This window comes from Epinephelus fuscoguttatus, linkage group LG3 (assembly GCF_011397635.1).
Source record: "Epinephelus fuscoguttatus linkage group LG3, E.fuscoguttatus.final_Chr_v1".
Lineage (NCBI taxonomy): Eukaryota > Metazoa > Chordata > Actinopteri > Perciformes > Serranidae > Epinephelus > Epinephelus fuscoguttatus.
In genome coordinates this window covers 31,045,023-31,099,459 of record NC_064754.1, presented here as the reverse complement: position 1 = coordinate 31,099,459, position 54,437 = coordinate 31,045,023, and the positions used below count along the sequence as shown (strand labels likewise).

The window sequence follows — 54,437 nt, the reverse complement described above, 5'->3', positions numbered from 1 at the left end:
ATCCTAAACTTGTACACGTGCATAATCATGTTTCTATCTGAATGTTACTTTGCTTTAACCTTGTAAAACAAAAGATTGATAAGTTGCCGAATTCAATTTCAATTTCAACTGTTAACCCTTCATCTAACATGGAGCCATACTGCCAGACTGTAGCGGAGTTAAGAAGAGTTCCTGTAAGGAAGTCAACTTTATAGTTTGAATTAATTGGGGATTATTAATCAACTTGTTTGCATAAATATGTGCTTCTTCATTTTGTTTTTCATTATATATTGCCACTATGAGTTAGTCTAGAGCGTGTGTATTTGAAGTAGCCTAGTTGATACCATGGCATAATAATTGTATTTTGATAAAATCTTTATTTGTAAATTGTTTAATTGCATGTTAAGAATCAGTTTTGACCATAATGGGAAGAGTATGTGTCCATCCCGCGTAACATATCAAAGTATACGACCTCGTATAAGAAAGGCATTAAGTTTCCTCCAAAATAACACGATGAGACTATTTTTTTAACTAGAGAGATGCTGCCTTATCATATCCGCCCACTTTGGACAGATAAATACGAGTGCGCTCGGCAAGGCTCACTCTCTTACACTTGTTTTGTTTCACTTGTCTCTCTTGTGCACTCTTGTTTTATTCCTCTTGTTACTCTTGTTATTTTCTTGTATTTTCCATCCTTTCGTAATTTCCGCTTTTTGTATAGGCCTACTCCCGTGTTGCGCTCTTTTTCATTTTTTTAGTCTCTTGCTTTTATGTTTGCGTACGCTCTTTCGTTTTTACTACATTTAGCTCATACGTAACTCTTTTGTGCTCACAATCAGTTATGTTGAACAATTTTGAACTCAAGTTTTCTTTTATATCCATTGTTTTTAAAATTTTTTGTGCGTTAATAATAACTTTGACAACAATATTGAACAGCCAACGATATTGTTCTCACCATTATTATAAGCGAGAAGTCAGAACGAAGTAAACCAACACCTGCTGACCAACCTCTTCGCCCCAGATTCATCGGAACCAGTGGCTGCCAGCCTCTTGCCACAGTGGTTCTCGTGCCAAGCCCAGAGGCTTTCTGCAGCGCAAGGCAACTAACCTGGAGTACCCACAGGACATTGCAGACTCAACCGCTCCCACACTGCTGTGAGACAGCCTGTTCCGTTCTGCTGGAAAGTCCGGGAGCTGTGAAGCAACAGTCCGGGGCCCCAAGACGAGCTTTGCCTTTGATCCTCGCTGCTAAAAAGTAGGCAAAGAACTTCCATAACTTGAATGAGCCGCTGTGTGGTGAAGGGTGAGGTCGAGCAGGAGGCTTAGTTAATTATGCTGATTTTAATTTAGGTTTCATAGGTGAATGGTTTTGCGCATCCCTGCGTTCCCAATTTATAATATATCTTAACATACTCTACTGTCCCACTGTCGCCAAACTAAATAACTCACACGAGTGTTACTTCTCAGTTCATTCCATTTATATACTGTTGATTTTGTGTTGTATCATATAATTATCATTTGCTATTCATTTGTTCAGTTGTTGCATATTTAGCTTAAATAAATCTTAATTTATCACCAAGTCGTTGTCGGTGTATATATCTTTTGGACAGCAGCTGAGATCACTGTATAGAGAATTCGTAACCCAGATATTGAGATTGATTCATTATTGATAAGCGTGCTGAAGAATTAATAAGTGACTTACGGAGTTATTAATTTGATTAGTCGCTTCCCTCATTAGGAGGGTGGTGCCCCAAAATTTTATTACGAGTGCAAATATTCTCAAAGAGGTATTTCCCCTACAGAGTGTTTAAGGAGGTACCATGGTGTTTTATTATTTGTTATTTTCTATTTGTCTAACCTGCATGTCATTTTCTGGGTCATGTGATGGCCTCCTATTGGTTCCTGCCACTATATAGATAGGGTCATAACTTTCTTGTATGTTTTTAAAGTCATTGGCTCTTTTAATAATCTAGCCACTACAATAAAGGCTTTTTTATATTTCCTTCCTTGTCTATATTTTTGGAGTGCCTTCCTGTACTTACTATAGATACTACGTTTTCATTTTGGAGATTGATCACAGCATAAATAGGACTGAAGCCAAACTGTATTATTATAAGCATGTATTAGTATCTCTCTTCTATGTTGTACTTATTTGTATTTCAAGTGTAAAACTGCCTGTGCAAACAATGTTCCGTTGTCGTTAACACATCTAGGTCTGGAATCACAGAATGCCTCTCTGCTAAGAGGAAAAAAACACTTGTTTGTGTTTATTTAAGCCAATCACAGTCATCCTGGGCACTAATCCCAGGATGCAGTAACAGTGTCCTACAAAACAGTGTCTGGGTGAACTTATTGTGGTGGAACAATTGCATGTGGGGAGGCAAGTACTGTCATTAAAATGGCCTTACAAAGGAAAACATCATGGTAAACTTTAAGAATGAAGTAAAGATAATATTTAATAATTAATGAAAACAGGTAGCTGGTATACCCTGCTTGGCCCAAAGGCCTGCCGCACCTCCACCAGTGCCCACCATAATACAAACTATGAGTGAACAGATTGAGAGATGATTTGTGCTGATTAAGATTTAACAGAAGTGTGTGGTGCTTGGACATCAGAGAGATATTTTGTGATCGAGGGGCATCTGAGTGGCAGCAGGATAAATCCCCCCATGGAGTCCAGACACTGGTGGTGGTGGTGGCTGATGACTCTGAGGCTGCTGCTGAGGCAGATGAGGCTGATGAATCCATAAAGACTAGGTGATGATGGGGAAGTGAAGGGCACGCATGATGGCAGCAAGTAAGAAATACAGCAGAGCTAGAACCATATTTAAAATGAGGAGCAGTAAGATGATAGGCTGACAGAGAAGGTGCTGTGCTATTGGTTGATTATGAATCAGCTGATGACTCACGTTGACCTACCCAGACAATGACACCTATGTGCTACTTTCAGTATGTAAGTTGTTAGCCTGGAGGTTGTTGCTGTTATTTCCCGTAGTGAAGGGGATTTGGAAACAGTAACACACAGATAGCAAAAGGAAGAGAGAATGCCGGGCGAAATCAGCCAACCAATGGCAGGCTCATAGCCACAGTCTATATCAGGCGAGTCAGACTTTGTGTAACCACACCAGCTCAGAACCTCCACATCCAGTGTCTTCACCTTTAGGCCAAATTGGGAAAATCATTCAGGCTGGGAAATGTAGCATGGAATATAGCCCCAGTCAGGCCACTTTCAGCCCACCGGGAAATATTTATTTTAAAGACTTCTCTTCCTGCACTCTGGTTTTAGTGCATGTGCATTACAAAAACTACTTTGAACGAGGGGGGCAGTAAGAAATGCTGTTGGGTACCAACGACTAGTCTCAGTACAGGTTAATATGAGCGTTATTTAGGACTGTAAACCATAACGTGTACTGTGTCATGGTTTTCTCCAAAGCTAAAGGGGCATACTACTGATCCTCTGCCATAATTTTTTTTTTTTGATAAACAAGCTTGTTGATGCTTTTTTTTTTATGCAGCCTGGCACCTTCTATACGTTTAAAATACAAGCCTGAATCACTTAATTGATCTGTACTTTCCAGATCATTGTGCATTTTGATATTAAATTAGTAGCTGTTAGTAATCAGCAGAGTAAAGAAAAAAAGAATCACAACTGCTGATGATGAACATGTATTGACTAGAGCTGTATTTATATTAACAATGATGGGATGTAACTAAGTAGGCTGCATTTACTCAAGTATTGGAGCCTACTGAAGTACAATTTTGAGGTGGGCCTACTTGTATTTCCATTTTATGTTAGTTTATATGCTATTTCTACTTCTTTCTTAGGCAAATATTGTACTCTTTACTCCACTACATTTATCTGACAGCTTTAGTTACTGTGAAAATTCAGATTACTAGTACAACATATAAACATATAAACTATATTAAACTACCCAGCAGCAAGGGTGGGTAGTAACGTGTTACAAGTAACGCACGTGAGTAAAAAAGTAGTTTTTTTTGAGGAACGAGTACTTTTTAAGTTACTTTTTAAGTACTTTTTAAACTGTACTTCTACTCTTACTCAAATATATTTTTGAGCCAGTAATCTACTTTTTAGTTCACTACATTTGCCATTTACCTTCGTTACAACTACCGTATATTTCCAAATAGTCGCCCGGTAGCAAATAGCCGCTGGGGGTTTGACCCCATTTTGCGTATTGAACGCCGGTCCGATTAAACGTCGGGGCGATTATTTCCTCATTCATTACCTCAAGGAGGGGTGCGCTTTTACGCAGGTGTTGGTGGTGAAGTGGCGCACATGACTCGTGCTACGGATGGACGGACGGACGGACAGCCACGTATCTAAAACAGGTAAAACATCTGGCTACATCGTTCCCACATCAAATATCCGTGATGCCTTGACCCGCGTGCATAAAAGCGCACAAAGTCCGTGTCCTCTCACCGCGGATGCTGTGATTTGATGGCCCGGTACTCATTGTAGCCCTTTCTTATAAGACCCAATAATAATAATAATAATAATAATAATAATAATAATAATAATAATAATAAGTTACTGTGGACCTATATGCCATACCTTTTAACAGAGTTCGCTGAAAAACAGGTAATGTCAGCCTGAATTACTCACGTGCGTCCCCGGTGAAAATCGCTGACATGCATGGGGAATACAGCTTCTACAGGCTCGCTATAGCTTACTGTCAGGACTCAGGGACCAGAATTCAGGATGGCGGACCGTCAGAATGGTGATATTTCGGTGTGGTGGCCTGTAACTGTTGGTTAAATGGCCCGTTCGGATAACTGGGGCTTTACTGATATAATGCAATAGCACCACCCAGCGGTGAAACCCGTGTACATGAAAAAAATGACCGGAGCCAGGTCCAAATGAAGAGCTTCTTTTTGTTAGCATGTTAGAGATTTATGCACATATAATCCCAGTTTAGGACATATTTCTTACAAAACAAGGGAGAGATGGGATTTTCATTTTGTTCCTGTTATGGTTATTTGTAAAATAGTCCACCTGACACCTGGTGATCTGGCAGGAAAGACCTACAGGGACCTGTTATACCTTTACAAACACATTTTGGCAACATGTAAAGATGGAACTTGGGAACATTATAGTGCTATTATTTACCATATATTGAATGGTTTCTTATTTATTTTATTGGATTTTATTTATTATGTTCACAGCGAAAAAGACGTAGAAAAGACAAAGAAGTTGGGATGTCATTTCTGTTTTTAAAGCAAGGTCATCCACTCAAATTACATAGGGAAATGGAGAAAGAAGAGGTTAGGTGAGGAAAAGAGGGGTAGAGTGAAGGAGATGGAGAGTGGAAGACTGGTACCTGCTTCATTAAAAAAAGTTTTATCAAGTGCTGTTTTTTCATTATTTTGCACTTGTCCGCACACCCTAAAAAATATTCAAATGAAAAGTAACTTGTACTTGAGTAAATTATTAACCAGGTACTTTTTACTTTTACTTGAGTAGGTTTCTCAAATAGTAATTTTACTTCTACTTGAGTAATTTTTTATGGCAGTAAATGTACTTTTACTTGAGTATAGATTTTCAGTACTCTACCCACCCCTGCCCAGCAGTACATAAAATTCTTAAAATGAGCTCCACCTTCACCAGCAGCAACACTGAAATGATGAACACATTAATGCATCAATAATTATAGGCTAGTACAATAGTATGTTTTATTCTGAAATGGGCCACTCTGCATAATGAGCAGGTCAACTTTTACTTTGGATACTTCAAGTATAGCCTTTGATGCCAGGGGTCAGCATGCCTGGGGACCCGCCCCTGCCTGCCAACCAAAACATAAAGCATGTGTCTTGATTTTGTTTTCTACCAACATTTCTGGTCAGAAGGAGAAACTTTTAAACACTAGAGAATGCAATTTCTGAAGAAATGCAGGTGTGGATGCTGCATGCTGAATAGCTGACGCTACAGTGCAATGCTGGCTTTAAAAGTTGAAAAATACCATTAATGTATGAATAATGTGGAATATTGTCAGGTTTTTTGAAGGTGTTAAAAATTTTAAATGAAAAAATTCCTGTTTTGATGCAAACAAGCAAAATGGCACAAGTGGCTCCAGCCATCTCATTTTTGCATACTTTAACATGAAAAACGACATGTTAGGGCACATTAATCTATGTATGCACGGCTGCATGTAAATGGAAATGTCAGTGGAATATTCATTTTCATTATCTATGCAAACAGCTCATTAGGAATACTGTGATTTTCAGGATAAGGGCAAAAAAAATGTATTTTGTGCATGGAAATGTAGTTATTGCTAAACTTTCTGTGCATTCCTCCATGCACTGAGTTTACCATTATTAAACTTTATTAAACTTCTTCTTCTAGTTGAACCTATCAAATCTTATTAAACAGTAATCAGCATAACTGTTTTTATTATTTGTCTAAAAGAGACAATGAAATACAGACCATTACATACAAGATCTTAAATGAGCAATTCATGATCATAAGCCCTTATATCCCACAGCTGTGAAACTTATACATAATAAGAATAAAGAAAACTAAAATCATTTAAAAAAGAAGATTTATTTCCTTGTGTTTCACTACTGCTGACATCCAAAGAGTTGGTACTGCTGAACCAGCTCCTCCATGCCCAAACAGGTCGGTCTGTGTTCATCACTCTGACACTCTGCTTCTGTGGGCCAGTACTCGATCCAGGTTCTCTCTCCAAGTACATACTGATACCTGAGTAGAGCAAGGTGACAATACATTAGCCCTCATCTATTAGTCTTATGTACAAGCCAGCGCAGATCCGAGCACCAAAATCATCTAACAAGGGTTCATGTATAATTTTACCAATTACAGCATTGGAGAGATCAGGTGTTGATAAATGTGGCAACTGAAAACAACTGTCATTCAAATATCCTGCCCAGATGTATTCTCAGTGTAGAGGCCTTGACCCTAGAGTTTATGAAATGGAGGGTTGTAATACTGCCAAGAAAAGAAACTTCTCTGAGCCAGAAATGGAAACAGTGATGTCCTAGGTCCAGTTCAATTATTAGTTGTATTTGGCAGCCTGAGAACCGGCATCAAAGGAAGTCTGAAGAAGGCAGTGTGGAAAGAAATCACAGCGTTGCAAGCTGACAATCAAAATCGAGGTTGGAATATTTCATTTACACATTCATGAAATGTACCAACCTAATATATAAATATATTGATATAATTAGAATATAATATATGGTTTCTCATCAGCCATGCATTTTTAATTGATTAATATGTGGCTGCAAATACTTTGTGCCAGTCAGAGTATGGGTCTTTCTCTCAACTCAGCCAGATTTACTATGCTGCACTGCAAGTCCACACGCATAGATGATTTGAGATCTGACGCAAGATCTGATTGTAGCCTGCGCTCACAACCGCACTAATAAATGCTGAGCTTTGGGGGGAAATGACTCTACGTCCAGTTCTCTGCCCTACATTTGTTTTGTAGACAAGGGCCACTGGGTCTCCATGTGACCAATGTTCTGTGGCACTGTAACATAACATCAAAAAAACCTGTACATTAAACTTACTACTACTAAAACTACTACTTTATCATTGGCATTAGTAAAAAATAAGCTGAAGACAAAGAAAGTCTTGATTTAGTGATAAAACGCAGTGAAAGTATAAAAATGGTAAAATGCACAATCAAAACACTTTCACACAAAGGACAAACTTACGTTTGTTCTTTTTCATCTCTGTGAATATCATTGGAAGTTCCCATGATGAGGTAGGTTTTGCCCGTCGCCAAATCTAAAGAATCCCTGCAGTGCGGATAACTCAGGAATGTGCGCATTTTATTCACAGGACCCACATCATAACTTCCTGTAATTCAAATATAGGAGAACATAAAAAAGAGACTGTGGTAAACCTGTGGTACCAAACATTAATGATGCACTATGAAATATTCTCTGGTGAATTTCGCTTAAAGGAAAGACATTTTGGGAAATATGCTTACTTGCTTTTCTTGCTGAGAGTTAGATTGATATCACTATTGATACCATTCTCATAACTGTAGCCCTAAATACACAGCCAACGCTTAGCTGATTTACTTTAGCATAAAGACTGTTATTCTTGCTCATTCCAATGGAAACAAAATCCAGCTGCCAATACCTCTAATGTTTGTTTGTTTAATCCATAAAAAACAAGTGTGAAAACAACAATTAGCCATTTTATGGTATGTATGTGCTGGATTATGTGGACCAGTAACTTACTGGAGTGTATGCTGGTTGCCTGGCAATGCAAGATTAAGCTCCAAGCAATGATGAAGAGGCCCTTTCCTGCAAATTGGGCGTACGGGCCGGATGCATTATGTTGCTGTGTGTCAAGTGTTGTCCACACAATGTAAAATTCATGTAAATCGAATGATGTGTGTCACACAAGGCCCTGTTGCCAATAGGGGGGCACAATTAATATCACTCAGTATTGGCACGTAGATGTCTTAAGGCCAGGACTCTTAATGAGCATGTGAAATGTGGGGCAGATATGACACACAAGTTACAACAACTTCCTGTTTTATGGAAAAACGGGCAAAATGGCCGCCATGTCATGGCAGCGTCGTTCCACAAAAACTTTGCATCGCTTGTACTGACCAATTCTGAAAATAATCCAAAAAACCTTCTATGAGTTCCAAAAAGTTTGCACAAAATTCATGAAAAATGAACCAATGAAACTTGTTGAGAAATATGTCTAAAATGATGAGAGCACTGTGGGCACCAAACTGTGAATATCTGAGCAACTTTTCTCCCAATTGCTGTATATTCTCACAATCTCAAGTTTGGTGAGTTTTCAAGTATTTCAAGGACTTTGAAAATGCATTTAGAGGCTGAAAGAATTTTGAAAGGCGCTTCAGAGCCAAGGTGCTCCACCTAAACCCAACTGTTGGATCAAATCAAAATAATTATTAGTTTGAACGTGGGTATTTGTTAAATGAAAATATGCAAGAAATCCAAAATTTAAAAATTAAAGGAATTTGTTCTTAAAGATGATAGCAATGATCCCGCCAAATTTTGTGAACATCAAAGGACCTTTTTCCCACTGGTGTGCATTTGGCCATGCCTCAACCCAGTCACTGCAGAACTTTTGCCAGTTCTGACGAAATTTAATGAGTTTTCGAGCACCCCAAGCTCCTCAAAAATTCAACTGTACAAAATAAAAATATTCTCTACAAAAATAATAGGTTCCTTGCACTTTCAGTGCCAGGGACCAATGGGCTGTAACATTTCTATACCATCCTTCCATCCATCCTTCCATTTATTTTCATCCGCTGCAGCGGGGTTGCGGGGCAGCGGGCCAAGCAAAGCACCCCAGACGTCCCTCTCCGAAACAACACTTTCCAGTTCCACCTGGGGGACCCCAAGGTGTTCCCATGCCAGATGGGATATGTAATCCTTCAGCATGTTCTGGGTCTGCCCCGGGGCCTCCTACCAGTGGGACATGCCCGGAACACCTTTAACAGGAGGTTCCCAGGAGGCATCCTAATCAGATGCCCGAACGACCTCAACTGGCCTCTTTGACGTGAAGGAGCAGCGGCTCTACTCCGAGCTCCCTACAGTGTCTAAGCTCCTCACCCTATCTCTAAGACTGAGCCCAGCCACCCCACAGTGGAAACTCATTTTGGCCAAAATGAGCCTTCTATACCCAGCCCCTAATTAGCTGGCTGCTTGAGGAAGCTTCATGCGTAACAACACATGAATGGTATCAATCTTGTCATCTAACTCCCTGTAAATATAGTGAATGAGCGTTTTAAAAAATGTTGAACTTTTCCTTTAGACTGCCATAATTTTTCTGTCTGATTGAAAACACCACTGAGACTCAATGTGCCCATCAAATTTCTGAAAGAGGCAAACAAATCTTTATGCCACCTTCACCTGTAAGGCACCTTAGAAACATCAGAGGGTCGTACATTTAAGGCAGTTCAGGATAAATACCCACCTTCTTTAATGACTTCCAGTACCATCGCTGTGTAAATGTCAGTGGACAAACCGTCTGTAAACCCTTCCAGCCTCACTTTGTACACTGAGGGCAGAAAAGATGCAGATTGTAAGATGCAGATACCTCACTGGCTCCCTTGCTTACTTATTCTCTCAATCACTAACTCACACAAGCATACACACACATTTTTCGAATAAAAGTGTTGTATTAATGCAGTCCATGTACGCTCTCTTACCAAAATCTATTTTGCTGGTTGGTGTACTCTCACAGGCCTTAGCTGTTCGCTGATCATTGGTGACCTCTTCCTTCTTCTGCATACTGCAGTTCTCTGGAAATTCACAAGGCACAAGTTAACCAATAAATAGGAACATGTGGATGTGTGTTGATGAGTTGAAGCCAGTCAATCCACATAGACACACATGTTATAATACCTACCTTCACAGCAAAAATAAACATGTTTACAGCCTGGTACAAGAATAGGATTTGGTCTCTAAAGCTAATTTCCCCGTTCACAGAAACTGAACGGTGGATGAATTTTTATATAACTCCTGTAACACCTACATTTTATTAAGGCTTAAAGTTATGTATAATTAAGGTCAGACCGCTCAGAGTGACGGGCTGTCTATCGATAGTGTCCCCTGCTTCTCAGTCAGATCCACTCCTTGATCTTTGACAGTGCAAGCCTCACCCAAATATCGTAACATCTGGCTGCACATAACCAAGTTGGCGAAAGACAAAATGCTAAAATTGAGGACTCTAAAAGGGTTTACAAACCAATGGGTGACATCACGTTAGCTATGTCCAACTATTTACAGTCTATGGGAGAAACTAGGTACAACACTCATCAACATGGCTGCAGACTTTAATCTTTTTTTAATTTTCTTTTGGCCAAAAGTCTCCCACTTTATTAAGATACAATAATACATTGCTGCAGTTTACAGACAGTGCAGATGATAAGCCCAAAACATCTGATCAGTGCTTTACCTCTGTTAAGCACAATGTTTGTGTTGTCTTTAGATGTTTGGGGCAAATGTATGTTTACAGTAGATAGATTAGGTCTGATTGACGTCATCCCGTTTACCTTCTGCACACGTGCATTCATCATTTCTACAGAGCCGCAGTAGCTGTCCAGCTTTCCTCTCTGGATGGTAGAATTTCACACAATGTCTTTCTGCAACAAGAATCAAAGATAAAAATATTTAGTGGTAACTGCAGTTTATCAAAAAATGAACATAAAGAATTCAAAAATGTAGCTAATGATGCCTGCTTATCCACTATGTCATCTACCGGGACATCTACAAGCAGCAAAGCACATGGAGACATCATAAATTTCTTAGTATTTTGAGACTCACGGTCATAGTATTCATAGACAGACACGGCAGCTGGTTGTAAGACTCCCACTTTCAGCTTCTGATTGATCCTAAAACTGATCTCCTCGGGTCTTGTGTGAGAAACCTGCGGACAAATTTGAAACAGATAAATAAAGAAATAACAAGGCAGAGAGAAAGTGTGTAGAGGTAGGAAACAGTGATGTCTCACCTTGTCCAGGTAGATGATGAGTGAGCCTCTTTCTGACAGGACTGTGTTCATCTCATATTTCGCAATGGTGCGGGCACGTCCTTTAGCCAACTACACACAATCACACGTTGTCAGACGACTTTCCAAACCATAAAACACAGTTTGTTCCTCCCAACAATACACACTGACTGAACATTGCGTGGGTATATGTGTATTTGTAGTTCTTACTAAGTCCAGGTCATTTGTGTTGGGAGTGAAGCCAGTAAGCAACCCAATATCCAAGATTGTCATGGATGCATCGCTCTCTCTGTCCTTATAGCTGTACACAGAATGGACAGAATAATTAAAATGAAAGAAGACATAAAGAAACTAAGCAACACCCTAACAAACTCATAAAGGTTATTGTAGGGGCTATAGCTAGTTGCAAAATGTTTTGTGTAAAGCCATGTTACTAACAGTCATCAGCATGACGTGTACTTACAAAACCTCTATTCTCAGCCTGTATATGTTCTCATCCTCTTCCATTTTCTCTGCAGGAGCAAAACATCTAATCAGCATTTGATTTTTGTTTTTGTTTTTTCTCATAAAAGAAAAATACATGGCAAGAAGACTGCTAGCCAGCGGGAAAATGGATGGCAAACAGGAAAAATTACAACAAATACGGGCAAAATACCTGGGAGGAGCTGCACTGACAGGTTAAACTTCTGACAGTCACTCTCCTTTTCTTTAGGCAGAGCATAATACAGCGACACCATCTGTCACATGGAGAAAAGTGCATCTTAATATGTGATAGACTGTTCTAGTCAGGCCCCAAAAAAGTGCACCGGGCTTTGATGCCTATTTTCATTAGTGGCCAAACAGTAGAATTAAAACTCCTGAATCCGTTACATGATGCCATTGGACCCAAAAATACTTCTACCCATAGACTTACATTGTGTGAGAGATGGCTGTAAATCAGTGGGTACATTTTTGTGAGCATCACAACCCCTAGGAAATTATTTGTTTAACTATTAGGATTTGTTCCATTTGGAAGGTGTAGGAGAGCTGCAAGATTAAATCATTTTGCCCCCATTCAAGTTGGTGTTGTGCTAAACCGGATGTAGGTATCATGGCCAGTGGAAGTCTTGGACAGTGATGTGGAAGCAGCGTTGACCATCCCAGTAATGTCATATCATAGAAATAGAGCTTTTTTGGATTCATGCACCACTGAGCAACTTTATAGGAATGAAAAAGGGTCTTGCCTGTAAGGTGGTCTCAATAAATCCACGGCTCTTTTTCTAACTTCGTTGGTGTTTCACTATGGGAATGGCTCTCGGCGTGACCATTACGGAAGCTCCACTGACACAACGTCTGTCTTGACAGACAGGTCAACTCGTGGGAGGCCCTGCCCCCTCTATATATCACAGTTGACCCCCCCCCGACCAGGTCATTCTCACTTTTTTCCCATGCGGAAACATTACTAAGCTCCCTCAGCGCATCCAGGAAAGTCGGATACCTGCTTAACAGCTAATAAACGTCCCGTTATAGGAACACGTTGCCTAGCGCAGTACCGGCAGCGACTTGGATTGTGTTGGTAAGCTTCTTAAGAAGTGATTTAGGGACTGGGAATAGTGTCTGCGTTGTGGCGAGCTATTCCTGTGGGCTACGGTGTATTAATTTACAAATTACATTAGCTTTGGGCTAACACTGACCTGACCCCGGTCAGGTCAGCTAACATTAGCTTGTTGGCTAACCGGACTCTCGGAGCACATAGCTATCGCGTAGCGGCAGGCTATTACACAGTTATAGCTAGGCTTACACCAGCTTTAACCAGCATTTTTCACAAGGCTAAATCCTGGAGAAGAGATTGAGAGTGGCGGTGACTAGCGCTAGCGGCCAAGACCCTAGCCTAGCTGCTCCAGCCACCGGAGCAAAAGCTGACCATCAGCCGCAAGCCTCAAAGGGCTGGTCAGATGGTTACTGGGTTTGATGGCGTCAGTCATATCGGTAGTGAGGCTGGGCCTCCTCATGATAAGGGATGTGCAGAGATGGGTGACATCACTAAAACTGTGCCCCCGCTGTCACCTCCACCGTCTGGTGACGGTTTCACCAGAGGGCATGGGGGCTCTCCATCAGTGGCGGAACCCGGCGATTTTCTCTCAGGGAGCGTGCCTGGGGACAGTAGCATCGAGGGTTGTCATGACAATGGACGCGTCACTGACAGGATGGGGAGCGACCTTCGAGGGCAGAGCTGTGAACGGCATCTGACCATCGGCGCTGACCCATGCTCACATAAACTATTTGGAGTTAATGGCAGTATTTCTAGCACTGAAACATTTTTTGCTGCTCCTCAGGGACAAACATGTTCTGTTAAAGTCCGACAACTCCACGGTGGTGGCGTATGCAAACTGTCAGGGGGGCACACATTCGTTGCAGCTACACAGATTGGCTCGCAAGATTATTCTGTGGAGCAGCTCTCGGCTCAGGTCGCTGTGGGCGATGCACGTAGCAGGAGTGCTGAACAGAGGAGCGGATCTCATGTCAAGAGGAAATCCTGTTTGGGGAGTGGAAACTTCATCCCCAAGTTGTGGCTCAGGTGTTTCAGAGATATGGCCAGGCTGCCGTAGATCTGTTTGCATCGCAGGAAAACGCACAGTGTCCTCTGTAGTTCTCCCTGGCAGATGCAAATGCACCATTGGGTGTGGGTGCACTGGCTCACCCGTGGCCAGAAGTCCTATTGTATCCGTTCCCTCCCCTCAGCCTGATTTCCCCCACTCTAGCCAGAGTGAGGGAGCAGGGTTTGTCACTGATCCTGATAGCACCACGGTGGCCATCCAGACACTGGGTGGCAGAGATAGCGCAGCTGCTGTCGGGCCAGCTGTGGCCCCTCCCGCCGCACAGGGTCCTCTTGTCCCAGGCTGGGGGGGAGATTTACCATCCCTACCCTGAACTGGTGGCACTCTGGGCCTGGCCCGTGAAAGGCTGAATCTGTATGCAATCGGACTGCCCCCCGGTGTGATCCACACTATTCAGTGTGCGAGGGCCTCTTCCACCCGCTCACTATACAGTGGTAAATGGCAGGTATTTGAGAAGTGGTGCGAGGAGAGGCAGATTGTCTCCTTTCAATGCTCAGTGAAGGATATCCTCTGTTTTCTTCAGGATCTGTTGGACAGAGGGAAAGCCTTTTCCACAATTAAGGTTTACTTGGCGGCTATCTCAGCGTGCCATTTGGGCCTGGGTGATAAAACACTGGACCAACACCCGTTGGTGGCAGCTTTATGAAGGGGGAGCGCCACAAACGCCCTGTTTCTAGGCCGCTGGTGCCATTATGGGATTTGTCAATGGGGTTAGATGCCCTTTCTCGACATCCATTTGAACCTTTGGAAGGTGTGGGATTGAAGTTCCTCTCACTCAAAACTGTGGTGCTCTTAGCTTTGACTACAGCAAAGCAAGTGAGTGATCTACAGGCACTGTCGACATGCTCAGCCTGTATGCAGTTTGCCCCAGGGGGATCTAAGGTGTGTTTAAGGCCTAACCCGGCCTTTGTACCTAAAGTAGTGGAGTGTGTGTACAGGTGGACCACGGTGGAACTGGGGGCTTTTCACCCTCCCCCATTTGAGACAGCGGATGATTGCAAACTGAATACTTTATGCCTGGTGCGGGCATTACGTCTGTATGTGGACAGGACAGCAGGGTTCCGGAGGAGTGACCAGCTGTTCGTGTCCTGGGCTACGCCCCACAAGGGGAAACCACTGTCCCGCCAGAGGTTATCCCACTGGATTGTGGAGGCCATAGAGCTGGCTTACAGATGCGGGGGTCTGCAGCTTCCTGCAGGGTTAAAAGCTCACTCTACCAGAGGCATGGCTACTTCATGGGCTCTGTTTAAAGGGGTCAGAGTTGAGGACATTTGTGCTGCGGCAAGTTGGGCCACACCACACACATTTGTGAGATTTTACAGGCTGGACGTTTCTGACAAGTCCCTAGCCCATGCGGTGCTGGGGACAGGGGCTTCGGAGGCCGTTTAATACGTCAGACTGGAGCCGGATGGCTTCGGGAGAACATGCAATCTGGGAGTGGGCCATATCTCCCATAGTGAAACACCTAACGAAGTTAGAAAAAGAATGTTGGGTTACTTAACGTAACCCCTGGTTCTTTGATAACAGAGTGAGGTGTTTCACCAACATTTCCCTCCTTGCATTGCTGGAGGAAGAAACCGGTATAGAATGACCTGGTCGGGGGGTCGACTGTGATATATAGAGGGGGCGGGGCCTCCCACGAGTCGACCTGTCTGTCAAGACAGACGTTGTGTCATTGGAGCTTCCGTAATGGTCATGCCGAGAGCGATTCCCATAGTGAAGCACCTCACTCTGTTTTCAAAGAACCAGGGATTACGTTATGTAACCCAACGTTTTAATACAGTAGTGATCATAACTGACCAGGTCGCGAATTTGTGTTTCCTAGGATGGTAAAGGAATGACCTGTCCTACTCTTTGTATTGGCTAGTACTCATTGCCTTTGATGGTTGGATTGGTTAAGTTTAGACAACAGGAGTAAGATTGGTTGGGGTTAGTGTAAGAATGTCAGGGTGATCATTTCTTCATCATTCCTTTTTTTATCTTAGGAGCATAGATCTATGATACCAACATACTAGATGCCAAGATGGCACCTTTTCATTCCAATGGAGTTGCTTACCTGAAGCGTATGCCAGAAGAAACTATTAGCTTAAGGATTTACTTCTGCTGTATGCTTCCCATTGAATATGTACAGTAGTAGCTGGCCCCACCTGCGAGTTCCCACTCGAGTCATAGACTTCACATTGTGACGATGTCACAGATTGTCAAATCAGTTTATTTGGCTTGGGAAAGTTCTACAAACTTTAAAACCTCCATGGATCAAAACTTCATAATAGAAAGAGTCATAATCAACCTTCTTTGCAGTTTGACGTGTCTTGTCAACCGTTCTACAGACTTCTCTTTAATAATCATTGTCTATGGGGAAAAAGCTTTTCAGGGAGCAGGGGATTTTTTCGCTGTAACACTGTGTGAGGCCACTGGTAAAAATGGCTTCCAGGCTGAACAGTGTTCCTAGGGGTTTGCCTTGGAGCCGTAAATTCGTGTCCTGGTCAAAGTGACCACTATAAGTGGATGATTACCAATTTTATTACAATTTCCCTTATGCCTCACGCAAATCACCTTCAACTTGACATTTGTATATGTATTACAGGTATATAAAGTTTTATAACTGCTTTGGTTGTTTCAAACATTCATTACGTGACCAAGCATTATCAATCCACTTGACGATCAGACAGCTTTAATTACAGGAGTTTTCCCTATGTGCATTTGTTTTCTGTCTGTTTCTCATTGTTTGAGTTGACTAAACAAAGTACCCTGAGGACTACCAAGTTTTGCTGCTGCATCTCATTGGTCTCTAAACACACCAAGGACAGATATTCATGTAAAAAAAAGAATTTTGCATAAAAGGTCACCTTTAATACATAACAGGTGATACAATTCTTAACAATAATGTATTGTACAGTACTTACTTTCACTGTTGCTTCTCCTGAGCCCGTGGCAGTCACTTTCACATCCTGGTTTATATCATTGAGCTGTGGGAATTTTAATATGTGCAGACACACACACACACACACACACACACACACACACACACACACACACACACAAATCTTTAATTTATTCTGCTCGTCCTGGAGCAATCCTAACTCTCTAATATTTTCCTAATTCCTCATCTTAAAACTCATATGGGAAACGTACAGAAAACTTCAGCAATGATGATATCAATGAGCCAGTACATGTTAGTTTGTATGTCTTCTCACTTTAGATGTTCTTGTGGCGTAGTGGTTGAGCCTGTTGAAGTTGAACTTTTCTGGCTTTGACCTGCCTGGCAACAAGATGTCCACATTCAGGTCATACTCTGGTTCTTTAGCACTGGCCCAGTACTCTGCTACAGCCTGGTACACCATTATAGTAGCCTAGAGAGAGAAAAAAAAATGAGGAAGAGAAAATACGACTTTGGAAGAAATAAGTTATAAGTTAACATAAGGGGCTCTAGTTTCCCGGTGCAGCACAGGGTGGTGCAGGGTGGCGAACCCTGTGCAGAGCTAGTTTCGAGCAGCGCAACCCGAGGCGCGCTCAGTTTGGTAGTTTGGCAGACCGAGGTGCGCCGAGATGGGTGTGGCGGCGCAGCAGGGGGAGGTGTCGACAGATCCAGCTTGGCACAGTGACAGTTTCGTGCCAAAAGGCTTCGCCGAAGGTGCGCTAAAAGCTCGCCAGCTGAAACCAGGTCTACTGTCAGCCCAGGCGGAGCGCAGCCGGTGTAAGTTTGGCTGACCGGTGGACAGTGCGCACACGTCACCAAAACTTCACAGACAGGTTTCCAGAATATCAGGCACATTAACAATGCAATAAATAACCAAAAACCTCTATTCAATGCAACTATCTGCAATCAGCACATAAATGTATCTCTATATCGACTGTCCCGTCACATCTGATGTCAGATCAAAGGGGATTGGCACCGTTTGGCATGTTTGGCAGGCGTAATGGAAACCCAACCTGATTTGATTAAACAGCTGCAAACTAATGAGTTCACATCCCTCTCAGCCAACCACAAACAGCCACAGCATCAGACAGTGAGTATATATTCAGCATCTGTCATCTTAGCAAAGTCAAAAGAAAGTGAGACTGCGAGAGAGAATGAGAGAGAAACGCAACATTGATTTACAATTGTGGTGACCTCCTCCCAGGCTACCTTTGCATCATCAGCTCGTGGAGGTCTGCTCGCAGTTCCGTATATTCCAAAACATCAGTTTCCTCCTGGGAGAAGTTTGGCTGTCTGACGCTGCTGCTCTCCTCTGCCATGGCAAACTGAGTAAACTTGCGCGGCGCATTTAAGGGCGAGGAGAGGGGCTCATTTGATTGATGTGATGTGTGTAAAACCCACTCCACACCTTCTCTCCTCCCTCTTTCCGACTTGCGCAGGTAGGAGGGACGGAGGTGGGACAGACGAGTAGCTGCGCCAGTGTGCATGGTGTGCCAAACTTTCATAATCCGCCTGGCCACACCCAGTTGGCGAAGCGCAGGTGTGCTGCGCCCCCACCTCACCCTGTCTGCGAAACTAGAGCCCATGGTATCAAGATGGAGAGAAGGGTCTGTGTTACCTGAGTTGATCCGTAACCCCCGTACACCCTCTGCTGACCAGTGAACCATCTCACAACTGGTCCGGCATCTTCAAAAAGCTTTAATAACAGAAGGCAAGTAAACGGTTGAATTTTTCTGTGGTTGACTTAACTTCATTAACTTTAGTGGAAATGGAGAGAAGTCCTGATTCTGTAATCTATCTATCTATCTATCTATCTATCTATCTATCTAAGATCCATTCTGTTAAGTATATGAGCAAAAACTGAAAAAAAAGAGACATTTTGAGTCAGTGGCATTACATAGCGACACATTTCACTGACTTTTGTTTCCAAAACCTTGACCTTTTTTACTGAGGTAGCATGGATGAAAACTCCTCGTGAAACACACACACAAGTGGGACATGCTCACCTTGGCCTTGACCAGAGCAAGAAGAGCGTAAGCTGTGGCCTCCAGTGTGTAATCGTGCCCCTTAGTTACTGGCCAGTGGGACAACTCTGAGGAAGACACACACACACACACACACACACACACACACACACACACACACACACACACAAATCTTTAATTTATTCTGCTCGTCCTGGAGCAATCCTAATTCTCTAATATTTTGATCATATGTTCAGTTTTCCAAATTTTAACTAATTTTTCTCCTTGTAGGTCATCTGATCTATGAATTTGAAAGCCTGACTGAAAAAAGGATTGTTTAGGCCAATATGGATATCAATATTTGAGAGATTAAAGAAAATCATATATTTGGTTTTTAACACTTAACACAAGTAAGCATATCTGATAAAGATCCCTTAAATGTAGTGATTCAATTTTTTTTTTTTTACCAGTAGTATAGGTACAGTATATCAACCATATGTGTCAGCTGGGCTCTAATAAACATTATATACTAATTATTTGTGGATGTATAATTTTGAATATGAGTTTAAGTATACTACTGTGTGATGACACCTGGGGATATAAACTTGTAGAGGATTTCACGGTTCAGTTTGTTTTCATTAGCCAGGGCATATGACGTCATGGCAACGGCATATGAGTAGCTGAGCTGGGGCAGACGCCTTTCCAGATAGGCCACTGCTTTGTTTATACTGCTTGGCAGACTCTGGACAGAGACAAACATGAAGAACGTTAGTTAAAATGAGTGAAGAGCAGTCAGATAATAGTAATCCATTTATTTCTATTATTATTATTATTATTACACCTGTTCAAGAATGTTGTGATTTGATCCTGGAACAATAGTTCAGACCTAATAATAATAATTATAATAATAATAATAATAATAATAATAATAATAATAATAATAATAATAATAAAGGACTTTTAAAAACAGAGCAAAATGACATTATCCTTATTCTTAATGTTAGTGAACATATTTTAGCCTGTTGGAAAGCTTGTTAGCATAGCCAACCTAGTTAGCAGGCTAAAGTGGGATTTATACTTGTGTGACCCTACGCCTTAGCCTACGCACGTGGCCTACGCCATTGTGAGCATTTATAATTCTGTGGTGGTGTGTCTGTGTCACTCTGCAGTTTCACCTCCAAGACACTAGTCGGCGGCGGAGGTTTCTGTGTATGGGGTGCCGTTTGTAAAGTGTCTCACACTGAAATCAACAGCAACATTTTACCACATTTAGCTTCAAACAACATTTAAAAAAGTGGTGTGAATTTTTTAAAGTCACTTTTTACCACATCTACAGCAATATTTGAAATATGTTTTATATAATGCCACAGTTAAATCTAAATATTAAATATTAAACCTAAATGATGAATTTAAATCTAAATTTTAAATCTAAGTGTTAAAATCTAAATCTAAATGTTAAATGTTAAATCTAAATCTAAATGTTAAATCTACATGTGAAATCTAAGTCTAAATGTTTAATCTAAATCTAAATGTTAAATCTAAATCTACATGTTAAATCTAAATCTAAATGTTAAATCTACATGTGAAATCTAAATCTAAATGTTTAATCTAAATCTAAATGTTAAATCTACATGTTAAATCTAAATCTAAATGTCAAATGTTAAATCTAAATGTTAAATCTAAATCTAAATGTTATCTCTAAATGTTAAATGTTAAATCTACATGTGCTTGGTGAAACTTAATATTTAGCAAATGTACGCTTGCTGTCAGCAGAAGTACCAAAATAAAAGCCCACATGGTCAGACTGTTTTTCCAGCATCAAATAACGAATTAAAACCAAACTAACTGGAGAAAATGAACACTTGAGCATACATCAGCGTGATAAGAACTACCTAAAATGACAGAAACCATGATTGGGGAAATTTTATTTTACATGTACTTTAAGTCTTTAGTGTCCCATCTGCTAACACTGAAGTTGCGGAATTTATGGGTACACTCCACTGTCGGTCACTTTCTCCATGCTCTCCTTGCTTGCCAACATGTCTGGAGATTTAGCTGAAAACATTGGAAGGGCCACTTTGGTCACAATTCATAATTTCAGCATTGCATTGTTGGCGACAGCAACAGTGTCCACCAAAGAGCCACCACAGCACTCGGAAAGTTTGTTTTCTAACTCGCACAGCATATGTTCCTCATGTTAGCATGTAACATTATGATGTTCAGTGGTCAAAAACGAAACAAATGCGCTAGTTAGATAGTTTCATATAGCTTTCAATCTGCTACAGTATTTGAAAGCAGAGATGTAGACTGTGGAAGAGTGGTCTGTTTTTATAATATAACCTTTATTTAGCATAATTTTAAAAAACAAAAAAGGCAGTAGTGACACCACTTATATTTTGACTGACTGTGTCATCACTGGATTTAATGCTTCGGTACAAATCTAACACCACAGGCTGCCCAGCAGATAACCTGGCTTTTGTCTACCGCTCTCTGAATAAATAAAGAAATAATTAAAGAATTATTAAGAATTTCAAAAAGTAATCCTGCCTCTCTTTTAGCGTAAACTGCATTATGTGCTATACCAGTATGAAAAGAAAAAACAGAGAAAACAAGGGTAAGGTACTCACACTGACAGTGGCTTCACATTGTGCACGTGACTCTTGCATGGCAATGAGGCAGAAGGCCGTCATGGAGACATCTGAATCTCTGCCTTCCACATCACCCTACACACACACACACACACACACACACGTTTTTATTCATATAAAATAATAGTTAATGACATGTTATTGTTTTTATCTTGATTAACTATTTTTCTGACACCAAATGAGGAATTGAGATAAATTGAATAGTTGCACGCACACGCATAGCGTGACTGTACACATATCCAATCTCTCTAAACAAGCCGTCAGGTTGCTGGGCATTGAGAATCAGAAACTTGATGGCTTCACAGATATATTCCCTTTGCACCGCCACCAGATTGCTGGCCATGGCAAACACCTTGGCAACATATGCTGTCAGCCTTGGAGAGGAGAGGAGAGGAGAGGAGAGGAGAGGGTGTTAGTTTAGTTTTATGTATGTGCAAGTCAGAATCTAAGTTAAAGGAGGATCTGTAAACATTTTGAGGTCAAGGATGTTCAAATGCCTCACCAGGTGCTACCTTTGGAATGAGTAAACACACCAAAAGACCCATCAGTTTTACGATAGGCCAGCTCATTCAGGTAGCCTGTACACAAACAAAAACACACAACCTTTTTAGTGACTGCATTGCAACTCTCTACTGATTCTTATTGACTGGAAATCAGTTGGAGGAGTCCTGTTACATTTTTTTCTGTGATTATAGCATCTTTCAAATTAATCTGCTGGCAGGTTTGGTGAAAACATCTGTGGTTTATGAGTCTATGTGTTTGCCTAGACCAATAATTCTCTGTGGCCCAAGCTTGTTTCTGTGGGCAGGGGTAGTGTGCATTACTGTCTACCACACTGTCTTTTTTCATACCACTTTGGTCAAGTCAGACAATTTAAAACCCCACACAGAGGCGCCTTAAGATTTTTGGTATCTGTGCTAACAAATATATCTGTGTGTGAGCTTACCGGTCTTTATGTTTTGTAGGGCTTCATTACGTTTTTGAAAGCCCACAGCTTCCCACTGGTTGGTTTTGTCCAAATATGTGGCTGCAATGACCGGAAGGGTCATGCTGGCAATGTTCTGCTCTCCACAGCCTGAGGGCAAGATGATCAGACTACCCATAGAGTTCCCACTAATGGCGTGCTCCACCAGTGCAGAAACTTGTTCTCTCCCTGCACGTACACACACAAACAGAGAAAAAAACATGTCATAAAGCATCAGGAGGAAACAACTAAAAACTAGAATTACCAACTCATTGTTATAGACCCCTTGAGTGTTGGTAAATAGTGATCACGTGACTCGCTATGCGCGTGCAACAGGGCAGCAGTAAACATGGCAGAGCTGGGGAGATACGTTCACTCATTCATTCATCTTCTAACTGCTTCATCCTCTTGAGGGTCGCGGGGGGGCTGGAGCCTATCCCAGCTGACATCGGGCGAGAGGCAGGGTACACCCTGGACAGGTCGCCAGACTATCGCAGGGCTGACACATAGAGACAAACAACCATTCACGCTCACATTCACACCTACGGACAATTTAGAGTTATCAATTAACCTAGTCCCCAATCTGCATGTCTTTGGACTGTGGGAGGAAGCTGGAGTGCCCGGAGAGAACCCACGCTGACACGGGGAGAACATGCAAACTCCGCACAGGGATCGAACCGGCAACCCTCTTGCTGTGAGGCAACAGTGCTAACCATCGCACCACCGTGCCGCCCGGGGAGATATGTGAAGTCACTCAATCCCAAGGATCGGGAATGCTATTTTAACAAATGAATGTTGGCTAACGACGAAAGACATCCAGATCCATATTTGAGGGATCCAAAGGAATGGATGGACGATCCAACCAAATGGCCCACATCATGTACAATGATCTGAATGAAGGATTTTGTGTCCTGAAAGCTGTAGTACTTCCTAGCCAACGACAGTGACACAAAACCACCATGTACCAGGCAGGGTTGTTATAAACAAACCCAGGAACTTCGTCTTGACCGCAAACTGCTCATGCATGGCAGGGTAAGTAACGTTAGCTAGCTAGCTGACAATATCCAACTCCAAGCTTACTTGACTATGACTATTATGTGGCTAACTAGCATTTCTCATAAGTTACACAGCACCACCTATTATTTGAATAGCGTTAATTCTGAGAGCACAACATAACCTACAACTTCAGTGTGTTAATAGCCAGTAAGTTACCTGTTATGCATTTGAGCTATATGTTAGGATGGGGAGGACAGAGAAGGCGTCCTGTACATCAGGACCGTGCATGTGGAAGATGTCCAGGAGAGAGGTCCAGCCAGCTCCACTGAAACAAATCAGCTTCCACAAACCAAAAAGGCTAAATGGTCTTCTCCAGTTAGCACTGAAGGGTCTTTTGCCCTTTGGAATCCGGTGAAATTTAAGTTCTTTGTTTTTACTAGATCTGCTCTGGCATCCCATGACACAACAGGAAGACATGACAAAAAGTTAATGTTAATAAATTATATAAAGAAAAGATAATAAATCCGCTGCTCTCATACATGGGACTCGAGACTGGGGCGCATCCTGTTTGTGAGAGGCGATGACGTAGATCTCGAAAGCGTCTATATGTCTCCACAAACCAGTCAAGTAGCAGTTGCTGTTAATATCAATGTCTGTCCAGACTCATATGTTGAAGACAGAGTGAAGACAGAGTAGTTGTGCACACATCCAATCCTGCTTTAGGTCAGGTGCTGGATAATGTGGGTCCATGCAGAAAGAAGAAGAAGAAGAAAAGATAATAATGTCACTGACTCTCTTCTTTTGGCTACTTTTGATGTCCAGTCACTGTATACTTGTATTCCAGAAAGAGGTGGTATAGAGGCATTAGAGCATTTTTTGAGCCAACGCCCAGTTACATCCAAACCCAGTACTGAATGCATTTTAGATCTAGCTCACATAGTTCTCAGCAGCAACTATTTCAGGTTTGAAGATGACTTCTACTTACAATCAAAGGGTATTGCTATGGGCACCAAGATGGCACCGAACTATGCCTGCCTATATATGGGTCACAGTTGTCTCTTTTGTACTATGTGTTTCCCCAATAACAATTTGTTTATTTTGTATATCTGTATTCTTTGCACTTATTGATAAGCAAATCCTTTGTGCATACTAAGTAGCCATCATATGCCTATATATGGCTCACTTGAACGACTGTCTGATTGTTTGATTGACAGATGATGTGGGTGGGATGACACCTGGCTCTTAGCCTATATGTATACCTGCCACCTGCCTTTTCATTCATTCTTTTGAAGTTGCCTGAGGAAGACCGTTTGGGTCGAAACGTTGCTTTTTTAATCATTAAAAACTTACTGGGAGCTCTAATTCAGTGTGCGGATTTTCTTCTTCTTTCAGACTCATATGTTGCCATGACAGCAGACAATGCTTCAAATATGGATGTTGCTGCATAGACGCTACGTTGTCTAAAACATGAATGCTTCACACTCATTTTCAACCCAATAGTAGAAAAGATCTGTACTATCATCACAGTTTCAAGATGGACAACCAAGTTTAGTATTCAGTATTTGACCAAACGTCTCCCCTTCAATGCCTGAGTTATGGTTGTTTTTGCAAAACATTATGATGTAACAGTGAAGCTGACCTTCTAACTTTTGGATTTAAAATATCATCACTTTTTTATCCTATTTGACATTTGTGTCTATGTATTCTTGAGTTATGGCCAAAAACATGTTTTGTGAGGTCATTTACCTAAGTGGAAGTTTGCGCCAAATTCCAAGGAATTCCCTTAAGGCCTTCTTGAGATATCACACTGACGAAAATGGGATGCAAAGACAGACGAACAGACAGACCGATGAATGAACGGATAACCCAAAAACATAACTGTTGCTGGCGCGGAGGCATAAGGTCCCCAACATTTCCCATTATCATTTCCCACTTGGGTCAATACCAGTTTCCACCAGTGCAGAGTTCAGTGTACAAACACAGTATCACGTAACATGACCAAATGTATCTCACCTGTCACAGAGATCTGTGTGCTGGTAGGTGTGTTTGGAGCCAAATCTTTCTTAGGAATTCCACTGTTGAGAGTTTCTTCTTGTTTACCACCTAAAAAGAGAAACAGTGGCAAAGGGTGGCGCTCAGTTAGCAGGTGATAAAAATACAATGTTACTTGTGTAGAGCACAAACTTCTTGTGTTTATTTGAACTAATTACTATATTATGATGTTATTTTATGGGTAAACTCACCTACACCTTTATTAGTGGGGTCTAGAGTTATAATCTGAGGATGTTTAACCAGTACACCTTCAGGCTGGAAAAACAACAGTTAGAATAAACATTAGAAATCACAGAGTTATCTTTTTCTGCTAGTGTGTAACAAAATACAGTTCAACTTGAAAAGGCTGATATGATTAACATTAACAAGCTTTGCCCCAAAAGATGTCTGTTTGTAACACAGGGGATTGCTGTTCATTTCCTGTCTCCAGTCAACAGTCAATGTTCTTTTCAACACACGCCAACAATAACCTAACAGCCTAAAAACACATGATTACTGTAACCATGACAACAAAGCTCCTTTAGCCATAAGTACCTCTTTTAACCCAAACCACATTTCCCTAAACTTTCACTACGTACTTACTTCTACCTAAATTTATAACTTAAATTTATAACCTAAAAGTGTTGTCTTTCTGCCTAAAGCTAACCAAAGCATACTGTTGTGACTTGTAATGATTCTGGATAGCTTAGACAAATGATGTTGTCAGTGGCTTAATGGACAGTCATGCATTTTTTCATTGAATAGGACTTGATTCCACACTCTAGCAAGTGGCTGCTTATTAGGGCTCCACAATAAATGGAAAATTTACCTTCATCGTAATATCAGCATGCTTGATTACATTATTACAAAAAATGTTTTGAACTGCGATAAATAGTATATTTAGCCTACATGTGCCATGCATTCATACACTGCAAATGGTGTTGAATTGGTGGTGTTGGGTGACTTTAGGCCTACTAATTCTGAAAGTATATCTCTTGTCACAGAAACCACTGAGAGTGAAACTTGTGTTTTGGTGAGGTGTCATTGTTTTTCTTCTGGTGCTCTGCACAGATCTGACACTTGTCCGCCCAGCCACCTGCCCTCATCCCCAGCTCTCTAAAGCTCGGTGTGCTGTTGTTTTCTGGTAAAGTGGTTGGATGGCACGGAGGTCCCAGTGGACCACCTGTATACAGTAACATTGAATTTAAATCTTACATCACAATGTCTGCTGTGACAACAGAGTCTGTATTCACTCATGTCAGTGATGATGGTGCCTTACCCTTCAGGGGACGTGCCATGTTTTTTCCCCCTGATAATGCTACATTGTGATAATGTGATTGTGCTACTGGTTGATATTGTATTGATTCATGTCAGTGATGACCCAGTGATGTTTTACTGTCCAAGAGATGCACTGTGCTGAAAAAATATTTTCACCGTCCATCATTTTCTTACAGTACATATCTTGCAAATTTATTTCTTTTTTTATGTTTTTCCTGTTTTGTTCAGTCTCAATAAGTGAAAAGGAAACTCTTCTCAGAATGAAAGAGAATCAGCAGATTTCTCAAAATGTTGGACAATTGAATTTATACAGTAAATTATTTAATGGATTATCCATATATATTCTTTTTCTATGGGATTATCAAAAATCACAATCATTTACCACATCTGATCTACCTTCTACTGGCTAGATGATTTTGGTGCTCAAAATGTAACATTTGTATGATATTTGTACATATGTATAGTATATAAAGGTTCCCCTCAATGTATATGGTGACTACGGCCCTGTCAGCATGCATAATTAGGCTACTGTTGTCTGGGTGCGCAAAGGTGAAGTGGCTGGTCTTGTCATACAAAGTTTGATGGAGTGTCAACTGGACAATATGGAGATGTTTGCATATTGAAAGCCGGACTACAAATGTGGATAGAAAGGGAGAAACACACGCAAGCCTAAGACGTGGTAAGATAAGATATTCCTCACTATATGAAGTGACTGATAACAAGATCTGTATAATGGATTGTAAAGAAATGCGTCAGGTTTTTATTTTGTAGACAATCAATCTGTATTTATAGCATGATGGGATGACAGCACAATGATGTGTGTGGTATCACTGGAAAGCTCTGGTCCTGCGCTTTAATGTGATATGCGTGGCATTTCTGTGTGAGCCTGCATTCGCGAGTAATCCATCCAAGAGTAATGTGTGTGCAGAGCTGTATGTAAGCTTTGTTATACATCATTTTAGTGTAACTTTATCATTTTTTTTCACTGTGAAAACATTGGACTACCGACAAGTGCTTGGTCTTGTCGGAAAGCTACAATTCCGTTGTTTCACGTGATATGCGTGGCTTCTTGCTATGACGCACGGTCGCGGAGAAAATCAATAGAGAAGAACAGGTGTGAATTTGGACGCACTATGCGTCATTCGGGCCCATAGGGTTAAACATTAGAACATTAAAACTGTATACTTCAATATTTGATTATTTATTGTCATATTGTCATTGCAGTATTCAATAACATTGCATATCTCATGTTTTCCTGATATTGTGCAGCCCTACTGCATTTGACATCCCAGCTGAGCATCCACCCAAACTGGTTGCAACTGCCTGAAAGTGGCTTTATAGACACTCCAACCACAATGACCAGAGATGAAATGAAAAGTTGAAACTTTCTTTAACTGAAATTTGAACATTTAAGAGAACATTTGTAATATGGAATAAAGATGCTCTAAACCCTCGGACATGGAGTCTGTTTCTCTTACCACCACCAGCAGCATCTTCATGATTCCATCATTGAGCGACGAATCTTTAACGGCTGCTTTGACCTCAACGGGGTATTGTCCATCTTTCATGGGAATAATGACGTAAGGTACAGATCGTGTAGTTTGGGGCCCAATGTTGACTTCCTGACGATACTTTCCACGTTTAGAAGCTGAACTGCACACATGCTCCTTCTCAATCAGATCCACACGCACCTTGAAAACAAGACAAAGATGGAGACAAAGACTGAGGTATATGTACCGTTGATCAAAGATGAAGCTCCCTTCCCACACTGAGTGGATAATGAGGATCATAATCATCAGTTTCATTTTAGGTCATCTAACCAACGGTGTAGTTCAGTCAGGACCACCTTAGTCAAAAAACAAAACAAACAAACAAACAAAAAAACCTTTATTTCCATTTGCGGTATTATATTTGAAGGTATGTTCTGGGGCCTTTCTGCCTTTCCTTGGGCCCACACAGAAAGCCTGAGGCAGAGAGAGCACACCTCCGTGCCCTTCCATGCACCTACATGGAAAAGCTAAGGCAGGGAGAGCAGCAGCAAAGACCCCCCGGGAAGAGAACAGAGCAGCATCAGTGACAAACAGAAATGACTCTGATAAGTCAGACAAAGCATAAAAAGGAGGAGCTGGGTTGGAGGCAGGTTGTGAAGCAGCTTGCAGAGGAAGCAGCAACAGTAGGCAGGCCAGAGCAGTTTAAATAGGGCACCCTGAATGAGATTCACCAATTGGTTGCATAGAAAGGAATCATGTGATCTATCAGCTGACTCACCACTTGAAAGGGCTGCTTGAAATCAGCTAAAGTAGCAGGGATGTGAGCTGAGCCTGACAACGTGTCCTGCCTGAACTAACGCTATGCTCAGTTTTTTGTTTCAACATTTAGAGGGACACATATGAAACTGGGAAGGTTAGGGGTCCTCCCCCTGAAAGTATTGAGCATCAGAAACTTAATTTCCTCCAATGTGGTGAATTTTTATGCACTAATTTGTATATTTTCTCTATCAATTAAATGTGGTTGCAAGGAAAAAGTGTAATGCTTTATACAATTTCTCATTGGTTCTGGCATAAAACAGTAATACAGACTTACGGTGATAGGATCTGGGCTGTAGTTGTGGAGGATTGCCTTTACTTCTAGCTGCTCTCCACGAACAGCAGAGTACGGCAGCCTGAGATCGATGAAGAATTCCTTGCGGACAATTACCTCTAAGGGCTCAGCGACACAGATTCCTTTAAGATAAAAGAGATAAAAATCAAAACAATAGATGAAACAGAAAGAGATGCAGGGAAAGATGTAAGAGATGGGAGAGTTTTAAGGTTAGAGACACAACTAATGGCCAAAATACATGGGGCACAGACGCAAAGCAAAGCATCACATAGGCAGGAGTTGGCAGGGCTCAGACTACCGTAGTTTTAAAATCCTAACAAATTTTGAAATCGGTTCACTTCATGCACTTCAAAAACAGATGTCCTTCTCTGTAATCTCAAATAGGCACACACTATAAGATTTGAAAATAATGGTGCATCACACATGGATTCATCACCCTCCTTAAATCGTACCATCTCTATGGGGTCTAATCGCCAAAGACTATTTCCATTTTTCATTTGCATGTGCACATGTTAATGAATATTCATTTTACTATAAAAAACATGTCTCTCCTGATTAAAATATAACAGTCTGCGAACAGTTAGGGAGGTTTAAGACTGGGTCTGTAAACCTCTCACATTGCCAGATAATCTGGGCTGACGTTGGTACTAACCCAAGTTCTAGACCTGATTTTTCCTCTGATTGTCAAAAGGGTGGAATAGGGGATGATCTCACCCAAAACTCTTGTGATCTGAGCCCGGCTAAAAACACATGTTAGTCACTGAATCCTCACCTTGAGTTCTTGACAGACTGATGCCAATGAACTGCCAGGTTGTGATTGAGTCTTGCAAAGGAATATTTTTCGACCATGATGTGGTGTCACTGAAACAATGAAAAGTGTTACTGTTTAAGAGGTACAGGGTAGCTCTGAATCCTCGTAATGTCATTAATTTAGTCAACAGTGTATTTTCTTTGTTCATATTTCAGTTGACTCACCAGTTAGGTTTTTCCCGAGGACAAGCCGGCAGCGTGATATCTGACCACAACCAACTTTCAGGAAACTTTGTGCGAGACACAATTTCATTGCTGTCCATGTAACTGTCATCTTCCTCACCTAAAGTGTTATTAAAAATGTTAGTATTTTCCATTGGGAGGCAGCTGTTGTTTTCTAACTACCAGTATAACCATGATGATAACCACGTAGGGCTTCAACCCATCCCTCGTCCCGTCTCTTACTGCGAGCAAGCAGGAGAATATCCTCCTTCCTCTCAGCTCGCTGGCTTTCCATCTCCTTGCAGCAGTGTATGAAGGCTGCAACACAGGCTGCACCATCACTGATGTACTCTGAGCGTCTCTCACAGGAGTATGAGAGGGGGGTTTCTATCATGCCATCCAAACAACAGTCATGTTCCAGTTGGTCTTCATATTGACTTGCTGGAAAGAAAGGGTACAGATAGATAAAGGTAAGAAGAAATGAAGTACAATTTGTAAATATACAAATCTGTATGTCATATTTCTTAGTCAAGTCAGTTTTATTTAGATAGCCCAAAATCACAATATGTAAAACATGTAACACACACTATCCTTAGGCCCCCTAGTGGCAAAAATAATTGGAGGCTTGTATTACTGTCTTTAAGAGCTTCTGACGTGCTTATTTTTCAAGTCAGTGCAAAGGTAGTGATATCTTGTGAAACTAGACAACGTAAGGCATCCATTGGTACCAACCATGTCGGCATAGCTTGTCGGGATAATGCTCCAAACTTAGCCTAGATTTGAGCGTGGGAACAACTGGCATGGCAATTTTTTTAAGGGGTCCCTTAAACTCTCACCTCAAATTATCTAAATGAAAATGGTTTCCATGGGTACACCCAGGTCTTTCCTAAACTTGAGAATTCTTGTTCCCAGTAAATGTTTTGTTCCTTACAGTCAATGTACTCCTTTAAATTAGCTTTATATTTGTCTTTTTAATTGTTTTGGAACTTAAAACATTAACAGTGAGAGTATTAGTCATCAGAGGATTAGTATTATTAAATGTAAATTAAGAAACCAGAGTGTATCAGTATGCGATTCCTTAACTCTCCTTACTGACATTGTAAACACCTAATTTGGAATGAAAATGGCCAATGCAATTGAAAATTCAATACGATGTAAGGGGCTGGAATATTTCCATTTCTAATTCCGAATGAAAGAATTTCTCGCACTTGTATACACTCATTCCTCTTTAAGTTCATTCCGGTCTTTCTGCACATGCTCATTTCCACGGCCACGGGCTGAGATAGAACAGTCGGACTCGTTGCAATAACCGGTTTCCTGCCACAAACCTTGCGCAGACCAGAATAAAGGCGATTAAAACTGATTAAACTGATTTTTTATTTCATTCCAAATGAGAAGCCATCATGTAACCGCATAGTTTTCTAGCCTATATACTTAAATAAGCAACTTCCTGAAATTCAGTCATGGCTTTTGGTTTTTGTGGGCCACCCCAGGATTTTCAGTGGACCCATCCGGCCACCACTATGAATTTTCTGTGGGGGTGCCACTGAAAAGGAGGGATTTCTCTCTTCAATGTAGTAAAGTAGCAGTATGAAGGAATAGATTGACACATTAAGTATGAGTAAAAAGTATAAATAGAGTTACAACAATCATAACGGAGAGCCTGATTTGTGGGAAGGAAGATGACTGAACATGAGGATACTAAGCCATACAGAGTTGTGAGCCTTACCTAAGGTGGTCCTGACCTCCATTATAGTAGTGCTCCGTTTCTTTCTGCTCGTGGATGGACACTTCAATTCTGGCAATGCAACACAGATAAGATCTTTAACAGAACCCAACAAGGTTGGACCTAGACTTGAATTTTCAAGAAAAAAAACCTATAGTGAGAGCAGTTGGATTAGTATCTTTAGCAACTAGTGCCCAGCAGTAGAGTCATCCGCTACCAGATAAAATAGAACATTAGCTTTGACACGGATGAGAGTATGACATTGTGATGCTGCGTCAGTCATAGATAAAGAAGCAAAGCATTGATATCAATGTTGTGACTGGTAGCCACAGAGGGGGCATATCCCACAGTGAGACATCAAAGCGAATGCTATGAAAGAGAACCCCAAACTTTTACACCCACCTCTCCTGGTTAGTGATGTTTCATTGATATAATATGAAAGCCTAAAAAAGAGGTATGTTCAGGGTAGGGAAGAGAAAGTAGTAAGAAGTAGTGTCACCTTGTCTGTAGGGAGTCCCAGAAGCCGTGCTTGACTCAAACAACAGCCCAGCATCGTAAAACACACCCATACCGTCCTTCCCTCCACCTGGTGTGCAGCCTGTGTCATACTTCTCTACAATATCCCACACCTGAGCACGATTCACACACATAAATACAACAAACAAGACATAGTGTTACTCTATGTAAGTTAAACAGTCATATTTAAAGACTCACATGACAGTTCTAGCATGAGACATATTTACTTATAGAATGTATTTGCTGCGGGACAAATGTATTGGATCTTGAATCCAAAGTCCATCAAACTTAAAAGTTAATGTGTGCCATCCTTTATACATAACTTCTAAAATCAAACCTCTTTTAGATATTTTCAATGAAATATGAAATAAAAAAATGACCTTTTTCTGGGTGAGACGATGCTTTTTGTTTAGGACGAAGACTCCTTTGTCAACTGCCACCAGTCCCACTGTGGACCCTGGGTCTCCAGTGACCTTCAGACCAAACATCCTGCGAGGCTCATAGGACGGAGCGGCTCTCAATGATTCCAGTTTCAGCTACATGTGAAGGTGAGATCAGTGGATGAGACATGCTGTTTTGTATTTGTTAAAGCTGTTACATACATAGAGGGGCAATTGGAGAGTGGAGAATTCTGTCAACGCACGTTCTATGATACGTAAATCCGCAAGAACAACCACTAGCCTGTATATGTCTGGATATATTCCCAGTAAGTACTTGAGCACACCTATAACGCACACACATACGCCTCTCACCTGTGGATCATTATCCCCTGTCACTATAAAGATAATCCTTGCTAGATTGTTCTTTGCCTCCATGCAAGACTTTCCATTGTTTGTTTCTAGACTGCTTCCTTGTAATCGACCCTGCCTGTCCCTGACTCTCCTGCTTCGTCTGCTCCCCAGTAAATCACTCTTCTGTTCTTGACTAGGAGCTCTGCCTCTGTCATCCTGGTTCCTTTTCGCCTGTTTCCTGCGGCTGTCTGGAAAGAACGTCACCCAGCTTTCCAAAGTGAGTTTACTGGTTCAGTCACCAGTGATCTTCTGTGCTGTGGAAAGTTTCGCTGTGTGGCTGCACACTCTGCCTTTCCACGCTTCATCACTGCTGACAAACTCTCTTTTGTCCACAGCCAGCTTTACATCATAAAGACTTTCCTCAGTGAGTACTCTTGGTTTTAGAATCCCAGCTCTTCTGACAACGCTCTGCGTGCCCCCTCTCGTTACTACTGCATATAACTACACTGTCTGCTGTGTGTGTGCATCCAGCGGATGCCGGCTCCCTACCTGTGTGCTGTTTAAATGTTCCATGCGGAGAGCTGCAGACTGATTCTATTCCCCTTGGAGCTCTAAACCTGAACAGTAACTCTCTGTTGCTTTACCAGTCTCCATTACCTGTATTCACTGAAGTGCTGCACTAAAGCTCAGCATAAACTGCTCCACCTGTCTCTGGTATTGATTTTGGGTCCAAAATCCACCTGTTACAATGTAGCCGTAATTCTTTTGGGGACAAGAGTTTGACTTATGACGCACCCTGTTATAAAGGATCAACACGCTGTATTTTTACAGCTGTGCTCCAGCATAATCTCTTAATCAGGGACCAGTAACACACTGCACCATATCTACTGGTGCACTCTCACTAATTTCACTTCGTTTTGCAACCAGGCTGCCTCTTAACATACATCTATCAGTTTGTCTGGCCATGTAATTTGTTAGACTTCGCTACATCAGTGTTTATGTCTCACCGAGCCCATGCAGGAGTCCTTCACATCCACCCAAACTGAGTCTGACACCACTTCATTGCTATTTGTATGATAGTAGGCAATGATGCGAAACGATGGCAGCATTTCTCTGGTAACAGTGACTGTCAGGGAAATCAGTACTTGGCCGCTTGACTTGAAACGGCCATTTTTCACCAGCTGACCTCGGCTCAGGATCTGGGGACACAGATTTGAACATCAGTTCTTATCTGACATGAGTTTATACTACACAGGTCGTGGAATGCTACAAAAATAGTTGTTTTTTTTATCTGCACACATGGTGTTGAACATCTCTCACCAGGTATGTGATGTCACTGTTGAGATTTTCCTGTCTGTTGAGGATGAGGTTGACTTTCAGGTTTTCTCCTAATTTCAGCTCTGCGGTATCCACACCTGTAAATGTGACATGTTGCAATGAGTGAAATTCTAGTGTATGGTACATAATATTTAAAGGAGCTATATGTAAGAAATCTAAAGCAAATAGTCGTAAAATCTTCCTAATATGTCACAGAGACTAAGGAATAATGTTCATATAACATACTGATCTCACTGACAACAATAGTGCGGCCAGAATATTCGCATTTAAAAAAAAATTTGACCGTCCGCAAATCATGTTTATGTTTTGAATTTGTGTTTTGGCCTGTTGCGCAACCCACCGCCGTCTACCAGTCACGCAGTCAGTAGAGTCTCAGCATCAGTTACAGTTACGACTGAGCTACAATGGCTGACAGTGCAACTAAACCCAAACGGCCTCGTTATGATTCCCAAAAACGCCAAGACAAAACTTGAGGCAAAGCGAGGGTCTATATAGGAGATGCTTTTGAATGGTGGAGATGGTTGAAAGTGGAGAAGAATTTGAAATCGGATGTCGATGTGGCTACTCTTCTCCTCGACAGGTAAGCTTTAGCCAAAGTTGGCTAACTAGCATCATAGCTAGACGGGGATGGACATTTCGAATACTTTCAACTGTTATTCATTTTCAGTCATACATTGAAGCCCATGTGCAGGTTGGTCATTGACCCTACTGATTTTTTTGAGAAACAAACGTTAGCAGCACGGCAAGCAGCATTAGCAGTGTCCCCGTACATAGCATTAGCAGCCGGCTCCTCCTCAGCTGTATCCCGGCAGCAGTGTTAGCAGTAGAGAAGCCGGACTTGCTTGAATGGTCTGCTGGAAAACCGAAGATCACAGACACGGCGACGGGGCCCTACCACGGCAGCCACCCGTGGGCAAACAAATCAGTCTACAGCGTGCCACTGTCCAGCAATCTCGAATCTGTAGGGGAGGGGGGGCGGACACGACTTGCGGCAGTATTTTGAATTTGAGTGTAGTAACCGTTTTGGCTCCATTCTTACATACAGCGCCTTTAATCAATAGCAGTAATAATAATTGTCGATATCAACAACTGCTTTTAGACTGCTTACTGCCAAGCCATCATATCCATAATGTAATTTTGACAGCTAGTAAACATTTACCATTGATTTGTATTCAAACTCAATAAAAATATTTGTAATTCAGTACCAAGTCTACATACCAATGATGTAATTTTGACTAGTTGGACTTCTAATTTATGAGATCTACAACTCAGTGCTCAGTAGTGAAAATGTTTATTCTTGATATCAACAAGTCATTTCTCAACAGTCAATTGTCAAATTAAATTCTTACTATTCTTGTAGTTACCTGCAAATGTTCTTACATTATAAATAAAATGAATGAAATGAATGAAATTCAACTCTGAATTGTCAAAATTTTAATCATTGACATGTCAGCTTGGAATAGTAACTAGACAAAATGTAATTTGAGATACCTGGAACTGCATCTCAGATGTCTGGAAAATTGTTATATACTTATGTAATAATGTAATTGTGGAAACTATATTTGTACTAGTACCATATCTACACCGACAATTCATTTCATACCCAGTCAGAACTGAATATTAGACAGAGAATTTTGACTTGCATAAAATGTGATTGTAGATATCTTTATGTATATATGTGCATATCTAAAATGAATATGGAGATTTGGGCTACATTTCCCAAATAAATGTGGTAATTTAAAAGTCGCCCAATGGCTTTGTGGTACTTTAAAGATATGACAGCCACATCTGAATTGGGAAGTTACATTTCAGTAAGTTACAATCTCTTTTCAAGATGTGAAAATTCAATTCAAGATATCTGAAATTGTTAATCTTAATAGTGAAAAAAGGAATTACAGATATCTATAATTACATTAAAGATATCTAAAGGTCAGTTTTTACCAGACAAAATGTGATCTGTAAATGTGAAAATACATTTGTAACATGTCAAAATTGTTATACAGATATCTTAAATTAGCATTTCGACATGTTGAAATGTCATTACCACCAGTGAAACCTAATTCGCTATACTAGTCAGCCCTGTTGGTTAATGTTAAAAGGGCCTGCCATACCATCACCAACTTTTCACCATTTGACTTTTCAGGGTGTTCCCTACCTATGTGGATGTAGTTGTTGCCTTTGGTGGTATATGGGAGAGCTACCATGGTGGCTGATGCTTGTCTTTCACGTAAAATTTCAGGATCGTTGGTCCTTGCCTGCAATTTAAGACAAGACACAGTTTAATAAATAACAGATGAAAAGTCTAAAGTCTGTCCTATCCCACGTATGGAGGCCACTTAATGTGGCAATAAGACATTTTACTGACAAGAACTGACAAAGACTTCCGTACAATAGCTTGACAATAACTCATACTACAATTCAACTAGAGTTGAGAAAGGTTTTTGTTTTTATCCGTTGTTACTGAAAGGTCCAGGGTGGCAGGTGTGGCAGTGAGGCTGCAGAACTGAAACTGAATCTTCTCACTTCTCCTGTAAAACAACATGGTGGACTCCCTGCAGGCCTGCTCTGTATGTAGTTATAAACAGCTCATTCTAAGGAAATGAAAACAGGTGAGTATAAATTAATAAAACATGGTTATAATATTAAATGCCACTTTTGCCAATAGATGCCCCTAAACCCTACACACTGGACCTTTAATATTCAATTTTTACAGAGCCCCTACATGGACATAGGGGACAAGAGTCACGTTACAAACCAATCACAGTCGACAGATATCTTTCCCTTCTTCTGTAAACTTTCAGTCTAATTGATACAGAAAAGTTGATCATTTTAGTGCAGGGCTACCCAGAGCTTTGCATGGGTCCTATGGACGACAGGCCTACACACTTATAAACAAGGCCTGGAAGAAGATCTGGCTTGTTAAGGTTGCTGCTGTTGCGCTCTTGAAAGCTGGCAAAGTACAGGCACAAGAGTAGTGCCCAGCACCCGACCTCTGGTTTTCCAGGCGGTTAAAGATGGCATGTGGGGACTCTGAATAAAAAAACGAGTAATGCAGTGCATAGACACTCAAAATATTTCTTAGGAGGGCACAAAAGTTTGGCGTGGCAATGCTCAGGGGTTCAGTAGATTTTTGACCTCCATGGGTCAGAAAAACATCAACATACATGGTCTCCATTTATTGTATCATTGGCTTACGAAGTTGATATGGCTAACATGTTGGGCAAAAATATCGTACAGCAGCACAGAACATTAACTTGCAGGATGTGGTCACTTAACAAATGTAATGCCAATAATCATTTTTCTTTTAGCTCTGTTTTGGTACATGGTATGTTGTATGAACTCCAGTATGTCCACCATTCACATGATGTACAATAAATGTGTGAGCAACAGAACCAAAACAATGAGCTATGGAAACTAAATCTTCATGGAGCTTCAGAGTTGGATGATAGCGCTGCCATATTTCACAACTATAGAAGTTAATATCAAATTTGTTGATTAATGTAGGTTAAAGCTACCATTTACCAAATGGGCTGTAATGCAAAAATAAATAAATAAATAAAATTATAGACATACAGTGATAGTTAGTCTTGAGTTCCCTGCCACGGTATTGATGGTGAGCCTTGCCATGCCATTGTCTTCGGTCAGGCCCTCCACATTGCCTGGTTCGACCACCACTCCAACACCTTTTGCTGGAGTCCCATCAGGATTCACAACTTCAACCTGACATCAGACACACACACAACTGAACGATCAAAAAAACAACAACAACTGCCTTCTGAAAACACAAGATTTAGGTCAAACTTATGTTACTAGATCCGTTTTTCTGCAAACTGGACAAACTGTGCACTGAGTATTATGACTAACAACAGATGGTATTTAATAGACCAGATTGTTTTTGGTTGAATTTCTCCTTTCCTCTGCAATCTCACAATCCCTGCTTGTAAACGATCTGCCACATCAAAACATTACTCTAATCAATTACAGTAATAAAAAGAGCATTGAATAGCATGTGACTACTATATTTTTGAGGCTACACTAACCTCTTTGTTTCACAGAGTGCGTGTATTTCAGTAATGAAATGTGTTCTGTAAAGGATGTTTCATTATATTAGAAATATAGGCAAGCTTTTGTCAATTTGAGTAAGTAAGTACTTTACCACAGCATCGAAGGACATTCCTGGTTTGAAATATTTGGGTGTTTTGGTGAAGTGAATGGTGTACGGTGATCTGACGATCTGGATAGTTCTCAACTCTGCCTCCACCATTTCACTACCTGTTGAGTTAATGCAGAAACAAACACAAACCTTCATTCTTGCTCACATTCTTCTTTGGGAAATTAATAATGATAACAATAATAATAATTCTGAACAGGCACAAACACACAGTGGCCCAATCCCAACACCCCCCCCCGCCCCCCCAGTGTCCACTACCCCTTAGCCCTTGGCCCTATCCGTAGCCATTGCCCACAACCCTTTGGCCCTCGAAATGAAGCAACGAGAGGTAGGGGTTGAAATCTTTCCCTAGGAATTGGGACACCACTCAGTACGTCACCGCGTCGGTTACGTTCACACATACGTAACCATTTTAAACAGGAAGCTGCAGGCCATCTACATTTCCAACTGGCATCTACAATGGAGTCTTCATCCTACTGATCGCGTTTGCATTATTCACCATGCTTTGTCTGATGAACGACAGACAAGGGACTTCTGCTAGCTAGATAGCTAGCTAACCAGCTAACATTACAAGGCAGCATAGTTATACTAGCTGGCGTGTTATTGTAATGTGAAAAATCCGACAATTTTGCAGAACAGGACAGATGACAGATGCCAGATAGTGCGAGCAAGCTAGCTAGCTAACAAGCAACCTGACAACAGTAACGTTAGCTATGTATGAACTTTTCTCCCTGTCTCTTGCTCGGTGGTAGCCATGGCGAAGTCTACCCCTCGCTGGCAAGTCAGCATCTGAAATCCCTCACTCCGAAGGGCTAGTTTCATACCCACTACCTCTCGTTATGCCCCCTACCCCTACAGGCAAAAAGGAATAGGGACACCCCTACCCCTTGCGGGAACATGCAAATGTAGGGGTAGGGCCAAGGGGTAGGGCTAAGGGGGATATTGGGACTGGCCCAGTCTCTCTTTCTTACCGCTCTCCGTCAACACACTGACAGCTACAAATATGGATTTCCCAACCAGGTTGTTGATGTCTGGGAAGGTCTGTGTGATGTGCTCTTTCTTCAGGTTGACCTCTCCTTTACCTGCCTTGATCTAATGTGACATAATAAAGAAATGCGTCTTGAGATACAGAATAGTAGTACAGTGATACAGTCAGTGAACCATTGGAGGTATTTTACTGAATGTGCACATTTTTTGGTCAGCCTGGCTTTATTCATCCTAAAAAAGCATCCTAAAAAAATAATATCTGTGAATAGAAAACTAACAATTTAACTGAAATAACTGTCAGAATATTAGGAAATCCAAGACATTTTTTATGTTTTAGAGTCTTACAGATTTTGTAGTACTGGTAAAGGCCGTAACACTGCCTAAAGACAGAATGACCAACTGAGAGTGACTGACAGAGACACAGCAAAAGTGTAAGTATGTGTTCACCGGCACTCTCTGAAGAGAAGATGGGAAGCTTTTCTTTTGACCATCGTGCATAACCCCAAACACCACATAAGCCGTCCCTTCCACCTCTTCACCAAATAGGTATCTAAAACCACAAGAGAAAGACATGTTTAGGTCCACAATTAAAAGTGGGATGGCCAGAATGTAACAACAACACATGACTAACAGACTAAAAGTACAAGAGCCTCAACACAACCTCTGAACACCCTTTGTTTCCTCACCCAGTCAAACCAGAGGCCTGTACAACAAAGCAAGATTTGTAGTTAGCGAGATAACTTCACGGTTAACTCTGTGTTTTCAGTATCACAAAGCTGGTTTTCCTTTTTCACTAGAAAAAATCAGTGTGGTAAAGTATACAGCTAACCGTAAACCGTAAACAGCTGCTCCGGAGCAGGTTAGCTTCAGAGTATCGGACCACATCTGACCAATCAGATCACTGAAGAAAAAAAGTATCCAAGTAGGAAAAGTCCGGAGTCTCAGGTAAAAAGAGTGGTCTATATATTGTTTTAGTAGAATCATTTCATTTTTTCCAGGGCCCTATTTCTGTGGTTTTAAAACACAGTTTCTAACAAATGGAGAGATCGTTTAATATATACGTGATTTTTGCAGGATTTTAACTTATGCAAGGTTTATTTTAGTCAGCAGTAATAGCATTGCTATTTTTATGCTCTGATTTTATCACTATAGTTCAAAATAATATGAGACACCTGTGTGATGAGAACCAGGATAAAACAGATATTTTATTAGTAAAATAATCCACACTGTTAATTGGCTCCCGTTATTGTAAATGCCACATTTGGGTCAGGTAGACCTCATCAGTGATTAAATATAGGCTACTTTTCCACCCGTTACTGCAGTAGCAGAGACAGTCTGGAGTGACTTTAAAGTGTTTTATGTGACATATTCCTCATCACCCAACTGAATAGCAAAAAATACTCTATACTAGTGTCACATAGAGCTTATCTGAGTCAGATTTAAATGGCCAATGTTATGGTTAATCAAGCCAGATAATGAAAAGATATCCTGGGTAAGTTGAACAGGCTTCGTAGTGCAGGCCTCTGGGCTACAAAACAAAAAACTTCACATACGTAGCTTTGATGTCGACGGTGAGCTCTGGGCTGTCAACGTAGAAGAAGGAGCTTACAGGCGTCAGAGTAACCTCAAAACTGGGCAGCACTGAAAAATGTAAAACATTGTAAGTCTAATCCAGCACAATGATTACTGAATGTTGTAGGTTTATATGTGTTTGAATTAACAGTGCAGGTTTTGAGGGACTCACCGTATTCTTTGACCTCAAACTCTGCAGAATAGCTCTGCTGTGGATTGCTGTGGAACTTTGCCACCACCTTCCACAGTCCGGGACTACACAAACACACACACACACACACACACACACACACACACACACACACACACACACACACACACACGAGAACACATCTTACAAAAAACCATTCATCTTCACATGGAGACTGAAGGTAACACAGGCACCAGACTTCAGACTCTGAAGTTATTTATATCTTACACTAGTTGCGATTATACAAAAATAAGCTGCTGCAAAGCCCTCGGTGTTTTTACTGCCCTACAGAGAGCAGCACAACTACAAGTTTAGGAATAAAACAACACAGGAATTAATGAATACATGTCATCATCATGAGCTTCTGTTCTCCTTTACTGAATATACATTATATGATCATACATTACAAATTTGATGTCAGAGAGGCTCTTGATGCAGCCAGTATGCATGGACACAAAACTACAAGTCTCCTTACATTTCACTTAGCGTTATATGGTTTCTAGATTCTTGTAAACTAGTCCATACCCATTGAGTGCACAGCTGCCCACGTGCAGTTTCACATGGTGTGTGTTTGGGATACAGGTCATAGGAAACTGCAGATTAAATTGAAAGTACAGTAGTACCATTGCCAATAGTGGGATAGTTAGTGGGCTAAAACTGTACATTTAACCTTTATTTAACCAGGAAGATCCCATTGAGATTAACAACCTCTTTTTCAAGGGAGACCTGGCCAAGATAGGCAGCAGCAAGTATGAAACACAGTTACAAATTACACAGATAAAACACAAACAAATAGTATTGAATTTACAAGCAGATTATGAAAAACAAGTACATGTAGTGGAGTCAGCCTCAAGTATTCTTAGTTTGGATTTAAAGGCGCTCAAAGAAATTAACCCTGTTAGTTTCCAGTCATTTTGCAACATATTCCATGCTGAAGGTGCAGAGTAGACAAAAGCCTTTTTACCCAATTCAGTACGGGCATATGGAACAGAAAGCAACAAGTAGTCTACATTAGTAGTTGAGGTAGCACGTTGAAAGGCAGATAGTGTTTTTATGTTCTTAAAAGTGGGGCGCACAGGTAGAATGACTGACAGAATGACACACTGACAGTTTCCGTGGTTATGTAGAGCATACCATACCATGACTTAGTCATACCAAAAATTAGAAAAATAGAAAGAAAAGCATTTTTCTGTTGTTATAGCGCCACCCAGTTGCCAATTAAAGTTAAATTTCTCCAGTCACCTTGAGGCGTCCTGTTCTACATATCTACCAAGTTTAGTAAAAATCAATATGGCGGTTAGGCCTAGATAAGAAATTATCTCTCTAGCGCCCCATTTTGTTTGATGGGGTCAATTATGGAGGAGTCCCCTCAGATTATGTGTGCTCATATGCCTACAAAGTTGCGTGGTGATCGGTGAAACCCTTGAGATGTTATACACCTTTATGTGATGAGCCACGCCCTCCGCAATATTCATTGCCTTATAGAAGCTCAGTTTTAGTAAGTTTTCCAACTTTTGCCAAGAGGGAACTTTAGATATTGGTCCCTAGATCATGTTCATCGAGTTTCATGCAGATCGGTCAAACTTCCTAGGAAGAGATCAATTTTCAATTATTCATTTTTCAAAAAATTCAAAATGGCGGAAAATCTATATAACTGGAAGTTATGGGTTCTTGAGGCAAATTTGTTCCTCATGAGGAGAGGCATCTCTGTACAAAGTTTCATGTCTCTATGACATATGGGGCATGAGATATGCCCATTCAAAGTTTGCCATTTCAATCGGTTGCTATACATAATATTGCTTCATTCACATCCTCCCATGACCCTCTACCACTGTGCCAAATTTCACATGGATTGACCGAGTCAGTGAGGAGAAAAACATGGAACAGAGACACAGACACACACACAGACAGAGTTTTCGTCATTACATAGTAAGATTTGAGTCATGAGGGAGGGGTAGAGAAGATGCAGATAATGTGTGGAACCCTCCATCAGAACAGTTTCTAATCTACTTTTATCATGGGAGTCTCAGCTGGAAAATCTCCATGGTCTTTATTTTATCTTTGCCTCTTGACACCAAGAGCCTCACACAAAACAGGCCACATGTGAAGCACTCTGAGGCCCCTTCATGTCTAATGAACTTCTACCACAGCATGAAATTAATAATTTTTGTTAAGTATTTGTTCAAACATTAAATTGGCAACATGAAAATGAACTGTTAAAAAGATAGAAAGGAAAATATTTAAGGTATTAATATTCTGAATTGGATCACTTTATCCATGTTAAACTGTAAATTCACCCCCAAAGAACAGAATGTATGGTAATGCAATTAAAATTAAAATACTCACCTTACAATTGGAGCAAGATGGTAATGTCCAGAGTGGATCCCTGAATCCAGAGACACTGGATCAAGTGGTAAAATGATGCCTTCAGGGGTCTGAAAATAAACAAGCCTGGTCAGTGTCTAGATCGTTGGTTCTTGGTTTTTCAACCTTGACACATTTGTGAGTCCCTTGCGGTCCATTCAGAATGGGCCCAGGACTTTTGGACCGTGTCCCACCAGTTGGGAAACACTAGTCTAGATTAACACTTAGTTCAGCTATTTCTATAATGTCTCTGTCTTTTTACTGAATTAAGAGGTGGTCCAATGTTTAATGTGCAACTGAACCACTAGAGGGAGGCATGCATTTATTTTTACAACACATTCTCACTCTGACCTTGTCACATATTGACGTTTGGTCATGGACTTTCCACGTCCACATACGTCAACACATCCTGGGTGCGTTGGTTGTTGACATTCTGGGACACTGTGTCAAGTTATGCCTGTTACATGCATTGTGTTCTTTCAAGATACACTTCTGTTTTCACAGGAAATTTACCGTTTACAGACTCTTTCAAAATAAATGCACTACATCGGTACAACAAAGGCACGTGGTTAGGTTCAGGCAACAAAAGAACAGGATTTGGCTCTAGAAACTTACGGGACGCGAACACCACTCTCTCGGGTGAAAGTCAGTGTTTGTTGGACCCATTCACCACCCCTCCTGCCTGCCCCAGTTGGACTTTTGCCGCCTTAACTTTTGTCCTTTTCCCGCCGCGTTTCCCCCTGACGCAGCCAGGTGCCGTTGAACTATAATGGCAACCAGCCACGTATCATATTACAGAAACTTGGGTTCAAGCTGGGGTGTCCTTGTCCCTCTCTTAACCACACCTTCTTAAACTTTTTTGTGGAAAAAAATTTCTACTTTGCGGTCAACTTCACCGGTTGCTGCTCTTGACCTCACCTCCCCTCCCCTTATCGTGAAAAAAATGATATTTTTGAGAAGTTTCAGTCTGGCTTTAGGCCCCGCCATAACACTGAATCAGCCCTTCTGAAGGTTTTTAATGATATCATTTTAACTGTAGATTCAGGATGTGCTGCTGTCTTGGTGACCTTAGATCTGACTGCAGCATTTGATACTGTTGATCACAGGACCCTGTTGTTGCGTCTACATCAGTATGTGGGGATCAGGGGGTTGGCCCTCATGCTGCTTCAGTCCTACTTGGCTGACAGGACTTTCTCTGTAATGTTGGGTAAATTCTCCTCTAGTATGGCTCCTCTAACTTGTGGGGTGCCTCAGGGGTCTATTTTGGGACCGTTGTTGTTTACTTTGTATATGCTTCCTCTTGGGTCTATTTTTCGTAAGCATAATATATCATTTCATTGTTATGCGGACGATGTACCACAAATATCAGTGGGTCGATCAAAAGCCTTGGTGTGACTCTGGACACTGATCTGAATCTTAAAAGACAAATTGGCACGGTTGTGAAAGGTTCTTTTCATCAGCTTCGATTGCTAGCTAAAGTTAAGCCCTATTTGTCTTCCAAGGATTTGGAGAGGGTCATTCATGCCTTCATATTATTAAGACTTAATTACTGTAATTCTCTTTATGTTGGTTTAGATCAGTGCTCCCTTCGTCGCCTGCAGCTAGTCCAAAATGCAGCGGCTCGCCTCCTGACTGGCACCAAGAAGCGGGACCATATTACACTTGTTCTGATGTCCTTACCCTGGCTTCCAGTTCATTTTAGAATACAATTCAAAATTCTGTTGTTTGTTTTTAAAATCTTACATGGATTGGCCCCTCAGTATCTGGTGGAGCTGTTAAAAACTCACAATCCAGTCAGAGCCCTTAGGTCTTCAGGTGATCTGCTGCTTGAAGTGCCCAGATCAAGGCTTAAAACTAAAGGCGACGGAGCATTTTCAGTGGCTGCTCCCAAGCTCTGGAATAGCTTGCCGTTGCATGTTAGACATGCAGAATCCCTTTAAATTATCGTTAAAAACTTACCTTTTCTCGTTAGCTTTTGAACCCGTTGTGAGTCAGACTTGACTTTGTGTAATATACATATGCTCTGTCTCAGGATTTTCTATGTGTAATTGATGTTGTTTCTAACTGTCTGTCTGTTTTTATATTTATTTCTGTTTTTTGTGTTTTGTATCTGTTTTTATATTTTGGTATTTATCATTCTATTTATGTGGTATTGTAATTTTCACAATGTTCCTGTAAAGCACTTTGGTGACTTCTGTCTTTTTAAATGTGCTATAGAAATTAATGTGACCTTGTGACCTTGACCTTGTGACCTTTTTTCGTTGGTTTCTGACGCCACTAGTCACTGCCCAAGTGCCGGATTTCAAGGACTTTGGAGTGAGACCAGGCTCATTTTTACGGTAAACTTTAGAATATGTGTTACCAGACATAGACATGAAACGTAACAAAGACACAAAGTTTAGTGGATATGTTTTTGTATTGTTTTTGTATTATTATTTATTTGTGTGTTTTTCAGTCATTTAAGGGGGAAATGATGTACTGTTTAGCATTTGTGATATCACCTGAGGCTTCATTCTCCCAGTTACATCAATTTATATAATATTATATTTAATTACGAGCTCATCCAAGATATATATAATATAAGAATACAATACCACAATCTCAATGACAATAGAAGCATCAGTTCGGGTTGCGTCATCCCTCTCTACAGGCTCCATGCTGGGCGTCAATCCAAACATCCTGTAATGAACTGACAGAGACAGAAGAAGTTTGAGGGTGAAGGTTGAAGGAAGTTGCATCTATTTTGAGTCATGCAATTGGTTGACTTAACTATGCAACTTATGTCAAAAGAGGGGTTCATTTTACTATAATTTAGTGTAAAATCATTCATTTGAAAAATTCAAAATTCCTTAGTCATACAGTGATATATTTTCTACAGTAATGTCATTTTCAGAGAGGTAGGTGTGTTTTCAGCACTGATGTAGAATTGAACTCACCTTTGCTGTCGGGAGTGTAGATTGTTTTGTCGGTCTGGATGAAGATGTAGCCGGATTGGAAGGACACCAAGACGACTTTCTCCAGCAGTCGGTCAGGGAACTGAGCTTGCAAGTACACATACTGCTTCGTGTTGGGATCTTTACTGAAGTCTCCAACGGGGATCTGAAACCAGCGTAAAGAGATGCAAAGAGTGTATGATGAGCAGGGTGGGGCACATCATGTGCATCTCTGGATTGCAAATCTCTTGTGCTGATGATAGAAAATGAGATGAAGTAACAGTGACAGCATTTCATTTACCGTTATTTGTCCGAGCGCCTGGAGTTTATTTGCACTGGTAAGCGTCACAACTGTAGATGCTAGCCTTGTGGTTTTAGTTGGATGGTTCTGCACGATGATTTCGACCCTGATGTTTGTATCAGTGCAGTCTTGGCACTCCACAAAGATGTTTTCTGCTGTTCCTACCCGCAACAAGTTGGGGGCGGTCATCACCTGCCTGCAGAGCAACGGCAAGACAGACAGATATTTATATTTATGTGAATATTCTGGAGTCACTGTGCAGACAGAGCCACATGCTGTTTAGGATGTACTTACAAGCATTTTATCATTTAGCCACTATAAAAAAACCCATAATAATGGAGGGTTGTCACTGCTATACACATGATTTACAGATTGATTTGTTTATTGGTCCTTGCATGTTTGTGTAGCCTGTCCTCTTTCCAGGCTGCATAGTGGAGAGGAGGTCATGTGGCTCGGGCTCCATCTGTTTGGCGACACATGGAAGCTGCTTGATATCCACCTGGATATGTTCAGATTCTATGTATCATTTTGTCATAGGGATTGTCAATATTGTAATTTTTATGGTGATCTCACTCTGGGGGAGGGATTCCTTCTCAGTTGCTCCTCCTGAGGGTTTTTTTTTTTTTTTCAGTCTTCCCTATTTTAGGGTTTACTGGGGGGTGAGGTCGACTGGGGCCTTATCAGCTGCAATGGTCCAAGGACAGAGGGTGTCCTATATTGCACAGATTGTAAATTCCCCTGAGGCAAATAGTGATTTGCGTGATATGATTAAAATAACTTGACTATTTGTTCACAGTTTTTAAGAGTGGAGCTTTTATTTTAAGTGTGTAACCCCTAAAAAAAAAAAAAAAGAAATAATGCGCTTTTAACCTTGCATCACATGTATTGTTCTTACTAAAGGCTTGATCGTGAGTTTTCCTTTATATTTGATTTCCTTTAATGCTTTTAATGTGCCTGAATAAGGAAATATTTCCCAAGTTGAGAATGATTGCCTTATAGAGCCTGTCTGTTAAAGTTTCAGTTCATATGAAGAGCCAAAAACAAACAGAAAACTTTTGCACATATTACGATAGCGAGCTCCAACATGGACTTCACACACAATGAGTGATCTATTGATGAAAATCCAGCACTGGATCGACAAAATATTTCATCATGGCTCTCGGCTATCGTTCTGTCTGATGTAATGCATCACTGTGCAAACTCTGAACAAAATTTTGGATGACTTAATGGCATCATTTAAAAGACCACAGTACCTTGACTTTTGTGACACAAACTGCAAACTGGACTGCAGCCCCTCATAATGTAATTGGGCTGTTCTGTGTAGAGTTTGCATAACCCTGTGTGTTAGCGTGGGTCCAGATATTGTTGTTGCACCCATTACCATTTAGCCATAACAACATGAATATCAGGAAGCTGACCAAACTAACAAGTAGAAGGTATTGTATATTTAACCTGTTTTTCTTGAATGAATTCAAGGACAGGGGGTGTGTGAAGGTAAAGCAGGTTTACTTACAGCGGAGCTCCATCAGCCAGAGAAGTTAGAGAGACCAAGACCACAGAGGCCACCAGCCACAGCACAGTCCTTCTCATCCTCCAACCTGACTCTGACCTGTCTGAGTGTCGCTCTGCAGCACCCTCCTTTTATCTACTCTCCCGCCTCTTCCTCCACCTCCACTTCACCTTGCAACTGTGTTACTCTTCCTCCTGAAAATGGGCTCCGCCTGTACCAATAGAACTAGGGTTACAATATCGTAACCTTCATTTTGTCTCACACAGGCTCTGCTTTCTACTGGACTCTGTGGGTACAGTGGGTAGAGCAGGATAGATGATCACCCATGTTGCGACAAAACATCAACCTAGCCAATCTGATCCTGACTGACTAAAGGCTAGTTGCCATAGCTTATAACCTAGGCGGCCGCAGCGGAGAAGTTAGGGGCCCCAGCCAGCAGATGGTAAGCCACCAAACTGGTTGTAGCTTTGGACTAACCTTGAAGGGGTCAAAGATAAGCAATAAACACCCTGCACGCCACATTTCCCAGGTCATCAAGGAGCACGGAAACATGTTGGTGTATCATGTGCAGAGTCAGGGAGTCAGGTGTAACACAGCTGACATACATCCAACCCTTTTCACCAGTCTTGTGTTGTTCCAGCGAGCACAGACCTTGATAAAGAGCCTCAAATGTCTGAGAGATAGAACCATATGTTGGGCAGGGTGTAGACCGTGAGCGCAGGCATCAAAGCTGTTTTGAATGACAACATCTTCAGAGAGGAGCGCTCCTGAGGCTCGAAATCCTTCGGCAAGGCCATGAGCACCAATGGCAGGTCCCATTGTAGGAAGGTGACATGCATTATTGGGCGTTGCCTCCTGACCTCCTGCAGGGACTGCTTCACAGTGGGATGAGCTAACAGTGGTTTGTTTCCAAAACCCTCATGGCAGGAAGAGATGGCCGCTGCATACACTTTAAAAGTGGCATGAAACAGCCCTAAATCCATCAAACAGTGCAAAAGAAAAGATCAGAGCCAACTGCACATGACAGGGCATCTAGTAAATTAGTTATGTTCGATCAACAAATACAAATTCACTATACTGAACATGAATAAGATGAATGAGATTTTAAGATGTGCAACTGAAGTACATAGTAGTTTTTTTCATGACAATCCAATTGATCTTTTTTGTGTTAACACATGTACACATCCAAAAACACACTAACACATGATTTCCCAGCAGCAGTTGAGAAACTGTTTGTTATCTCCACTCTGAGGAAAAAGATAAACAGTAGAAAATCAATGGGGGTTTAGCACAAAGTTGAATGAAAAGTTCACCTCAAAATTACAGAAAAATAGCAACTCTGCATTCATGATGTTTTCTAAAATAATAACTTTGTTTTCTTTTGTCTTTTTCTTGTTTGGAAATTTTGAGTCATTTGTAATTGTTATTCTGAACCTGCTGAATCCATATACTTACACATAATTAAACATATTAAACATGCACACAGACATCCAGTGGGTGTTCAGTAATTTCTGAATAAAGTACCTGACTGGATTTTTAGGTAGCAGGGAAATTTCTCCAGAGACAATATGACAAGTCAATGATTTTGATTCATTTCTTGAATTAATCATTTATTTATTATCTGTAACTGCTCGTCCTAGTTCAGGGGGGCTGGAACAGGTCAATTGCTTGACCCGTGGTGTTGTTGTTGTTCTCGAGAACCGCTGTTAAAACCAACTTTACATGTTAAGTTATGAAAAATATCAAATTATATTACTGAAGTTCCCTTCAGGGTGAATAGAGTTCTTTCTATTCTATTCTTTCTACTGTAGCTCACTGTACAGTGAAGTAACAAACAAAAGGCACCCAAAGTATGCAACTCAACGCTAAATTACTTACTACTTAAGAGGAAAACATTGCATTACTACATTTACCTGATGGAGACATGTTACTGGTTATGTTGCAGATTCAGATTTCAACAATTAAAATATGATGCTTTTTTATTCATTTGAGTACCCAGCATTCTATTAGAACTGAAAACTCTGAAACACCTTAAACAGATGTTAAGTAAATTCAAGTACATTACTGATTACTGTCTTTCACTACTTACCTTGAATAGAAATATTAATGCAGCACTTTTACAGAGCGGTATTATTAGTTCAGTCTGGAATACTTTAGTTAAAGAAAACTTTATTTCCATTTGCAGTATTATATTTGACAGTGTGGCTCTGTGCTGGGGCCCCTCTGCCTTTCCTTGGGCCTACACAGAAAGCCTCTTCCACACGCCTATGTGGAAAACCATAAGGCAGAGAGAGCACACCTCCCTGCCCTCCCATGCGCCTACATGGAAAGCCTAAAGCAGAGAGAGCAGCAGCAAAGACCCCCCGGGAACTGAGCAGAGCAGCATTAATGACAAACAGAAATTACATTGATAAGTCAGATACAACATGAAAAAGAGAAGCTGGGTTGGAAGTGGGCCCCCAAATCATATCTGCCCCTGAAAAACTCACCAGTGAAATATTAACCGTTGTATTCATTTTCAAACAGGTATATTAGTGACTTGCTTTGAGATAACCATCACGGTTATACAGTAGAGCATGAATTTAAGTAGTGGCGGTCCTATGTTGCCGGCGGTAACATTATTAGTGTTACAAGATAGTTTGGCAAACATACACAATGAACATAAGTGAAGACATGCTCTACTCAGTCTGCACCACTGCGGTTATAAATAAATAAATAATAAATAGAGTGTATTTAGCACACACACACACACACACACACACACACACACACACACACACACTTGGCAACTTCCTCGCTAGACTTTGCAGACAATTTTCACAGCTCAGTCTCAGTCAGCGGCTCCTCTGACAGCAGCACAGTTGCTGCGTTTCATTAGTAGTTTCACTTCCCTTCATTCACTGACCTTCAGCCCTTTATATCACCTAACAGCTTACATTGCACGGAAGCCACTTAGAGGCTGGAGACAAAGCAGACAGGGGGATTTAAATGAACCACACATGCCCTTGTTCACTTTCAGCCCAGCTATCATGGATCAACTGCCATTTGCAGGATTAGCTATATCTACTTTTTACAAATCATCAGATATACCTGCGCCGACAGGCACAGGTTATTAGCTGCATCAGTTTCTGATTTAAAAATTGTCTGTTTTTTATGTGATAACCATAACTATTATTGCTACGACTTTATGATACCCTGCAAATCAGCATTTTATACACCCACCAAGTGTGAATTGAATGAAAGGTTCAAGTGATACGCGAAGGACACATATACACACACAGGCATATATACATACGTACATACAGAGATTCCTTGCTTTAGATATTTTTTAAGTATTCACAAGTATTCGCAAATGTACTTTTTAATCTTTCCAATATTTTGAAAATGACTGGATTCACTAAAATATGCACCAATTATTTCAAAAAATATTTGCACATTATTTTTTTTTATTTCTTGGGCCAAATGCAAGCCAAGGACATAGCAGTTTATTGTGAGTAAATTCTAATAGGCTACTCTTTCTACAACTGCCATGACAGGACCCAAGGGCATAGAATTTGGCAGGGATGGAAGGGACATGTCCCTACCAATATTCAGTGACTATTTAATTGTCCTGAGCAATAATTTTGATTAAAAAAATTAAATTTAACAACTGTTGTCCATCAGTGTCAAGTCAATGTATTTGATTAATAGATCTAGTTCTCTGCTATGACTCCTACCTCCCCAGTCCAATATCACTAATAGGACTAACTTTGACATTTCTTGTTAACATGTGAGAGGCTGTAGTTACATCTTTGGCGCCAAAACTCTGTCAACAAGATGTGCATCAGGGTGCTTCCCACTGGAGGAGGAGGTGGTACTGTTGACATTTGTGTGGACAATGAGCCACACTATGCTGATCAGAGGTGTTTTTTGGTTGGTTGAGCCCGGTCTCACTCTGAAGTCATCCAAATCTGGTGCTTGGGCAGTGACTTGTGGCATCAAAAACCAACAAAAAAAAAAAGGGCGTCCTTTAATGTCGGCATGATACATGGACAGTTGCCGTTATAGTTTAATGGTGCTCAGCGGCGTCAGGGGGAAACACGGCGGGACAAGGACGAATGTTTTGGTGGCAAAACTCTGACTGGGGTGGGTGAAAGAGGCAGTGGATAGGTCCAACAAACACCGACTTTGACCTGAGAGAGCGGTGTTCACGTCCTGTAAGAGTCTAAAGCCAAACCCTGTTCTTTTTTCCTAAACTTAATCACATGCTTTTTTTGCCTAAACCCAACAATGTGCGTTTGTTGTTGAAGGGGGAAAAAAGTCAATTTGGGGTGTTGAACTGACGTACTGTGTTTATTTTGAAAGACACTGTATGTAAACATTAATTTTCCCTTTGAATATGGAACTGTATTTTGAAAGGAGACAATGCATGTAACAGGCAGGACCTGACACGGTGTCCCAGAACGTCAACAACCAATGCACCCAGGGTACCTTGCACGTCATATGTATGTGGAAAGTCCATGACCAAGATCAATATGTGACGAGGTCGGAGTGAGAATGTGTTGGTTAGTTTCAATTTTCCACCTCCAGTGAGAGGCAGCACAAAGCCACCTCCCTAAACAGTGTTTCATCCAGAGAGAGTCCCTAACATGGCTCTGTGTCTGTCAGATGGCCTGATGGGGATACTAACATATCAGCAGAGCAATAATGTCATGCACAGCACACTTTAGGGCAGGTAGATTTTTTTTCTTGAAATATTATGACTTTATTCTCAAAATCTCAGAGAACATGTGGGATATGTTTTTACAGAAATCTTACCAAAATACATATGTGTGTGCGATTTCTGCGAGAAATGGAAGTTAAAGGTTAATAGTGATAAAACTAAAATCACAGTTTTTGGCAACAGAAAAGCTGGCATCAGTAAATTGAAATTTGTGTGTAACTTTAGAGATTGTTCATTGCTTAATAACTTAGGAGTCATTGTGAATTATAATGGTTCATTTAAGACCGCCATGGAGGAGCAAGCTTCTCGTGCAATGTTTGCCATTCTCCGTAAATGTAGAAAATCTAATTTACCTGCAGATATCACACTTGATCTTTTTGACATGCTGGTTACACCAGTAATGTTGTATGCATTTGAAGTGTGGGGGTTCGAAAGAATAGACATTTTGGAAAAACTACATCTCAAATTTCAAAAATATATCCTAAAAGTTAAAATGACAACCTGCAATAATATGTCAATGTGGAGTTAGGAAGGTATCCACTCTGTATTGCAGGTAGAAAGAGAATTAATGGTGACTATGGGAGGCTGATAGAGGGTAAGGAAACTAAACTCAGTGGAATAATGTACACCAGTTTGCTCAGCCTGCGTAATACGAGTGTATAGGTGTCACCGTGGAATTTCTAAAGTCAGTGGAAGATATAAAAGGCTGGAGAGACACCAGATGATCTGTAGCCTCTGTGGTGATGATCATGTGGGAGATGAGCATCATATTGTTTGAATGTCAGAATGTAAGCTGGATGACTTACAGAGACAGGTATTTGCCAAAGTATTAGTTAAACTGTCCATCTATGTTTACATTAATTGTATTATTACAATCAGATAAGCCACAAGTCATTTGTAAACTAGGTTATTTTTTGAAGAATGTCCTTCCTTTGTTTAAGTAGCATTGGCTGTACTTTAGCCA

The 54,437-nt window shown here is 41.0% G+C and overlaps 1 protein-coding gene across 1 annotated transcript; it reads right to left on the bottom strand.

Annotated features, from left to right (window-relative positions):
* Positions 1 to 6,519: 6,519 nt before the first annotated feature.
* Positions 6,520 to 48,892, bottom strand: LOC125886025 (complement C3-like). The gene is made up of 43 exons (XM_049571926.1): positions 48,775 to 48,892; positions 47,262 to 47,457; positions 46,964 to 47,126; positions 46,622 to 46,716; positions 44,010 to 44,098; positions 41,646 to 41,728; positions 41,455 to 41,542; positions 40,349 to 40,451; positions 39,886 to 40,006; positions 38,900 to 39,015; positions 38,317 to 38,463; positions 36,899 to 36,998; positions 34,726 to 34,820; positions 34,413 to 34,604; positions 33,055 to 33,210; positions 32,658 to 32,787; positions 32,162 to 32,230; positions 30,676 to 30,873; positions 30,436 to 30,553; positions 30,233 to 30,321; positions 29,443 to 29,582; positions 28,338 to 28,550; positions 25,794 to 25,857; positions 25,564 to 25,653; positions 22,537 to 22,743; positions 22,093 to 22,168; positions 21,805 to 21,964; positions 21,570 to 21,665; positions 19,534 to 19,684; positions 18,985 to 19,070; positions 18,597 to 18,674; positions 17,256 to 17,411; positions 16,965 to 17,027; positions 12,117 to 12,198; positions 11,925 to 11,973; positions 11,672 to 11,762; positions 11,465 to 11,554; positions 11,278 to 11,380; positions 11,007 to 11,096; positions 10,161 to 10,253; positions 9,926 to 10,009; positions 7,672 to 7,816; positions 6,520 to 6,697 (listed from the first exon to the last, which is right to left on the bottom strand). The coding sequence occupies exons 1-43, from the start codon at positions 48,849 to 48,851 to the stop codon at positions 6,556 to 6,558; spliced, it is 4,974 nt and encodes a 1,657-aa protein (XP_049427883.1). The 5' UTR covers positions 48,852 to 48,892; the 3' UTR covers positions 6,520 to 6,555.
* Between the last annotated feature and the right edge of the window lie 5,545 nt (positions 48,893 to 54,437).

Bases quoted from the DNA above. Each gene is read 5' to 3' on its own strand.
- LOC125886025 (XM_049571926.1), bottom strand. From the start codon at position 48,851: ATGAGAAGGACTGTGCTGTGGCTGGTGGCCTCTGTGGTCTTGGTCTCT. The intron at 46,717-46,963 runs GTGAGTTCAATT...TGTCTCTGTCAG, and splicing joins CTACACTCCCGACAGCAAAG to TTCATTACAGGATGTTTGGA. The intron at 19,685-21,569 runs GTGAGTACCTTA...GTCTCTGTCCAG, and splicing joins AATGTGAAGCCACTGTCAGT to AGTCTGCCAAGCAGTATAAA.